Below are 60,000 nucleotides of genomic sequence, written 5' to 3'. Positions count from 1 at the left end.
GTTGTGTTCACACCGGGAGTTAACAGCTGAAGTGGAGGCTTGACAGGAGACAGAGAGCAAGCAGTGCTCCTTTCCTAAAAGGCAAAAAACCTCGGGGTCCCATACATGTTTTCTACTGTTTTCACACACTGGGTAGAGATTTAGGCTGGGATTCCTCCCACACAGTCCCTCAAAGAACATTGTTTTAATTTTTTTCATCAGCCTTAAACTAATCCAAAAACTAATCCTTACTTGAATAAGTTATTTGGTGTAATGTGCTGCTGAAAAGATCAGGCCTAGTGTGTCAAAAACTCTTGATTCGACTTTATGCCGCCGGAAATTTCCATATGAAACCTGCAGAGGAGATGCAGTCATCAAAAAATTATCATTTTTCAGGAAGATAAATCTGTTATCATGTGAGCGAATACCTGTCGAGCATTTTTATCTCACTGGGATGGGGCGTTGTGTTGATTTATGAACAGACTGAGAAAGAAAAGGACAGAGGAATTAGAATTAGCCATTGTGCCGTAAGAATGTGTTACTGCAAATTGCATTCATCGTGAATAGCCTCACGCAATGAATTATGGGAAGTTCGAGGGATAGGATCTCTTCTCAAAAAAATCATTTGCTTCTGACTGTAAATTTGCTTGAATTGCTTAACCTTGAAAACAGAAGTTCAGAACTCATGATGGTAATTTTTCTTTTTCTTCCAGGATTGTAAATCTATTTCTCTACAATATGTGGCAGTTTGAGCAGAAGATCCAGAAACTAATGACAATTTTATGGCAGCACAATGACGTTCTCATATGAACACTCTTAAGGGTGTTTCCACATGAACAGTGCCTACATTATTATATTTTATCTTTACCTATTCTAGCATAACACTATGGCTTCATGCTCATATGGATTTTGCTCTCATGATCGATATCTCATGCCATTTGGTGGAAACTTTCATCCAAATTGCCACACAGTACCATGAGTGCATGCACTTTTAGCATCACCTTGCACCGTAGAATTTACTGCAATGCAAAACTAAAAACTAGCAGCTCCAAACCAGTTGTGATTATCTGAGAGCAGTTCTGCTGCTAACAGCTGGACACAAAGCCAGAAGAGAAGGGAACCTGCCTCTAATTTGGTTTTAAGCCCTTTGATCAGCTACGAGCTCCAGGGGCTTAACCTGTAGCTGACCTGACCTCTGACCTCTGACCTCCCTGTGGAGGTGTAAAGATCATTTCCCTACACGGATCAATAAAGTGTCAACTGGATTTAAACGTTGCAAATTCACTCAATGAATTTCAGTGATGCCCATTTGAATCCTGTAGCTTTCTTAGATACATATCTGCTGTGCACCATTTCTCAAAAGTGTAATGGATTTCAGTTTTGGCAATAAAGGACCTCAAAGTGTTTTATACGCCACAGTGAATGCAAACATGAAGCGATGCAAAGTGAAATTCTGCCTCGAGTAATTCTGCCTCGCATTGTGTGGCTCTTTGCCTCCGCATGTCTGTTAATATGGTTTAACGCACACTTTGTTGGACATTATCCCTGATTTAAGTGAACATATTTCACCAGTTGGAAAGTCACATGTACAGTGATGATTTCGTATAATACCACCATTTTGTTTTACCGTCAATAAAATGATCTCTCTTCTACATCTGAGCTCCATCTCTCGCTCACATGCAGTTTCTCTCTCTTTCTCTCTCACTCTGTCTCTCTCTCACAATTTCCGGCCTTGGCTTCGAACACTTGACACAATACCCACAATGCAACGGCCCACAAAGGCTCACTGCCCACGGCAACGGGCAGAGCCAGCTGAACTCTTGAGGCCTCATCTGTGTGTGTGTGTGTGTGTGAAAGAGAGAGAGAGAGAGAGAGGATGCACTGCTGTCTTCTGCCTGTGTATTGCTCCGATCAAGAGTTGTTCACCAACTACACACGCACTCTCTCTCACACACACACACACACACACACACACACACACAGACGTACAGAACATAGACAGTCATGCATGAAACATAGTTTGCATTAAATACTTGATGAGGTGTATGAGGCTGTCAGGCGTCGTTCCGCAGCTCTGTGAGAATTGTTGTCGCATCCGATGAACAATTTTGTGTTGTGTAACGTCTCCTGAGCCACAATCTGGGGATCCAGCGCAGAGAAACAAACTCCCAACAACCTGCCTATACACACACACACACACACCAACACATTATTATACAACGTTCATATGACATGTTACAAAATGCACCCTTGATTTGTATTATATGTACGCATGGCCAGCCGAACTAAAACTAAAAACTAAAACTAAAACTTTGGCTGAGGTTATGGTTAATGTTAGTCAATTAAAACAGTTTGGTGAAGGTTTTGGTCATCGTTAAATAAGAAAAACCTTTGCTGAAAATGAACATTTTAATGTGAAACTGTCAATCATGCGAGCTCCGCCTTCTGTTTCACTCGATTTCTAGAATATCATGCGAAATTAGGGTGCATCACTTTTCGTAACTGTAACTATGAATTTGATATGAGATCACCCTGTACAGAACACACATACTCTCACATTTGAGGTCTAGAGACAGAAATAGACTCACTACACCAGTTACACAAATTACACACACACACACACACACATACACACACTGGAGGTCTCTGGAGCTGCACCTTCAGGCCAGATTAGTTTGAGCGACTCAGAAGAAACTCTCCTGCTGTGTAATTGAACACTGCTACTGTACCCTCTCTTTTTACACACACACACACACACACACACACACACACACACACACACACACACACACACACGTGCATGCACACACATGTACGCACACAGGCACACAAATGTTGGTTCCTGTTAGATCTTATATTCCGAGGATCTGGAATTAAAAAAAAAATGGTAAAAGATATAGAGGGAGTGAAAGAGCAGTGATGAAGGGATATTAAAGTGAGTCAAAAGAGGAGAAAATAAGGGAGAGGAGCAAACGAGAGCACAGTGAGATGTAAGACGGAGGGGGAAGAAAGAGAGAATAAAGCAGGGGAGCGTTCTCTTTCCTTAAATACTCCTGCTGAGATGCTGCTCCACTGATCAAACGGCGAGAGAAAAGAGGTGAGGGGGCGCGCGTAGGAGGAGAGAGAGAGAGAGAGAGAGCGGAAGAAATGGATATAGAAGCTGCTGGATAGAGGGAGAGAAAAGAGGGTAGAGTAAGGGAAGAATACTGAATGGTAACAGCAGCAGGCGTAAGAGGTTTGAAGGATTTGAACCTGACTTCTCCATTAGAGGACGGCGGCTCCCGCTCCACTTTCTGACTCTCCACCTCTCTCTCCCTCCGTCTGGCCCCCTGCCATCAGGGAGAGAAGTCAGTCACATACCTGTAACAGCAGCAGAAACACTGACATCAGCCCACTGCCACTCTGGTGACGTCACTGACAGCCATCTTAGGGATCGACTGCGGAGAGAGAGAGAGACAGAGAGAGAGAGAGAGAGAGAGAGAGGAGAGAGAGAGAGAGAGTTTGGGGAATTGGGGGAGGGAGGAGAGAGAGAAGGGGTTAAGCCTCACTGTTTTAGAGTGTTCTGCACCTGCTGAAAGTTTACTCTGGACCATTTGTGTGTGTGTGTGTGTGTGTGTGTGTGTGTGTGTGTGTTTGTGTGTGTGTTTGTGTATGACAGTTCCTAAAAAAGCCTAATGGAGACTGTGCCCCAGTGGACTCTGCGTCAGCAACCTAGCCTCACTCTCTCTCTCTCTCACACACACACACACACACACACACACACATCCATACGGACTGGCCTGAAGTTCAGGCTTTAACTTAAGCTGACAGTCAGAACACACACTTGTCACACTCTGAGAGCGAACATTAGGCTGATACTGCGGTAGCGACACGCACTCTTACGCACACTCGCACATTTCACAGCATTTTGACATGAAAGCAGATTTTTGTCATGAAGGAACATAATGGAAGAAAGAAAACAGGAACAAGAGCGGCGGTGTAGCTTAGCAGAGTGAGAGCGGCTGTGCACGGATCATCTTCATCACACCTTGAAAGTTAAGTAAAAGCTGTCTGTTTCCAGCTTGGTAGGTCTTGTGTTCAGAGCGTGGAGTTGCAGGGTAGCGTTCAGGTTAGAAACATGAACTATAGATGGGGAGATCATCGCTGTAATACATAATTTAAGCACCACAGCGCAGCACAAAACCCTTTGTTTAACCATGAGAGACTGACTCCACTCAGTAATCAAAGGTAAACTTGCACCACCAAAACTTAGAACATGGGATTTTATAAATTTTTCAAATTGACTGACAGAGCTCAAAGCTCTTCAGCCAAGAACAATGACTGTATTCTTGTACACAAAGTATGTGTAAACAGTGTGGTAAAAAAACAACAGTATTTTGAATTATTGTGGCTCAAAGACGTCAAACTTGGATAGCTGAGAGTTAGATAATTGAGAAAGCCCTATATGGAGCTGTAAAATGAATTTTCCATCCATCCATCCATCCATTTTCCAGCCCAGACTTCCTTTTCCCAGCAACTACTGAGGTCCTCTGGAACGCTGAGCTCCTCACTCCTCACCTATCATGAAGAGTGGGGCCAGCGACCCTGCGAAGGGTCGCTGGCCCCACCGGCAGCTTGTATCCGCAATCTCATTCTCATCAACCAGTAAATCAAGAGCTTTGCTTTGTGGCTCAGCTCTCTCTTTACCATCATGGTCCGATACAATGGCTGCATTACTGCTGCACCTAACCTGTGGTCAATCTCACGATCCTTCTTTCCCTCACTCGTCATTAAGACCCCAAGGTACCTGAACTCTTCCACTTGGGACAGCTGCTCACCCCTCACCTGGATGGGACAAGTCACCTTTTCTCGTCTCCAACTTGGAGTTGCTGATACTCATCCCAACTGCATCACACTCAGCTGCAAACCGCTCCAGCGCACGTCAGAGATCACGGTCCGATGAAGCCAGAAGGATGACTTCATCTGCAAAAAGCTGAGATGCCACCCTAATATCACCAAACTGGTCACCCTCCAGACCTCAGCTGTGCCCCAATATCCTGACCATGAATTTCATAAATAGGAGAGGGGACAAGGTGCATCCTGTAGTCCTGTAATCCGATGAATGACCTGGACTTAACGCAAACATGTGTATAGGGAGAAAATGACTCGCAGCAGTGACCCTGGCACCCCATACTCCCACAGCACCTCCCACAGGATACCTCAGGGAACACGGACATAAGCCTTTTCCAAATCCACAGAACACATGTAGACAGGATTAGCAAATTCCCATGACCCCTCGATTATCTGAGCAAGGGTAAAAGCTTGTCCACTGTTCCGTTACCAGGAAGGAATCTGCATTGTTGCTATTGAATCTGAGGTTCAACAATCGGTCAGAGTCTCCTTTCCAGCACGTGGCTTTCCTAGGGAGGCTAAGAAGTGTGATTCCTCAATAGTTGGACCACACCTTCCAGCCCCCCCCCCCCCTTTTTTTTTTAAATGGGGACCCCCGCCCCTGTCTGTCAATCCAAAGGCAAAATCCACTCAACATTGAAGAGACGTGTCAACAATGACACGTCAACAACAATATCCAGGGCATTCAGCATTTCGGGACAAATCTCATCCACCCCCTGCGCCTCGCCACTTAGGAGCTTTCAATCTACCTCAGTGACCTCTGTCAAGGACTTACACCCCTCCGAATCTTCCAGCACTGCCTCCTAAACAGAGGGTGCATCTATCGGGTTTAGGAGTTCCTGAAACTGCTTCCACCTTCAGACAATGTCCCCATTGGAGGTCAGCATTTCCCCCTTCAGCCCCTGCTGAGAACAGCCTGGACGATGCCCTACCTTGTCTTTGTGAGTCACCAAAAGGTTTTCGAGAACCTCTTTGAGGCCGCCTGAAAGTCATTTTCCACAGCTGCGCCAGACTCCTCCCATGCCCCCGCTTTTGCTTCTGCAAGTGTCCGCCAGCAGGTTCTGCCCACAATTCCTTGCAGCAGTTTTGAACAGGGTCCAGTCCAACCCCGTGTCCCCAACTTCTGCCAGCATACAAGGGAGGCTCGCTCGGAGGTGAGACTTGGAATCAATCGAAATGTTTTAAACACATAATGTAAACCAAATAAAGTGCTTCAAACTAAATATTTATTTTCTGTGTTGTAGGCTGACTTTCTTTTCACTTTTTCAAATTAACGGAAAAGAGAGCCGGGGGTGGGGGGTGGGGGGTGGGGCTAAGTGCCAGTGACTGACACACAGAGGTTCTGTGCAGGTCAGCATATGAAGTCACACCAGGTAAGCCTACTGAATAATTTAAATGTTTTACCAAAATAAAATATCACTTCAAGCACACACAGTATGGAAAGATGTAATGGGACTGAAGAGAGGGCAAGTGGGGCTCTGTGTGAGTGTGTGAGCGTGTGTGTGTGTGTGCGTGTGTGTGTGTGTATGCATGTGTGTGTGTGTGTATATGAGTGAGTGAACACTTACAGGAAAGCTGATCCTATCAGACCCTTGTCAGGTCCTGTTGGGTTTTTATATAAACTTGTGAGCAAGGTGACTTGTGCAGCACTTACACTTTCCTCCCCCTCCTGTCTATATATTTCTCTCACACACACACCCTCTCTCTCTCTGTCAGTCTCTTTCTGTTTCTCTCTGTCTTTCTACATTTCCCCTTTTCTCACATCATTAGTCTCTCCGTGTCTCTCCTTGTTCTCTCCTAGGAGCTCAGTAAGGATTTAGGCCTCCTCTCCTCCTAGACTCACCTACATCCTTTCATCCTGTTCCCTCCTCTCATCCTCCTCTTCACTCCCCTCTCCCTCCTTTTCTTCTCTCTTCTCTCTCTCTCTCTCTCCCCCTTGCTTAACCTGCTTCCTGAGCCCCCCCCAAAAAAACCCACACACGAGCACGCGAACACACCCAGACAGACACAGTCTCTCTCACACACACATCACACACATACACACACACACACACACGCGCACACACACAGAATCTAGCCCAAACCCCTCTGCAGCCAGCAGCGCAACATCTAATCCTTTATGCTGGGGGAGGAGGAGGACCTCACAATCTTTCCCTCTCTGCCCCACCATTCATTCCCTTTCTCTTTTCTTTCTCAGTCATCTTCTTCTTTTTTATGTGCACTCAGCCTCCCATTAGAAGGTGATGTTTTCAGATCGTAAGGACGCCTTGGAACGGTTTTTACTTTTCAGTCTTTCTTGTCTGGTCCAGTGGTTTTCACCCGTGTGCCACGGAGAGAGCCGACAGTATGCAGGTTTTCACTCTCCAACCAAGCACTACACCAGCTGATTTCACTCACCAGCACACCTTCTGATTAGTGAAATAAGCTGGTGTAGTGTTTGGTTGGAGTGAAAACCTGCATACTGTCAGCCCTCCGTGGCACACGATTGAAAACGACTGGTCGAGGTGATGCGTAGTGATGCCGTCGAGCTGGATGCTGCCGCCGCCCCGTGGCCGCGGGACGCATCTGCACCTCCTCTATAATGACCGTTCGATTTTTTAGAGGAGTTGCATCACGTCCCCCCCCCCAACCCCTCCACCCCCACCCCCTCCTCCCTGGGTTGGATAAATATTGCTGGAAGATATATAACGTGTTGCTATGGTGATCAGCTCGTGGGTTTTTTTCACAGCGTTTGTGGAAGACAGGGACATGCTGGTGCACAGGGAGCTCTGAAGATCTGGTGTGTGTGTGTGTGTGTGTGTGTGTGTGTGCTCAAGCATGTTAGAGAGAGAGAGGGAGAGGATGAGAGAGAGAGAGAGAAAAGGAGGGAGAGGGGGCTCCTTTTGAAGAGAGAAAGATTCACAAAAACGTAGCAGACCCAAAAATAGGAAACAATCTCTCAGACCTTGTGTTTTCATGCATGCCACGCACTGCTCACCTACCGTATGTGTGTGTGTGTGTGTGTGTGTGTGTGTGTGTGTGTGGGTGTGTGCACAGAACTAAGGGCTCTGACTACCAGCTGTCTCTAGGGAGTATTTAACCTCTCTTCCTCCTCTCCTCCTTCCCATCCTTCGCTCTCTCTCCTCTCCACCCCTCCATCTCTCCCCCTTGCTCTCCGGCTGCTCTATCTCTCTGGGGACACATTCTCAGTCTGCCTGATTGGCTTCTGTTTATGTGCATGCGTTAATGTGTGTGTGTGTGTGTGTTTGTGTGTGTGTTTGTGAGTGTTTGTGTCTATGTGCGTTTGTGAGTGTGTATAAGCATGCTGTCCTCTATCAATTAGTGCAAGCTGGTGCAGCAATTATGATTACCCATTGTGTTTACGCGGTGTACGTCCGTGCACATCCACGTGCACGAGGGATAACTAGTGCATCATTGATCGCCAGCTGTCTGCCACTGAAGACTCCTTAATGGTCAAACCCACACAGAAACACATTTTTTAGGAAGTAATCGACGTGTGCGTGTGTGTAATGGTTCACAGGACACACCACCAGCTCTCTCTTTCAGACCAGACGGCATCCTAGGAGACACCTATGCGTGTGTTTTATGTGTGTGTGTGTGTGTGTGTGTGTGTGTGTGTGTGTGTGTGTGTGGTGAGCTGATATCAGCACAGCCCAGATGGCCATCTTCGAGGGGTATTCTGGAACATTCAGACACTTGTTGCTTCTCGTCATGTCTCTCTCTCGTTCTCTCTCTATCTGTCTCCATCTCTTTCCATCACTCTCTCTCTCTCTCTCACACACACACACACACACATGCACGGTGCTTCTTTTGAAGTGCGAAACAGCTTGCGGTCAGCTCGGCTCCTCTTCCATGTTTCCATCAAATAGCAGCCTTTAGAGCCTTTAGATACATGATGAAACAAAAACAACAGTGCAGTGTTGGGATGGGGAAAGAGCACCGAAATTCTCACTGGATGCGGTGTAAGACAGAGCTGCCAGTGCAACGCTTTTATTCTCCTCTACTGTAATGGACTGGCAGAGGCAGTGGATCAAACAGCAGCTGCTGGACTGGCCTTGGGCGCGCCAAGAAGTCCGAGGTCAAATGTTTACTGTTGACCCGGTAGCTTCCCTCTGACATCAATGGCAGTGGCACCTCCTTTATTATCTCTGGCAGGACTCAGGTGATTTCAAAGACAGACAGCAGCACTCAGTATCCAAGAACTGTTTTGAGTTCTGCACTGGAGGCAAAACTGGGATCAAACCGGTTCTCAGAACAGGGACAGATGTGGAACCAATTATTATCCATAAATACTAGTGCTACAAAAAAGTTTGAGGGGAAACACAATTGTTTTTGTTTATTTTGCAACGTAGAAGATTCTATCTACAAATGTCTCCTTATACGATGCTGAGTAATACATGCCACTGCCTGGGTGACCTACCGACCGACTGTTACTCATCAGCTGTTTACTATTCTTGAACTCAGGGCCGCGCCACACTAATGGAACGAATTACTGGAAACCTCAAATTACTGCAGAGCCATAATTTGAATGTTGTTGTTATTTGTAGTGTTTCGTGTTATGTCCCCTCCATCTTGCTTTGTTCCTTGTTTAATAATTTTGACTTGCCCTTGCACACAGGGCTCACCTGACAGCCACAACAGTGAATAAATAACACTGTTTGTTTAAGTGAACTCATCCCACTCTTTGGAGGTCATCCGTCTCCTTTAACGAATAGAGGATGGAATGAGAAAAATCACAATAACTGTCAATAAGCAAAAAAAGTGAGTTCTACCAAACCAAACAATCTGGCCATCACTTCATTAGTTTGATACATAAACGCCAGATTGGAGTTATACATACACGTCTTCCACTATGAAGAGGTTACGTTGAAAGTTAAAAAAAAAAATTCTACCTGATTCATATAAATTGTAATTCTTTAATAAAGAAACAGTTCAATGGAACAGACCCGCACACCTGTTCTAGCATATGAAGTCTATTATATATATATATGAATACATATGAATATTGAAGATATTGTTGTTTATCTATTATTCTGGCATTTTAGCTCACTGTTGTTCATTGTTTATAGCGGCAAAGGTTGCTTTTGAGAGAGGGGGAACCCAGCAGTCAAGGTACAGTCTGTGTCGCCACCGTGTGTTAGAGAGGTTGTACTGCATTACAGTTCTTGCATCTTGGTTGTCATTTGTTGACGTCGGTGTTCAGCTATACAGCAGTTACAGTACGGGTTTATACCATACAGTCACTATGTTCCCCTCTCAGAGAATCCTTCATCCTTTACTCTTTGGTAACTGACATTGGATCATAAAAGAATAAAATGCACGGCGCATCCAATTCTGTCACGGGCTTTATACAAAGTAAGGAACAGAGGAGGGGAAAAAGATGCATTTGTTAACAGGACAGGTACAGGTATGGTGGAATAACTGGAACAAAGGTGTCTCAGATATTTCAAGTTCACTGCAATTTTTATCCTCACTTTCTTAAAAATAGGCCCACAGGAATCCAGAGAAATATCACTTTTGACAGTAAAGATTAACCTGCATTGAACTAAGATCTAAGCAAAGAGATGATGCAAAGCGGCAGAAAACTTCAGATCCAACAGGCAGAAAACTCAAAGACAGGACTTATTTAAACGCTTGTTTTTTCTTTAATGCCAGAATCATTATTGTACATGGACATCCCAATGGATTTGCACTTCTTTCTTTTTACAATATGTACCACATATCATCATAACAGCACCTACATGTTATTTACACACGTTAGACAAGGCTGTATCACAAAGCAGTGTTTGAAATTAGCAGTTCACTCTCTCAGATGACAGGAAATAAAACAAGTGCATCGAGCCTTACTGAACCGTTGCACCCAATAAGCCATGATCCAACTAAAGAAGAATCAAATGAAAAATGTCACAGGCATCGGCCCCTACTGCTTTCTAGGTTCACAGGCATTGGCCCCTATTATTTTCTAGATTTAAAAAGGTAGAATCACCAGTGTGACAGTGAAGTAGCTCTTGCGTAACCTCAAGAGATAGAAGGGTGGCAATGCACTTGCACCAGTTGATTCAGCCACTTTAAGTCCCAATTATTAATCCAAATGTAAACAAAATGGTAGGTAAAATGCAGGATTTGAAACAGTCATTCTGAAAGACATTGTCAGAGCTCTTTATGCAAAGATTGACAACAAAGCAAGAGCCAGTTATGAGTCAAAACATATTTTGAAGCTGAAAAGAATATAAATTTGGATTGTTTGTAAACATGAAAATATCCATATTTTTAGTTACAATTGGATTAGAAAATTGCAATAATGATATATAGTGTGGGGAGGGGGGGCTGTTTGGGTGAGCAATTCTGTTCATTTTTTAGCAAGTACATCTTGCTTTTCAATCTCTTGTCACCACTATTCAAGTGTCAGCTGAGTCCGCCTGTAATGTTAGTCATAATTAGCTGTGTAACTTGGACTGACCTGCTTTGTGATCAAACCCTGGTTTGGGCTGCAAACAGCAAGTAAAGAAAAGAGGGAATAGCTATATGATGCATTTAATAAAAAAAATAAAAGAGAAAATAATTCGGTCAAGTGTGTGCTGAACCCTGCACCCGCACACACACACACACACACACGCACGCGCACACACACACACACACACACACACTCATTGTCACACGACAACCAGAGATAGCAGCGTCCTCAAAGGCAAAGACAAGAGTACAACACAGTAAGTGGCAGTTCTGCTGTCAGATACGCAAAACACACAGAGCAGCAGCAGATTGAGACACACACGCTGACAAGCGTTTTGAGAAGGGCTACAAAACAGGAAGGCAGTTTGACCTCTCAGGATCCAAACGAGATCCTCCCAGCGAGCCCAGGTTTCAGTCCAGTCTGGTTTGGCCAGCACTCCACGGAGAGGAAGGAGGAGGTACGCGTAAGTGTTTAAGGAATGAAGGGGAGCAATAATAAGGGAAGAGGGGAGTGAGTAGTAGGCAACAGCCCAGTTTATCTGATTATCAGATGTGTAGCACAAAGGAGCCTGGCCAAATAAACGACATCTAACTAACATTCTGCAACGCAAGAATCTCAAGTGTGCTCTGTGCTCCCTTACAATCCTATCAGATCTATCGAAGGGAACCAAACGGAAACATGAAAGGACAATTTTCTGTAAAGGAACAGAACTCTGGTGTGGGGAGGATGGATGAGAAACCTGAAGCGAGGAGAGAGAAAAAGATAGAAAGGGAGAAATAAGTGGGGTGTTCATAGTTGTGTTTTTCTTTATTGTAGCATCGCAACAAAGATGAAAAGGAGGAAGATTCGATTGGCCGGCCAAGGCATCAGTCCTCATCAGTCGTCCAGTCGGCCACCAAGAAGCGGACAGAGGAGGGATTAGTGGTGTAGGAAGAGTTCAGAGCATCCTGTTGCGTTTGTGAGTGGGTGAGTCTGTGATGACGTCAGTACAGGGGGCCGGGCCTCGTTTACGATTGGCTGTCGAATCCAAGTGGAGTGCCATCTCCTCGGCGATGAAGGTGTTGAGGTCCACGTCGTGAAGACCATTTCTACGGCGACTGAGGGATTGGGCAGGGTGTGTTGGGGAACCCGGGGCACCAGAACGCACAGAAATGCTTGCCATAGCTCCGCTCAGACCTGGAGAAGAAACACACACATGAAGCCAGAACTGATTATATTAACACTCGAGTTTGACATCCATATAATGTAACAACCTCCCTGCTGGGTTAGGCGTGAAAGTAGCTTTTTGACCCACCATGTAGTGCTATGGCCTCTCTGAAGGGCTGCAAGTCCGTCTCCACGGAGCTTCCCGTTTCTGGGGGTGACGGTCGGCTTGCTGACACCATGGCAACTCTCGGCGGGGCCCGAGCGTTCCGTGGGGGCGGGGCTTTGCCGCACAGGAAACTGATGAGGTCCTCTCGCCTAATGTTTCTCCTGCGCTTCTTCACCCACGCAAGCACCTCCTTATTCCTGCGCTGGTAGCCGATTTGGATACCCAGGTCATAGCTCCGCTGGTGGGCCTCAACACTCTCTGGAGCCACACAAGAACAGAGGCTTTTAGTAAATTTAGACACCAAAATCAAAGCTCATGCTACATCGATATTCTCACACACTTCCTGGAGATCACAAACACCACACACACACACACACACACACACATACACAGTGAAAAAAATGCTGGGCAGAGTGTAATTACTTGCCTTTATAAAGGTTAGTGACAGCTGTGGCTGCATTCTGGAAGGGCACCCAGAGGGAGAGGCCTTGTTGTTGACACACTCTATCTGTAAATTAAAATAAATAATAAAAAAAAACATTAGTTGGTTTGTGATGATAACATTTGAAATGATAACATCTGTCTTTGCCATACAAGTCCCAGTAAGCAAGAATTGGATGATATATCAAGTGACAGTTGAAACATGCAGATTTTACACACTGTTTACTCAAGCTCAACTGTGCTGGTCTGGTGTAAACAGTACTCATACAGAACAAGGCTGTTAAAAATATTAGCATATTCAAAGCCCTACTAACTCCAGCTACGGTTTGGGTAAATGTCCTAAAATTGACAAGTACTCGGCCTAAATTAAATCAGGGCCTATGACATTAGTGGTGCTGGCCTTCCCATCATCCTTTACCAGGTCCAAACTCAACTGCAAATCCTTACAGCTAACCTGGCTCTGTACAGGGGTCCAGCTAGCATTACCAACTGATATTATACAGTCTGTGAAGCTGTTTGGATGCAAAAACATCTAATCAAGCAAGTTAACTGAACAAAGTGTAACCATATGCCTGCACATGACAAGTACTTGCAAACTGGACTAAGCCATGTCACTTGAGGTATCCTGCTTACTGTTCTTAAGGTCAAACAGGCCCGGTCTTACAGCTGATGTGCAAGTCAGTCGTGTTCACAGTAATATTACTCCCGGTAAATACTAGTCAAATCACGTCAACCACTATATACACTGACCAGGGTAGGACAGGCTCATAATTCGGATCTGACTTTAGCAAGCAAACATTTACGTTAATCCCTTCGCCATTTTGTTCTGGAGCTTATCAACAATGCTGCTATGAGCCAAACATGCGGTGGATTCAATGTTCGAGTAAAAAATGTTGTTTTGTGTCGTTACATCCACCAAACCAATACGACAATTATCACAGGGTTTGATCGTCAACAAACGAGTTGTTTTCACTCGGGGAACTCCTCCCTGTGCATCGCCATTTTGACGAGCTAACTGTTACGCATGGACAAAAACAATTTTAGTGTGAGCCATGTTATGTCTGTGTAGGGAACATAATATGCTCAACACAGCGACAACATTGTACATACACAGTTAGGTGGTTATATGGGAACCACTTAAGGTGGCTACTTATCTATTTAGCTCAGGTAGTCCAGTGACAGCTTAGGCCACCAAGCAAGTTCCAGCCCTGTTGTCCTAGACACGGACACAGTGATGGGGTGTTTGCGGTTGCTAACCTTAACCAGTTAGCTCTCTGCAAGTTAGCAACGGAACGGGCTCACACCATTATAACACTAACGTTAGCTAAACGGATTGACTACAACAACGTCATATTTTGTGATCTATTAAAAGAGCATCGGCTGGCTTGCGTCAATCAAACATCGAAATACTAACCTCCCTAGTTATGCTAAAGTTGGCTAACATCGTTAGCCTAGCTATTGGTGCCCTTTGTGTTTCTCTCCACCCAGCACCGCTGCAGGGACGTTAGCTATGTTAGCAAGAAAGCTTCCGTTAGCGTTAGCTCTCAGCTAACAGCTAGCTTAACTTGAACTTCGCTTGCTAGCTTGGTACAGACCTTTGTAGAGCTGTGCGACCGCGGTGGCTGAATTCTGAAAGAGGTGCCACAATTTCTGCTGGCTTTGTTCCGTCTCTTCCTCGTTTGGTTCATCTTGTTCGGCCTCTGCTAAGCACTGCCGTTCCCATTTGGAGAACCAATGTTCGGGGCCGTGTTCTTGGATCTCCGCTTCTCCCTCCTCCTTCTTCTCTTCCATGGCTAACGTTAGCTAGTAGCACATAAGCTAAGCTTCGTCTGAAATATACGATTATTTGTTTCGGTAGGCACTTAAAAGACTTTGCCGTTGTTCTATAAGAGAAATATGTAATAAAATTTCCACAATTTGTCAAGAAAGTTGCTGTTAGAGCCGCATTGTGAATAAATTCTGCTCAGCCCGGACGCCCAGTGTCAAACATCAAACTAAGGAATGCGATGACAACACCTCAGAATTTCTTGAAAACACGTCACGGTGCATGTTGCCTAGCTCCGCCTGTTTTTCCACCGTACCTAAAGGCCATTGGCTACAGTAATTATTTGGGGCGGTTCTGTGTATCAGCCTCGAAGCTTTATTGGACAGTGGTAAAAAAAAGGAAAGGTCAGAGAATAACAACGTTGATCCCGCCCCTTCAAGGATTCGCTCTAGTCTGCCATACAGCGTTCTGGACGGCAGGGGGCAGCGTGACCATGTATAAACCTGGTTTAATGTAATGAGGAGGAAAAGGAGCAAGCGTGATGATGATGATGATGATGATGATGATGATGATGATGATGATGATGATGATTGCTATTGTTATTGTTGTTATTAAATTTATTACATGTTTGATATTTCACAAGAATATCAGTCATTTAATTGTTATGCTCAGACAGTACTGAATACGTTTTCAATCTCTCCACATCATAATCCAAACATAACAATAAATCAATCCAAACATGACAGCAGCATTCTGAAAACAATGCATTTCTGTCAGCTGCCAGTCGCTGTTACTTGATCCACATTGAGAACATCATCAGTGATTATCAGGTATAGCATCTGCAGTACTTCATGGGTTCAATTGCCACTCCAGCTGTGATTTGGGAAGGCAAAGTTCAGTGTTGTGCCACTGAGAACAGACACAATTGTACCGGCTAAGTGAGCGAGGAGTCCAAAGATCAGAGGAGTTTAGAACAGAAACTCACGATTACAGTCCGCTCTCTCTATCTCTCTCTCTATCTCCCTTTCTCATTGGCCGACTGCACAGGTGTCAGACTGCACCTCTCTCTGAAGCATTCTCTGTCGCTCCTTCTCTCTCTGCTGTTACACCGCTGTGGTTGAAGATGTCTAAAAGGGAGAAGACTGTTCATGATGAGGAGTGTTTCCAGGAGCGAGGACCAACAGTCACATTCAGCAACTTGCATTACTGTGTTCGGGAGAGCAGGGGGGTCTGCCGCAAGAAAGGCCCCAAGAAATACATCCTCAGAGATGTAAGGTAGGACACGGTACCTACCTGTGTATGTGTGTGTGTGTGTGTGTGTGTGTGTGTGTGTGTATGTGCATAGATGTAGGTGTGTTTCAGACACAGTAATCTAGCTAACAGTATTATCAGTGCCTGTGACTGCGGTTATGATGGCACATAACACACGTAGGCCATAGCTTCCTGCTTTTATACAAATACGCACTATGGTTATGTTCTTTAATATTTGACAATAGCCAGTTATAAAATGCCTGTGTTGTTTAGTTTTTCATTTCATCAAACCTGTATATCATCAACTTAGGCAAACTGAGAGGGAGACAGAATAGGGGAGACACAGTCAAGGATGTTCTGGCAGGGATTAGATCTTAAGGAGGAAGGGGTCTTAACCGCTATCTGCAGATACAACCCAGCATTTACATTATCCATAGGCCATTCCCTGTGTTTCTTCATCATAGTTTGGGCCAGGGGGCATTCAGTTCACAGATCTTAAAACATCCTCCCTGCTTAGGTCAGGCCTGATCAAAACATGTGATTTGCTGAATGATATTCAGTTGATATGCAAAAGGCATCAAATCCAAGTTTAGAGATTCCAATGCTACTGCTTGATTCCTGTTGTTCATTTTAATTCAGTTGCTTGTCAGGGAACTCACCGTCAGTTGTTACTGTTATTAGCAGTTATTGTCTAGAAAGAACAATGAAAATATTTCTATGAATTAAGTGGACATCACTCCATTTGCATTGATGAATTATGTCTTTGGATTGACAAGGAGAGATATTTGTCAGAGAGATATTTGAGGTAATTCCAAACTGAATCAGATCTTATGGAAGGTAAGGCAATTTTGGATTACCACACATGCAATACATTGAACGACAAATTATCTAGTCTTAAGTGCTGTAGAGCAGAAATAATAGAGAAGAATGAAAAACTCAATTATGCCAGTATGATTCCTTGCTGACAAATTTGAATGTCTGGAAATAAGTTAAAATTTTGAATGTAAGCCATATCAAATTATGTATCATATCAGGCAAAGATGGATACTAAGAAAATTACATTTATGCGGTTTATTTTGTAAAGGTGGTCATGGTCTTTGTCTGATTGGTTGTTGCAGTGGCATCATGAGACCTGGGATGAATGCCATCATGGGCCCAACAGGGAGTGGAAAAACATCGTAAGAAGCATACAATGCATACACATACAAGTGACAACACACACACACACACACACACACACACACACATAAACATTTATTGTCTCTCTCTTTGTCAGGCTTCTGGATGTAATTGCAGGGAGGAAGGACCCTGCTGGACTGCGCCAAGGAAGCGTCTTGGTGGATGGCAAGGCCGTCACCTCTGACCTCAGGCTCGCCTCTGCTTATGTGGTTCAGGTACACACACACGCACACACACACACACACACACACACAGACAATATGTACTTTGGATTCATCCGATTGTCTTGTGTTTTTGTCTCCATCGCCCCTCTGTCTCCAGGATGACATCCTGATGGGAACTCTGAGTGTGAGAGAGAACCTGCTGTTCAGCGCTAACCTCCGTCTCAACCCCCGGCATCACTCCTCCGCAGACAAGAAGAGCAGAGTGGATGCCATCATACAAGACCTGGGGCTAACAGACTGCGCAGACACCAAGGTACAGTGCTACATACACAAGCAAACACAGCATATTCACATATCACTCACTGTACAGCTATGCATGTATATGCTATGTTTTAATTGGAAATGACAAAATAAAGTGCACAAAAAAGTAAAGCCTGAACATTTTTGTGGGGTCTAAACTGTGTGTGTGTTTGTGTGTGTGTGTGCGTGTGCGTGTGCGTGTGCGTGTGCGTGTGTGTGTGTGTGTGTGTGTGTGTGTGTGTGTGTGTGTGTGTGTGTGTGTGTGTGTGTGTGTGTGCGTGCAGATAGGGACAGAGTTTCTGCGCGGTGTATCTGGGGGTGAGAGGAAGAGGTGCAGTATCGGGATGGAACTCATCACTGCTCCCGCTCTGCTGTTTCTGGATGAACCAACCACCGGGCTGGACTCTAACACTGCTAACTGTATCATCAATCTACTGCAAAAGTACATGAAAATGCACACACATCAGCACACACATATCAATCATATGATAAGTCTGCTGCAGCATCTTCATTGTCTATTCATTTGAGAATCCTGTAACTATATTGACACATGAAATTGTTCAAATGTGTGTCCAGGCTGTCTAGGAGGGGTAAGACTGTGATCTTCTCCATCCACCAACCACGCTACTCCATCTTCAGACAGTTTGACCAGCTGACTCTGATGCATAAAGGGGAGGTGGTGTACGCCGGGGCGGCAGACAAGGCCTTGGAATACTTTACACAGCTAGGTAAGTGTGCGTTATCAAATATAAAATTATAAAATGCAGACTTATTTAGATAAGGGTAAGATGATAGATTGCTATATCAAGTGGCAATGCTTTGACAGTCAGCTACCTCATATGCCGCACGTGTGTGTGTGTGTGTGTGTGTGGATGTGTGTCTCCGTGTACATGCGTGTGTGTGTGTATGTGTGTGTGTGTACAGGCTACCAGATTGAGTCCTTTGACAACCCTGCCGATTTCTTCCTGGACATCACAAATGGAGAGGCCAAATCAACATTAGAGTCACTCACTGCAGGTGCACTTACATAAAGCGCACACACACACACACACACACACACACACAGATAAATTATAGAGCACTAACAGAGAGTTCATGACTGTTATAAAAGAGGTAGTTTTATCATATGGTCTATCCTAATCTAGAACATTGCCATGTGCTATGGCCTCTCTCTCTTTCCACCCAGTGGAGTGTAAGAACCCGTTGGCACTGAAGTACAGCCAATCCCCTCTGTGCCAGAATGTGCTGGAGGAGCTGGGCCATGTGAGCCGGGCCACTGGTGAAGGGGTCAAAGGTCAGGAGGAGACAGCTGACTACGCTACCTCCTTCTGCTACCAGGTCAGCTAACCTCCGCTCTGCGTCTCAGGCGGGGAAAGGGTCTGTTCCTCACTTGGGTCAGGGGAAACTGACATTCAGAAATGGATGACAAAACATGTTTCTGACATTCAAAAGTGATGCAAAATAATTCTTCCTGAAAAGGTCAGTTTTTATTAATTTTGTCATTGATGAACAGAAATCGAATCAAACCTATGACATAACCATAATGTCCTTGCGTTCAATCAACTAAATCAAATCTGACTCATTTTAAGACTGGCCCAGTCTGCTGTTACATGGGTGTGTTTACCTATCCGCTGAATGAACCCTGTTTATAACCGTCGTCATCATAAAAACGTTTTCCTATTTCTCTACCTGTGTGTGTGTGTGTGTGTGTGTGTATGTGCGACAGATGCGTGTGGTGTGTGGCAGGACAGTTCTGAACTCTCTAAGGAACCCCCAGACCTCTTACGCCCAGATGGCTCTCAACATTGTTTTTGCTCTTCTGGTGGGACTCATTTATTTCCAAATGCCCCTAACGCTCCCTGAGGGTTTGCAGAACAGGTAAACCAACCCCGCAGCATACCTGCACACCACAGTTTTAACTGTGTGTACCTGCTCTGCTCTCACCTATGTACACCCTTTCCTCTTTAACTACAGCTGACATACCTTTCCTCAGCCTTGCTTGAGGCCCCACTGCTGGATAACTACTTTAATAAATACCACTGTAGAAGATAATACCACAGTTGTTTGTTTTGTTGGTTTTTAGGTTTTTAAAATACATTCTAACACACTAGAGGCATGCAATAGTGATTAAATAGCAAAAGTGAATATGTCAATGATGGAAAAAGCTGTAGAATAATGGGCAAAAGGTGTTAAATCCTGTCAAGACAACAATGCCAAAAATGCCAAAAACAATCATAAACATGAAGGTCATATACGCAAAGACTAGGGCATGCTGGCTAAAGTTAAGGTTCAACGAAGAGTGAGATGAGGAAATGTGATGACTAGATGAGGAAACAACTTTATGATGGTGTTATTGCTTCAAGTTTATGGGGAAAAAAACAGATGAGTTGGTAATCAGCTCTCTCTCTCTCTCTCGTCAGGACTGGAGCGTTCTTCTTCCTTATCATCAACATGGTGTTTGGGAATCTCTCTGCTGTTGAACTCTTTATCAATGAGAGGGCAATTTTCATGTGAGTGAAAGATAAGTGTGTGTGTGTGTGTGTGTGTGTGTGTGTGTGTGTAGGAGGGCACATGTACACAAGATCGGCATGCATACTAAGGCCAGGTGTAATGCATTCATGTTGTTGCAAACTACACATGTGAAGAGGTCTGATCCCTAGATAGATTTATGTGTATGACATTTGCTTTTTATGATAGTAAATGAATATACAAATGTGATACAAATTGTTAACTTCATTTTAGTAGTTATTCTTTTCACAGATTGTCTGTGAATAATGCAAAGTTATTTTTTTTCATGCTTTCACATCAGTCACACTGTTTGTCTTTGTCTGTTTGTTGCAGCCATGAGAACTCCAGTGGGTATTACCGTACGTCTGTCTACTTTCTGTCCAAGATCTTTGCTGATCTCATCCCCAACCGCATCATCCCTATCTTTGTGTTTTCAGCCATTGCCTACTATATGATGGGTAATGCACATGCACACAAACACACACACACACGCACACACCAACAATACATAGTATATAGGCACGTGCAGATGCATGCTTTTGCGACCATGTGAGGAGAATACTTTGTTGGCTGCAGCTAGTCACCAAGCGTGGAGAGAAACAGGCGCTGTTTGGACCCATGGGTGCTGTCTCCTGCAAACAGCTGCTAAAGTAAGATGCTGTTTCTGGGCTCCATCCCTGAAATGACTCTCATGCCCACATCACTGCTATGCCAAGTGCTCCCAGTCCATGACCTTTCTCAGTCATTTAATCCCATCGCAATTATCCCATGGCTGAAGACTTGCAGGGAATCAACAGCTTGTTCAGTGAATGGAAAAAGTATGAAGGAAGTGCACATAATCCCTCCCTGCACAGTCTTGGCCTCAGCCCCAGCAGTTCCAGTTGTCAGAAATGAAACGGGGATAATGGGGAGCTGCCGGATCCCAGTTTGATATGTCTGCCTAATTGATGCTCCCAGTGCCAGTAGATTGCTCTTTGTCTGGAACCTTCTTTCTGACCTTATTGCCATGGGAGAGCCAATCAGGAGCAGAGCTGCCGGCAGCATCGCTCTGGGGTTTATTGAAATGTACAAACCTCTCCACCACCACTAAGTGGCAATTTGTGGATGGCCATGTGCGCACACACTCTCTCTCACACACGCACACACACACACACACAATTCTGAATCTTCCCACTGACATTTCTCCAACACACTCCCAGGTTTGAAGCCTGCCTTCGTGGCCTTCCTGTGTTTTGCGCTGACCATGTCTCTGGTCAGTCTGGCTGGAGTCAGTCTGGCCTTCCTCGTCTCTGCTAGTGTGTCTTCTTTCGCCATGGCCAACATCCTCATCGCTCTACCCTTTGTCTTCATGATGGTGAGACACAAAGACACACACACACACACACCAGTGTGATCATGATCATGCGTGTTCTTATAAATATAGCAAAATTCTTTACAAGTGCATCATTCTCTCCATCTCTTTCCCTTCCCCCTCTCCCCTCCCATTCCAGGTCTTTGGCGGGTATCTAGTCAATCTCAATGCCATGCTGAGCTGGCTATCCTGGCTGAAATGGATCAGTATCTTCAGATATGGAATGAATGTAAGACATGTGAAAAAGAGGCAGAGGAGGGGGGAGGAGGAGGGTGCGGTTAGAGGAATGGGCAGGTGGGGTTGAACTGAATCAGTCTGCATTCAAAGCGGGAAAGTTGTTCAGCCCGATCTTTCTGTCTCACTCAGGCTGCATTCATTAATGAGATGACAGGACAGCTGTTCTACAGCAACACCACCATGTGAGTGCTGAGAGACACACTTATCCACTCCTTAGAACACCACACACACACACACACACACACACACACACACACACACAGACACACACTGAGCCTCTCTGTCTGTGCTGCAGTATCCCAGGCGAGCTGTTCCTGCGTGGCCAGGACATCGACTACTCTGTCTGGGGCTTCTGGCAGAACCAGGTGGCTCTGCTGGGAATCATAGCTGTCTGCATGTTCCTGGCCTATGTGCAGCTACGACGAATCAACCGCTGGAAATGATGTCTGTCTGTCTGTCTGTCTGTTTGTCTGTTTATGTATCTATCTCAACTATACACAGCAGTATGGGTCTTTTTCATATTTATTGAATGACAGACTTCAAATGAAATACAGTGTCATTTTGTAAAGAAAAATACAAGAATGCTATAGTTTTATATAAGTGCACCATAACCATGTGATTTTTGTATTATGTGTTTTTTAATTATTCTTCAAGTTCAGTTTTTATTCAGATATTGTAAGTAGAATCTCTCTCACTCACTCACTCACTCACTCACTCACTCACTCACACACTCACTCACCCACTCACTCACTCACTCACCCACTCACTCACTCACTCACTCACTCACTCACTCACTCACCCACACACACACACAAACACACACACAAACACAAACACACACACACACACACACACACACACACACACACGTGTTGTAGCATTTGACTCCAAACTGGATAAGCTGTCACTAAGCACACTTGCTCATTGCACGAGGGAATGTACAGCACAGCCAAGTCAACATCTAAGTCCTTACAAAGCTTCTTATAGTGAGTGAGATATCTGAGAGCAGAACATTAACTTCTATCTTGTTTCTTTACAGAGAAAATCAGATTCACAGAATCAGCATTTTATGGGTTATCTTTTTGTTGTTGTTTTTTTGTTTGTTTGTTTTTTACAATTCTAGGGGGGGACTCCAAAGCGGATCTAATTTTTTCACTGAAATGACACAATGTATGAACATGTCTCGTTGAGTCTTTTGATACAATGCTGACAAAGTGACTAAATGCACACAATATTCCAGTTATTAACCCTGTTCAGAAAAATACAATATTCCAAGTAAGCAACAACCAAGCATATATTTTGCTGATATGCCATTTTACATACAATTGTCCAGGTAAAAATGATAAATGTTTCTTGCATAAAACCATGCCTCTGTGGAAATTCCCCTCTTTTACTGTATTAAAGCTGTGGAGAAGGAATTTCCATCATGTTTCCGTTATCATGTACCCTTTTTGTTACAAGCTTTATGCTAGTTTTACAAAATTAGGAGTCTGGCAGAACTAACCTTGTAGCTAATTAACAGCAATTGGATGTAAGCACCACTGCATCAGATGTACATAAAGGTGCAAACTTCACAACTGTGCAACTTGAATTGAGGGCATATGGTATACATATGACAAAACAGTACAACAAGCCATCTTATACTAGTATTACTCACCTTTTCTAAACAGAGAATACTTTAAATAAGACATTAAATGAGGTAAGATAACTAGAATAAGCTTTTGATCCATGCCCTTGGTATTTTTGTGTAGAAAGATACTGGACTACTGGCTTTCATGTAAAGTTGGGCAGCAGGCTGGTCTAGTCTGGTCTTTAGGATACTGCCCTTCACCCAGAGGATCCAGGTTCAATGCCCCTTTGGAGGACATCAAGGATATTGAGCAAGACACCCAGCTCCAGGGGTGCAGCTCTGTGACTGACCCTGACCTCTGACCTCTCTGAGCAGGGGAAGTCCATGAAAGGCTAATTTGCTTATGGAGATCATTAAAGGTATAGTCTCTTTTTTTGTTGTTGAAAGAACCTGCCCTGTGCACAGTGGACTCCTATCAAGACACTAGTTTGCATACCAGTGTTTTAGTTTTAAAAAAATCTGACAGAAGCCTCCTCCGTTTCACCTTGTTAGAAAATCAAGTGCACATCAACATAGAATTTAATTATTTAAGATATTCCATTTATGTAGTTGTAAGATGCTTTGTGACGAAATGGAATTGTTGTGATCCAAACTGAAATGTTTTATTCAAATAACCCATTGAGTTGTAATGTTTGGGTTTAAAACAAGTTTAAAAAATATTATCTATTGACAAATGAATACAGCTCATGCAAAATACACATCAGAGGTTGGTTGATATGGTAAAGGGGTCAAATGTGCAGAGCGTTTTGCATGTCTCACTGTGGCTTTTAGTATTCTGTTTTATTTCCTCACTGACTGACTTGGAGTAACATTGATAAAAGCTCACAGGAGACTACTGCCAGTTTCACAAAAACTTCAACACAAGCTCACATTTTTTTGGATGAATATAGTAAAAAGACCAGGTTGAGTAAAATCAGATGTCCAATAATCATGATCCTGCCCTTTAGATGACAGACAATTTCAATTGAATATAGTTTTGAACTCCTGTGGAAAATGTCTGACATGTTTCAATCCACCTGGCGGAGCCACATAGAGGAACACACTTCTAACAGAAAATAACCAACACAAAAATAGAAGTCGACTGCAGTTCATGCCCAGGTTGGAGGACCACAACTCAAGTTTGCAGCCTAATTCTCATTTCATTTCATCCTTCAGAAACTTTTCAGACTGTTTGCACCCTTCATGCTGTTCCCCACTGTGACCGGTGCATTTTCCAGCCCACGGAGCCACTCAGTGCATTTCAGCACCACACGCTCATCGACACCACAGTCCTCCTCCTCGTACTCCACATCATCATACTTGTATTGCTCGTTCAAAAGTGATATTTTCACAAGTGAGCTAATGTCTCCTGGTTCAGCGTCATTGTGACTGTTTTTCATGCTGACTCTGCTGCTCGGTGCGCTGTGTCGTGTTCCTGGCTGATGCCTCTTGGAGAGGTTTTCCCGCCTCCGTCTGGAGTCTGCGGCGGCGCTGCTGGTGACGCCAGCTCCACTTGCAGCATTTCTGGCCGCCAAACGTTGATGTCTCTCGTTACTCCTCCGCTGCAGCAGCAGAACAGCCTCAGGTGTGAGAGTCAGTGTGAAGCGGGCCTCCTCCTGATGCCGAGCCCTGGCCTTCACCTCTGGTTCAGTCTTTACAGAGCTGCGGCTGCCATGGCTGTGCTGCTGTATCTTAGACAGGGACTCACCTGAGCTGGAGGCAGGGAAGCTGCTTGAGAGCGTTGGTGATGAGGGCAACAGTCGGTCCCTGCTCTTCACAAGCAGCTCTGCCCCTGAGACTCCCTTGCCAGTTGGCAGACGGCTCCTGGGCTGGCTCTTCTTCCCCAGCTGCTTAATGTTTAACGCCAGCCGCTCCTTCACTGAGCTGCCCTTGTCTTCTACTGGGGCCTTAGTCTTGGCCAAGGTAGTTGGAGATGAAGTGCTGTTAATGGGTCTGTCTTTCCCAATCGGTCCAGAGACAGAGCGTGGGCGTGCAATCGACACAGGCGGTATGAACGGCATTTTAGAAACACACAGGATCAGGTAGGAGAGGAGTTCAGTTTTGCGTTTGAAGTGTTGGAAGAAAGAAGTAGAGGGAATCAAGGAGGAAACCGATTTACTGAGGGAGGTAAGATACTCTGATGCATCGTCGGCCATGCAGGGTCAGCAGACTGTGGGTGTGTTGCTACTGGTGCTTCCTGGGACAGCTGACACCGTGAGAACTTCTTATACCTAAGTAGTAAGAGGGTGTGGCATGGGAGAGAGAGAGAGAGAGTTTTCCTGCATCTCACATGGTTGTCTTTACTCATTAAAGGCTCAAAGATCTAAAATAAACCTACACTTCTAATCCGCTGGTGTCATGAGTGAGAGCACGTTACTACACACAGCACACAGGTACACATGCACACATAATCCACACATGCTGTGTATTGATGACTACAGAAAACTAAAATTGTAATGCAGCTAATCAGTATCTGTGCATCAAGTGATGAACAGTAATGCACTGGTAAAATCTGAGAGGCAACTCAGTTTTCAGTTCAATTAATTAAGATATCATTTATTAGGAGCAAGATACATACAGTACATCCAAATTTTCCAAATTGACAGAAGAAACATGGAAACAAGACTGATACAGAAAACATTTGATATTCTTTTATGCTGCTACAAAACCACTTAAAAGTTAAAAACATGATCTACATAATGACACATTCTCTCCTTGTATTATGCATTTGAAGCGTGATCTAGGCTGACTGACTTGGAGCCAGTTCTTTACTGCATAGATTTCACTGCAGGAGTCTGGTCGAAACTCTGCTCAGTGGAAGGACACATGGCATGAACCTGTTGATAGGTCAGCCTCCGTGTGTGTGTTGGCGTGCGTGTGTTTGTGTGTGTGTGTGTGTGTGTGTGTGAGCTCATCAGCAGCAGGTCTTCCTGTGTATGTGGAGGACCCGTCGACAGCGAGGGCAAGTGTGGTAGGCATCCTTGAAATGGCTTACAAAAAATGGAATCAGGCAGCAGCCAAACACCAACCTGCAATGACACACACAAAATATCAGTCAGTCTCCATCTTTTGAATGTGTGTGTGTTTGATCTAATTAGATAACCAGATGCAGGTAGGTGTATTCGATTGCATGCGCATTTCTCCTCACCCACACAGTACAAACACGAGACACATGAGCCAGGCGTGTGTGCCGACGCAGTGTGTGACCTGAGTGGTGACCTGGGTCAGACAGGACGGGCACGTCGTCAGACCAGGAGAGCGACACAGCTCCGTCTCATAGCTCACAAACCTGGACCTGGGAGGAGACAGAGGGACGGAGGACACTACAGAGGAGGGTGTGATGGGGAATGGGGAGGATTTAGATTGGAGGTTTATTTTTAAAATCTAACATATTACAGTTTACCTGCTTAGAACTGCAATCAGCAAGGTAACACTCAAACTCATTAGCATCATCTGATTAGTGCCATAAAAACTTGATTACTGGACTTACAATCTGTTGAAAATTAGGTTACACTCGCACTGAAATATTGTCATCCACAAGCATTATTTCAAAAAGTGTAAATTATGTTTGTATCCATACTTTTGCAATCAAACTGCCTTGCAACTTGTATCTGAATAATCCAGCAAGATATTTTTAAAAAGTGTGTTAGCCCATCACATGTACACAGCAAAATTGTCAGTGTAATTTAACTCGGTGTAAAAATCAACACCTTGACAGTCCACACCCATCAAGGTTAATTTAACATGTTTAGATAGTTTTGAACACCTGCCCCAGAGACATACCACCTGGACAAACAACACTTTGTCCAAAACTAACTACACACACTGGACAATTTGCTGTGTAGGGGAAGGAATTTCACTACAGTATGAGCAAAGAATGTGTATGTACCTGGTAGAGGTGGCCGGGCTTTGCTGGAGCAGCTAGATCCAGGAGAGGAGAGGAAAGGAGGAGGTGGTGGAAGGCTGAAGGGTGAGTGAATATGGTAAATCCTCACATCTTGCTGTGCTTGACTTTCATCTAGAAAAATAAATACACGTAGCAGGTTGTTTTTTGGTTTTTTTTGACCGAAAAACTGATTTTTTCAAACACTGAAACCGAGCAATAACTAATGTTTTTAATTTAATCTTGCCACCAAAACCTTTCCCTTCACGGGCCTTGACATGAGATGTTACCTGGTATGAAGTAGGGTGGAGGTGTAGGAAATGGTTCATCCACTTTCGATAATGATTCCATTTCACTGCCTAGGTGACGTACAACAGAAAAAGGTGAGTGTGAATGTGTGTGTGTTTTGCTGTTTGGAGCCAGCAGCACGTTGTCTGTAGGCCTACCAGGTGTGATGGAGAGATGCTAATTGGAGTCTCCTCTGATTGGTTAAAGAACTTATTACCCAGAAGCCAGTTGGTGGATAATCCTATAGGAATATGGTAGAAGTGGAACTTGCAAGAACGGTAGTGCAAGTTAATGGGAACTGAAACCATTTCTCTCAAAATTGCATCCAACAGGTGAACAGGCCTCTTACTTACTCCAAACAAATAGAATGGCTTGCATGTCATTTTGAGAATGACTTTTAAAAGATTGAAATGGGTCTTATTATTAACAAAACTGATATAGAATGACCTATTATATAATATATATATATAGAATCATCTTTGCAAAGCATGAAAAAAATCTCTGCCATATTCAATGTGATTGGTAGCGGCCGACTTTGACCCCTGCAGCAGTAGGCCTACCAGTAGGTTCCCTCAGTGTAAATGGCATGGCATCTTCACAAGAAGTGGAGCCAAAAAAATCCCCAATTTCTTTGTACCTGAGACCTATGGATAATGATGAAAGCTAAAAACGAGTTTATTGAAAATTACATAGCCTACACATACAACTGCACATACCAGTAACACCTTGTAGATTTCATTATGATACCATTGTGACATTTGAAAGATGTGAACTGGGCATGACATACTTGAGCAGGCACCTGAACAGGCAGTAGAGCCTAGGGATGACCCTATGGGATGACCCCTTCAGAATGGATCTTACCTACCTGCCTAATCACAGTTCATATAGAAATGGTACGTTACTGTAGATCCCAAACGCATCCTGCCTCCAGCACCCTTAAATCAAATCACCAGACACTCCTAAATGGTGTGACACACATTTAGCACCAGGTCTGATCATTAAGCATTCTGCCTGACCCTGTGCTATCCCCAACTGGGAGAGCTGAACTCAATTTTGGGTGAGATTTGTCTAATATACACTAGATGGTGTAACTGCCCAGCTCCGTTCGGATAATTCCTATTTGAGCCGCTAGAGGAGTCCTTTCACGGTCGGGGTTTGTGTGTGAGACTACTACGTGAACGAGGTTATTCAATTGAATGTAACAGCTAGCGTGATGCTAAGCTAGCTGTCAGCTAGGCACCAAGGGTTTTGCAGCCGAGTTACCGACGGCTCTCGCCGAATGCGCCCAGTCGGATCCGCCTGGCCGTCTTGACATTCCCTCAACATTCCCGGACGAATTCGTGTCGACTGCCCAGAGTCCGCGAATTCAAGTCCATTCCCGATCTAGCCTTTCCTTTCCAACGTAACTTAGCTCGCCGGCTAGTGCACACAAGCAGGACCGGACAGACAAGGTAAGTTAGCATGCAGGCTAGCGGGTTGTATCGGTAACGTTATACCACCTGGAGTTGTGACATGTCCTCCGAGGAAAAACCGGGGTCCGATTCCAAGAAGACAGGCCTTATGGTGAATATGTGGATAGTAACACGTCAGTACATTTCCCGAAATGACAAATTTGGTTACCAGGCCTAAATAGCACCAGTTAGCTGTTTAATTCACTTCCGAGTAGTAATGTTTGCTAGCGAACAATATCTAACATAATGTTAACCTAACGTTAGTTGGCTAACGTTAAGTCATGGCATATGACTAACGTAATTATTAATGCCAGTCAACGTTAATGCATAACAATATTTAACACTTGGCTTGTACCGGTGAAATTTTCGTCTAGTCGGGGCAAGTTGGCTAGCTAGCTTGATAAATTAGCCAACGATAACGTTAGCTTGTAGTAGCAGCCATCCAGTGTTTTGACTGATGGGGTTTAGCTAATGTAACCAAGCTAATGTAGCTAGCTAACAAATTAAATCTCTAAATCTAGGTAACGTCGCGATAAAGTTACTAAGTTAGCCAGCTGTCCCACTTGCAAACTGTGACTGACTTCATAGACACAGTGAAAACTGTAAAATGTTATAGTCGAAAGAGGCTAAGTTCAGTTCACTTGTTTGCCTGGATTTTGGCTAGTTGCTAAAATGAGTTTTTCTGTGTGACTTAGCAGAGTTTCACTTAAGGACCACACCCAGGCAAGATGTCCCTACATCAGTTTCTGTTGGAGCCCATCACCTGCCACGCATGGAACCGCGACAGGACACGTAAGGCTCCAACTTTCCACCTTTCTGTGGGTGTACAAATACAGTTTTACACACCACGTAGACGTGCTTAATTTGAAAACATACTGATATTGGCATTCATTCAAATTGCAGATGATATTCACCTTTTTAATTGTTAATCTTCTTCGATTCGTCAATATTTTTTATTTGATTAGGAGTATACTTTCAGCACAAAAATACCAGTGCTAGTATTCATTCTTGGGATTTGTGAACTAAAAATATCTAGTACTTCAGCTTGGTATTGTGCAGACACTAGGCACTGATCTAGCTTGCTCATTATCTTTAAATCCATTGTGTTAACCATCTATCTATTATCTAATTTCTGTAGAAATTGCCATCAGTCCCAATAACCATGAAGTACATATCTATAAGAAGAGTGGTAACCAGTGGGTGAAGACCCATGAGCTGAAGGAGCACAATGGACACATAACAGGTATTCACTCACTCAGCCTATGGAATTATTTTAAGCAAATAATTTTTAGTTAACTTATTTGATGTAAATAGTAAATCCTCTCCAGTGTTGCCATGACTAACCCACAAGCAAAAACAAATGTTTCTGGAATTGTCGTTAATATCACAGCTTTTTTGCCACCAGACATAGAAGTGTCCCTGTTAACATCAGTGAGTTTACAGATGAAAGATTTCTGCCTCTATAGCATGAAAGTCTATTGAGCTTACAAGTATTCGCTTCATCATGATTGTTGTATAAGTAAATCATTAATCACTCACTCTGTGTCCTTTGCTTCCTTCAGTATAATCCTTCAGGTTTGTTATTGTCTCTCTGTTGTGTTGTAGGTATTGACTGGGCTCCCAAAAGTGACCGTATAGTGACTTGTGGAGCGGACCGTAATGCCTATGTGTGGTCCCAGAAGGAAGGGGTGTGGAAGCCCACCCTCGTCATCCTCAGGATCAACCGAGCTGCCACCTTTGTCAAGTGGTCTCCACTGGAGAACAAGTTTGCAGTTGGCAGTGGGGCTCGACTCATCTCTGTCTGCTACTTTGAGTCTGAGAATGACTGGTGAGACTCGGGATACTTGGCAAAATCAGGACATTTTGCAAATATATCAGTTTAAAAATACATTTGTCTAGGTTTCAGGAAAAAAATGTAATTGCACTTTTGTACCTTAACACATTTTCACTTTTTTCAGTGCAGTGTGTCAAAGTAGCAGCAGCTAGAAAGTTGTGTTTTCACTTTTACTGTCTTACTCTTATTGTGGTCCTTATTTACAAAATTGTAATCATAAATAATTACTACTTTATTACTTCTGGGCGCAGCTAAAATCCTATGCCAAACTTTGCACAGAATTTGTACTTGTTTGTTGTCGCCTGGTTTAAAACCAAAGTATCTCCAAATGACGGTCAATGATCCACTTTGAGGAACTAAAACAACGTTTTCACGTTCAGACTCAGGAGAAGGATTTTCGTCTTGGGCCAGTCCATTCTTTTTCTTTTTGCAAAAATTTTTCAGAGATGGTCTATGTAAAGTTTCTCTCTTTCTTTGCCACCAGAGCTGCCTGCTTCTCCATCTTCATTCTTGTTTGGTCACATTGGTGCATGTTGTGCATTAAAGATTGTGATTGGTCAGGCATATTGGAAGCACTTGATATACTATACCAGGACTTTAAGGGGAATTGAAAATATAACACTTCAATATAGCCAAATTACACGATTGATAATCATTGAAACATAAAATCGCGATATACGATTATCTGTGATTTAATTGTGCAGCCCTGCACACAACCTAAACACAAGTTTACTTTAACTGCTGCAGTATTTGTATATCACTCCAGATAAAAAAAATTGTATGCTTGTCTGTGTGCATCAGGTGGGTGAGTAAGCACATCAAGAAGCCGATCCGCTCCACCATCCTCAGTCTGGACTGGCATCCCAACAACGTCCTGCTGGCTGCTGGCTCCTGTGACTTCAAATGCAGGTGAAAGTCATGGACATACGACACTTATTTATTTTTTTATGGGGCACAAGAGATGAAGATTAAACAGTTGAAAACATGCTAACATCCTCTCACCCTCTTTTGTTTTCTGCTTTTTGGCCTTTTCCACCAACCCCCCCCCCCCCCCCCCCTCTCGCCTGCAGGGTGTTCTCAGCCTACATTAAGGAGGTGGAAGAGAAGCCAGGCCCCACTCCCTGGGGCAGCAAGATGCCATTTGGGGCTGTGCTAGCAGAATTTGGAGGAGCAGGTCTATATCTGTGTTATTGTGTGGCTGTTAAAATCATCTTTCAGTTCACTTGGAAGCGCCTTTTGAACTAAAGCTGATGTCTTTTTTTTTATGCATGTCCTCTGTGTTAGGTGGAGGGGGTTGGGTCCACTCTGTCTCTTTCTCAGCCTCTGGTAACCGCCTGGCCTGGGTCAGCCATGACAGCACTGTCACTGTGGTGGACAGCTCCAAGACCGCCAGGTAAGTCTGCATGGACAGAATAATATTGTTTAGTGTGGCAACCGGGAGTTGTCCTCATATTAATCAACCAAATTAATCATGGGAATAATTTATTCAATGAATCTTTTGCCAATTACATGACATAAGTCACAAACATAACTCAGAAATTGCCTGAACCCTCAGTGAAATCCATAAATATACCAACTGACTGTCAAAATTACTGTTAATCTTTGTGTGTGTGTGTGTGTGTGTGTGTGTGTGTGTGTGTGTGTGTGTGTGTGTGTGTGTGTTCAGTCCTTCGCAGCTGAAGACGGAGTTCCTTCCCCTCCTCAGTGTCATCTTTGTCTCAGAGAACAGTTTGGTAGCCGCGGTAAGAATAAAACATGCACACTATTTGTTGCACATTTCAATGCACAGATGTCTCAGGTAGGGATGCCATTTAAATCTATTTTGTGTGTTTGTGTGTCCAGGGTCATGACTGTTGCCCCATGCTGTTCCGTTGTGACGATGGTGGAAGCCTGACATTCGTGTCAAAGCTTGACCTCCCCAAGCAGAGTATTCAGAGGAACATCTCTGCCATGGAGCGCTTCAGGAATATGGACAAGAGAGCCACCACCGAGGACCGCAACACTGCCCTGGACACACTGCACCAGAACAGCATCACGTAGGTCACACACTCCCAGGGAGCACAGCAGGATGCAACTTTGAATTCATTTAAAAGTTTAAATTTAATAAAAAAAATATATATTTCCGCACAAGGTCCTTAAAATGCTTAATGTCCTTGAATTTAACTTTTCAAAATTTCAGTGCTGGAATACCTGGAAAATAAGCCTGTTATTTGTGCTTAAAAAGAGCTAAATAATAATTAATAAATAAATAAAAGTCCTTATGAACAGAAAAATAGTGCTGGAAAAAGTCATTGAAAGTCCTTGAATTTGATTTAACCTTGTCTGTATGAACCCTGTAATCATTTGAAAGTGAATTGAGCACAGCAGCATGGAGGCACACAGACCTTTTTAAAACCCTCCGTGTGTGTCTGTTCCCCAGCCAAGTGTCTATCTACGAGGGAGACAAAAGGGATTGTCGCAAGTTCTGCACCACAGGCATCGATGGAGCGATGACCATTTGGGACTTCAAGGTATTTACACACACACACACACACACACACACACACACACACTGAGCTTCTCTTTAATTTGTTTCCATGTGACATTCCTAAATGCTGTTTGTACCTGTGTGTTTTACCTCCTCAGAGTCTAGAAGCTTCTATCCAGGGTCTCCGCATCATGTGAAGGAATCGTGTGTTTGACTGAAGAGATGCTGCCGCCTCACCCCCCCCCCCCCCCAAAATCCTCACCCCTCTCCTGCCCACCTCTCCTCCTCTGCTCCTACGATGCAGCCAGTAACATACATGACTGACCACCTTATAGAGTGTCTGCTAAAGCACTGATCAGACCATAACACACCCTTGTGCGCGTGTGCATACACTCTCTTACACATACACATACACACACACACACACACACACATACAAACGCACACACTCTGAGCTGACGTGTGACATCACTGTTGATTGTTTTTTTTTTGTTGTTGTTTGTTTTTAAATGAAGGCTAACCAGGGGTCGAAGTGGGAAGGGCCTCTGACACGTGTTAAACGTGACAAGAAATGTGTGTTTTTATGTTCTCTAACCTCCTGTACCAAAAGTCGAACACTAAAAGGTGCATTTTACCCAAAAATCAGACTGTATTTCACCTCAGGTTGAACCTTAATGTGATCTCTGAATATCAATGTTTAGTAGATAGGAGGCACTTGGTGTTTTACTTCCTGGAGGTACTTAATATTTTCCAGCAGGTGAAGTCATTGTTTTGATCAGGACACTGGTAATTGATATTCTGAGGTCATGTTGCTGGTTGGCTGTGGGGATTTGTATGGGATCTGATTGTGGAGAGAGAATGCAGCCGTCTAAACCCTGTGCAGAGTCACGGCTGGCCAGCATTAGGCTTCTGTAGCTACTACACTAAAAACAACACAAAACAAGATGGAGGATTTCTATGTAACTGATCATGAGCTAGACATGAAATAAAGATGAAATACATTTACAGTACACAACTCACTCAACTGTCCTCTTCCTTTGTATTTGCCTCTCTTGACGGGTGGGGTGAGCGGGGTAATAAATAGCTACCACTAGTGAATGTGCTGTACTTGAGTAGGTTTTCTTATGCAATGCTTCTGTTTGGGTGTTTTTTAAAATTCTGCAATTCACATTTCTGCCTGAGTACTTCAGAACTATTTTTAGATATGAGTAGTGGGTACAACTATGCCATTTATGGAAAAGGTCTTTCTAGATGACTTACTATAATTGCTAATAACGTTAGGGGGCCATCCCCAAAACATAAGCTGAAAATGACCCATATCTGCCAGGACCACGGCATCAGAAGTTTCTTCTGACTTGAGGGAAACACAACTCAAGCAACAATAGTGTACGTCTTTGTAGCCCCCTGTGTGCTACGTTACAGAACAGCTTAGGGTACAAACATGGAGGCAGCCTAGGCATTTTCCATACTGAAGTATTGTGTGAAAAGAATTTCACTATCGTTATTCTTCCAGAGATTCAACTTGAAGGTTTCAAGTCCTAGCTCATATGTTTTCTCTGACTGCCACTTCCATAGTTTCTCTCTGAAGCCCTAATGGAAAGTGTGAATATTGAGGTCAATTCTGCACTCTTCCAGAATGAAAAATAGCTGACATAAGCTAACAGGCAGGTAAACTTTCCATCCCTGCGTTTAAATGTCCAGAGGAGAGGCGAGGGGACGTTTCTGGAAGGGAGTAGGAACTTCAGAGCTGTTTGGAGTAAGGCAATGATTACCCAAAAGTCACACAGAAAATGAAAGAAAAGCAGGAAAAGGAATGAATGTATATTAACCCTTTACTTCCCTAACCCCACCCTTTTTTCCCACTTGTTTTTTGCAGTAGACTTTTCTACCGTCCCCTCTCTTCCCTTTGCTTGTCCTTGCTCCTCTGTCTTTATGCAGAAGTGACCATTCCTCCCTCCCCCTTCTTTTCCTTGTCTTTCATGCTTCGTAAGTTGTTGTTTTTTTTGCCTCCCCCTCAGTTTCTATCTCCTCCTCCTTGTTGCAGAACATTGTATTGTGTTGTTGCTCCTCCCTCTCTTCCTAGTTGTACTAAAGCAAAACTTTTTTTTAACTTCCCATCCTCCGTCCCTTTCTTTTGAGAAAAACAAATCTGCTCCCTTTCTCTTTCACATTTTAGACTGGCTGCTCCCATTATCTTTTCCATTTTTTATGCATAAGTTTGAGCTCTTCTTCTTCTTGTTCCCCTTTAGAGCTGCAGTCAGCCTCCCTGCCTCTCTGACTTCACTGTACCCTCCTCCACTTCCCTCTCTGACCTCTCTCCTCCCTCTCTTCACTTCACCCTCTCTCTTCCTGAGCTCACTCTGTCGTTGGCGTTCGCGTTGACTGGCCAGAGTCCGCGAGCTGAACACCCTTTTCTTTTATTTGATCTGCAACCCCGCTCTCCTCTGCATCTCTCTCTCTCTACAGCTATTCATCCGCTCGGCTCTGTCTAGCCCTCAGGGTAAGTAGCCCAGAAAATCGTACACAGTTGACTGAGTATGTTTAGACATGTCAGCAACACACACTCACCCACCCACACGCATACACACACACACACACATTTTGTTAGTGTAATGCATTTTCAGAAAAAGTAGAAAGTGTGCAACAGGCGCCCCTGCCTACACACACACACACACACACACACACACACACACACACACAGCACAGCACCAAGTGAACCCATTGATTTTAGGTTTGTTTTAGGACTAGTGTTTGTAAAGTGTTTGACTGTAGCTGACTGAGATGAATATGTGTTTGTCTTTATTTCCTGGGTGTGTGCTCAAATTGTAAGTATGTTTGTCTGGGGTGTTTGGGGTGTGTGTGTCACCCTTGACCTGCATCATTCCTCTCATACCTCCACCAGTCTGGATTTCATTAACACAACCTGAGATCACTTCAGCCTGTTTCTCTGTGCCCAGATAGTCAAAATTAGCTGATGTTTTTTTTATTTTTACTTCCCAAAGTACCTCTCAATTAGTCTGCACTCCCACTGTCTTTCATGAAATATTTCAGTCTTTTTTATTTATTCTGGTTGTTTGTCTTCTGCTTTTTTTCTCTCTCTGCTTCTTCCCTTTAATGAGAATATAGCAACTTCTCTTTTCTAGACTCAACTGTAACCTCTCAGCCGCTGGTTCCTCACATCACTTCCTGGTCTGCTTCTAACATCTGATTGGCCATGGCATACCATAGCTTCCTGCTGGAACCAATTAGCTGCCACGCCTGGAACAAAGACCGGACCCGTGAGTCTGACCGCCTTCTCTGATTGGTCCTCCTTGGCTTTTGACACATAGGGCCATATTTCAGACTAGAAATGTGGAGTGTCAGTTATATGGACAGAGAGTCATCTTGGCTCTAAACCTGATATTGTTTTTATCTGCAACATCACGGAACTTCTCGCCTCCGTTAGCGTCTCCCCCCGAGTACAGAGTAGCGTGATAAATGGAGGTTTGTGATTGGTTCCCAGGTGGGAGAAGGTATTTCCTGTTTCCTGTTATAGTGAGGGGTGAGAGGGGGGGGGGACCTATCTGAGAGGCTCTTGTGCTCCACTAGCCTCAGGAAACCAATGCCATATTTGGCTGTTTTGATCAGCGTCTTGGTTTCGGGGCAAAGCGGATGTAACACAGTCATTTGCACACACTTGCAAGTAAAACTCTCGCAAAAAAAAACCCACATACAAAAGCTCCCACACTACTGCACCCACAGACAAACACTGCTTCTGACTCATCTGCTGACTAAAACATGTGCAGAGTTTGCTTCTACATTATGGGAAGTAAGGTCACAGTCCTGGCACATCATCTATTTAAAGATACCATGTGTCTGTGTCTGGCCTGCAGGCAGATACATACTGTAGTTCTCTAGTTTTCTCTGTTCACATGGACCCAGTCAGCTGTTTACTGTTTTATGTTCCGCTCCACAAATCACCCCGTCATAATCATGTCTCATCAATCACACTGGACTTTGTCCCAACACTGATTAATTTCTCATCTATGTATTTTATTGATGTGCAGTTCTTTCTATGTTGTTACACAGTATGCTTGTATGTGCTTCTGTGCTGCAGAGATCGCACTGTGCCCCAACAACCATGATGTCCACATCTACAAGAAAGATGGGACTAAGTGGACCAAGATCCATGAGCTGAAGGAACACAACGGGCAGGTGACAGGTGAGACTCACGTGCACACACACACACACACATTTAAAATATTTATTTATGTCCACATAAATACAAGCATACAAAGGACATAAACACTATTAATGCAATCAGATATTGGGTCAGTCAGTCACATTGTTGCATACACACAGGATGAAAGCAGTGGCAGGTCGAGGGATAATAGACAGAATCCACTTCAAGGGTATAAAAAGCAACGCCTTCTCCATATTGAGCGGCTACCAATGATAGCAGATACTGAACAATACCTCGCTAACTGCTTGGCCCTTCTTTTAGGGAGACCAGCCATCTGAAGGCCCCTCACAACTAGCTTGTGCACATGACCTAGGCTGCCAAATATGAAAACTAAAAGTTTGCACTTGTAGCCTAGCTGTGAAATGGTCTGCTCCAGCTGTAGTAATATACTAACTCCCTCCCACCCCCCACCCTGCACCCTGTTCCCTTCCCCTGCAGGTATAGACTGGGCTCCAGATAGTAACCGTATAGTGACGTGTGGGGCGGACCGTAACGCCTATGTGTGGACCCAAAAAGAGGGGTCATGGAAGCCCACCCTGGTCATTCTCAGGATCAACCGGGCCGCACGCTGTGTCAAATGGTCGCCACGGGAGAACAAGTTTGCTGTAGGCAGCGGTTCACGCCTCATCTCCATCTGCTACTTTGAGCAGGAAAATGACTGGTGAGGCTGAGAGTGTTTGTTGTCTGTGCTGCATGTCTTTCAGTTGTAGTATACTTTTCTTAATTTACACTGTGACTGTGCATTAATATGCTCCATTTGGCCGTTATAAACCACATTTTAGCAGGTCATGCATGCTGTAATTGTTACCTATAGGTGGGTCTGCAAGCACATCAAGAAGCCGATCCGCTCCACCATCCTCAGTCTGGACTGGCATCCCAACAACGTCCTGCTGGCTGCTGGCTCCTGTGACTTCAAGTGCAGGTATCAGTGAATCAAGAGAGATCAATTAATCAAAACACACACACACACATGTCTCTTAGTGTACTTGTGAGGACCTGGAACTAATTAAAAATAATACTAAATAATTATATAAATAAAACTGTTTGGGTGGAATGAAAACCTGCATACTTTAAGCCCTTCATCACACATGGTCATCCCTAGCCAAAACTTAATTCTAACTCTCACCTTAATCTTAAATCCATCATAACTCTAAACTAACTGTAATCCCAACCCTATTCTGAATCTAATCCTACACTAAATCTATCCTAATCTTAACTCCAACTGTAACCCTAAACTAGCCTCTAGAAGAAGTGAAGGACTGGCCAAAATGACCTTCACAAAGGTCTCACACTCAAACTGATTTCCACAGGAACAGCAAAACACACACACACACACACACACACACACACACACACACACACACACACACACACACACACAGAGAATAAATGCTAATATATGACTTGCCTGCAATTAATAACAATTAATGATCCTGCCTGTAAAAATCACTCACTGTTCTCCTTCTCTATCTTATCCACATTCCAACCACCCAACCCGTCCCACCTACAGGGTGTTCTCAGCCTACATAAAGGAGGTGGAGGAAAAGCCAGGCCCCACTCCCTGGGGCAGCAAGATGCCGTTTGGGGAGGTGTTGTTTGAGTCCGGAGCAGGGGCGGTGGGTCAGACTGCAGGGGGAGGCGGCTGGGTGCACAGTGTGTGTTTTTCACACTCAGGAAACCGCCTGGCCTGGACCTCGCACGACTCCACTGTAGCTGTCGCAGAGGGAGGCAAGACCTGCACGTAAGAGAGGGCGGGGCAGCGCAGTGTATCTGTGTGTGGGTGTGTGTGGGTGTGTGTGTGTGTGTGTGTGTGTGTGTGTGTGTGTTTATACGCTCTGACCTTTGTCATGGTTTCTACAGGGTCAGCAGTCTGAGTTCTGAAACCCTTCCTCTGCTGTGTGTCACCTTCATTACTGAGAACAGCTTAGTGGCTGCTGTGAGTACGAACACATTCTGAACACACTCAATTAATGAATCAGTTAATTTCATGTTGTACCATTTTTACATATATATGTTTTTATTTTACTTTCTCTCCCATCCATTTATGTTTTTCGTTTCAGAGTGCCTGACTGCATCGTTGTGTGTTTCTGTGTCCCTGCAGGGCCATGACTGTTACCCGGTGCTGTTTGTGTATGACAGTGCCAAGGGCAGCGTGGCATTCGGGGGCAAGCTGGACGTTCCCAAGCAGGCGGCCCAGAAAGGCATCAGTGCCAGGGAACGTTTCCAGAACCTGGACCGCCGGGCCTCAGCCACCCAGACCACGGAGCAGGACCTGAACACTCTGCACAAGAACAGCATCAGGTAGGGAACATAGGTGTGTGTGCGTGTGCGTGTGCGTGTGCGTGTGCGTGTGCGTGTGCATGCAAAATACATATGAATATCTTGCAAGAGAGAGCGAGAGAGAGAGAGAGAATTCAAATTCTAAAAAGCCTTTTATTAGCAGATTCCAAACAACACTTCAACCAGAGAAGGAGAGAGAATGAGCTACATTAGCGCCATTAGACATGACCTAGTGAGAGTTGCTCTGTTGGGACAGTTTGTTCCATCAGGGAATGTAAATCTCTCAAACCTTCTGGTGTCTGCCCAAATTGTTCTTTCTTATGTAACATCACTCAGCCTGACGCCTGTCTCATTAATGAGCTGATTACTGATCAGAAATTCCCCAGATTCCTCAGATTCCCAACTGAAGCCTGATTCAATACATGATTGAATCATGATTGAAAATCTACATGACTCAATCTGGCTCTGGATACTCATCTTTTAAGATCTTGGCAACACAGTAGTGAGGACTGCACACTTCTCGCTTTCAAAAGTAGTTGTTGGACGATATTAATACCAACATGTTTTGGCGACTGCTTTCATCTGTGTACAATCGCATACTGTTGAGACAGCTTGAAGCGTTTCAGGACACACAATACACACACCTGCCAACAATCGATATCTAAAAAAAAACACAAAAAAAACAACAATCAATATCTTTCAATCAGCCAGTGAATATCCAATGGGTAGCAATCTAATGAGTAAGGAAAACAGTGCTAGAATATCAATTAGTCCAATATTTCCAAAGATAAAATACAATAGATTCAACACCTAGACATCAAATATTATAACAATTCAATCTAGCAATTTGATAATCCAATTTTCTTTCCAAAAAAACATGCTCATTTAAATTTTTCAAAATACAAAATACAGATCATAAATACAAAATATAAGCCCATTTCTTGGAGTTTGACTTAATTTGACAAACAATATTTCAGCCAAATCTCAGTGTTGGATGGAAGGCGGAGCAAGTGCACCAAGTTCTGCACTACCGGCATGGATGGAGGAATGGCCATCTGGGATGTCAAGGTAACACACACACACACACACACACACACACTGCACTAGTGTGGTCAGATGTTGACCTTATTTGTATGATTACAATTTCCTGTTGGCTCGATGTTTTCAGAGACATAATGCAGACAGATGTGTTTGAATATTTCACACTGTGTTTTCAGACTCTGGAGTCTGCCATGAAGGACTTGAAGATAGTCTGAGCCTGATGTTGTTTACATTGCCCGGCCCCAGCATAGCTTCTGGAGATATGAAGAAAACTGCTGCCTCCATAATTAAACAAAGCTTCTTGGCAATATGTTTAATCAGGTATTTTTTTTTATACTGGTAAAAAACGATCAGACTTGGGTCAAACAGCATTTCAAATCCCTTTGTGCTTGGTTGAGGCTGTCAAGCAGACTCAGCTGAATACTGTATGCAAAAGGATGATGTGACCCTCGGTCTGCAAATGGTACTTAGTTGATGAGTTAGGCTTGTATAATCACAGAGAGCTTATTCTGAGCTGAATGCTAAAAGCAGGTATTTTATATTAATCATGTTGAAAGGCTGCAGTACCTGTTAAATGCTTATGCTGGTCATAATATGCATTTAATAAACGATTACTGTTACAGTACTCAAAAATGCTTGACTCATTGCAAGCTTGTGTGTGTGTTTGTATGTGTGTGTGTGTGTGTGTGTGTGTGAGAGAGAGAGAGAGAGAGAGAGAGAGAGAGAGAGAGAGAGAGAGAGAGAGAGAGAGAGAGAGGGGGGGGGGAGCGAGAGAGACAGAGAGAGGGAGAGAGAGAGAGACAGAGAGGGAGAGAGAGGGAGAGAGACAGACAGACAGAGAGAGAGAGAGAGAGAGAGAGAGAGAGAGAGAGAAACTGTACTTGTGAAGATGGTTTTCTACAGATGCAAACAGTTCAGGGACTTTTTGGGGGAATAGCAGAGCAGATTAAATGGGACAGGGCAAGTTTCCCAGGCGTATCATGTCTCAGGTGTCTCCATTAGCCTGGGTGTCATGCCACAAATCCTCACCAATTATCATCACCGGTCAGAGGGCAATGGGAGTCAAATTCATTTGTTTTGTAGAAGGGTTTGAAAAGAAGCCTCAGTCGTTTTCCGAACACACTGAAGTTTCTGCTCAACTGTTTCTAAATCAACTGTTCCTAAATCAGAGCTGCCCCACTTCCTTTCTGGCTGGGCAGAGTAATGTAAACATACAGCCATTACGAGGCCATCATCATAGCATTAATTATATCATCACCCAGCCTCCAACTCCATGGCTCCATCTCCACCTAGAGGCAGAACCTAGAACGGCACCCGGAGGCACAAACGGGCACAAATTTCTGTGCTGCCAGTCCCTCTGAAAAAGATGAGGCAGCCGTCACTTATCAATTAAAACCCCCTTCTCACCGAGTCACTATGAGCTGAGGCTTGGCGACATAGGGACCGACAGGGGGAGAAGACTACCGTGCAGAGAGCAGAGCAGAGGGCGCAGGAACCCGGCCGTCTCCTCTGAGACCCTCCGCGACGCCCACACTTCCGGACTGGATCCTCTGGAAGCGGCTGGCTGGGTCGAGATGCGTCCGTCGGCTGGTGCTGCTTGAGATGAGGACGAGACGGTGAAACGGCGATGCTCGTTACGGCACGTTAGATTGCTCATTTCACACCACAGTTGATCAAATCGCCGCGGTAATTTGCTTCACGCTCAGAGGGAATTCAGGCTTCAGCCTCGCTGTCTGTCTGCTGTCAACTGTTGCTTATTTCCACTTTAAATGAATCTTGTAAGGTAGGTGAAACCATTTAGTGTCATTTTCTCCACAGCTAATATCATTTATTACGCGAGACTGCAGATAAGGTGTAAGTGTTTGTCTTCTTGCACCATGATGATGATGATGATGATGATGATGACAATGATGGGAATGTTTGGCAATGGGGTGTTTAATATTAACACACAGATTTACATATATATAACACTTTATAACCGATCATGTAATATGTACACGCTTGTAGTGTTTATGTGCCTGACAAGCATTATCAACACATTCCTGCTACTTCCCTTCTCTTCATCTTGCTATCTCTTGTGTCTCTACTCTTTCTGTGTGTTTTGCTTTGCCTGAGACATGGTAAGCCAGATACCCTCCTGGGCCTCGGCCTGGTGGATTTAGGTATTTGGATTAAACATGCGAGCTTTGGGCCCACGTCCAATCTGTTGTATTGGTGTGGGCTGGGTTTCACAGTGGGAAGAGGTCAAAGGGAGCTGAGTGTAGCAGAGCAGCCCAGAATTTTTTAGCCCAAATATATCTGTTGGCTCGGGGCAAAACCCCCTCAGCTGATGTGGAAAATCATCGGATTCCCATGTGGAAAGTCTGGGCTCAAAGTGTGTTATAATGTAGGACACTGGCAAAATATCACATTGCAATGTTATTTGCTGAGTACTGTGGGTGTAATATGAATTGGAATACACATGGATACAGCTTTACCAGAATTTTATTTTTTCAGTGGTTAAAACAAATCTAAACATTTTAGGGGAAATGAGGTGGTTATGCTTATTGTTTTGCTGCAAAATATGAAAGATTTTCTCATCCGCCCAGTGTGATTTGTGGAGTACTTTCTTCTTCTACTGCACTGCTAAATATTGACTCCTGTCATGATTTGGAAACTGCATAAGTCAATATTGCGGCTTCACACTTTAAAACAGCCATCCTATAGATTTCCCTATCATTTTACACTTTCACACACAATGGAGTTCACTGTGTTTGCTTGTTTTGCAGCCCATTTATTACACACTTACACAACGACCAGGATTTGCAGTGTGTATTGGTTAAGCTTAAGCATAAAATAGGATTTGAAAATAATTTATATCCGCCATTAATGTGACTGAGGTTTTGAACTCCAAGGTTCAATAAAACAAGTCAAGCAGACAGCGTTCCTTCTGTCCGTCCTGGTCTTGGACACGAGGAGTTTCCAGGGTGAAGAATGAAGGCTGTTTCCAACACACAGATGCCCGCAGCGACGCTCCTCCCTGTCCAGTTAGTGTGTCTGTCCGTCTGGCCTCTGGCCTGCTAATTATCAGCCAGCTTGATGAAGTCATTAATGACCCAGCCAAGCCTGCTGGGCCTGGCACTTGCACATACACACACACCAGAGAGAGAGTCAGTCAGTGGGAGACCAGGGTTGGATACAGGGTGAGGTAGCCTTTTATTTGGGACAGGACGGTGTGTTTCTGGGCTGTGTTGCTCTGGGCTGGGTCAGTCAGTATTAATAGCACTGAATGAGTGTCACTCTAAATACAGCTGCTTAAGGAATGGGAGCATGAACAGAAAGGAGAGAGAAAGAGAGAGAAAAGATGAAGAGAAAGGATGAGCCGTTTTTGTCAGGATCTCTTTCCCATGATTACGTGAGGCGGATTTTGTACCTTCTTTCACCACCTCTCCAGATTTGTTGCCTGTATCTCAGTATTTCCGCAGGGAGGGGCAGGGATGTCAAATAAATCAGCATAACTTTGCAGCGGCCCATCACTCTTTCAATTTTCAAGACATGAACGAGGAGTGAAACGGCTGTACTGCAGAAGGAAAACATTGTGTTCTATTGTATTTTACACAGGTGGACAACAATACAGGGATGTGCTGTAAGATGGCTAAATTAAAGGATAATACCACTCTATTTCTAGATTGAAATATGTTTTCCCCATGCCATTGGGCAGTTTCGTTTGTGCGTGTGAAAATTCACTGCTGTCCCCTACAGACAGAAATGAGAGTTTATCTCGCTCTCTAATGAGAGGACACATGAATGCTCAGCTCCATGAGAGTCAATAAAAGATGTTTCTAAGAGCACCCAGGGAGATATCCTGGAATTATGGGTCCATTTTATTGTTCAGATGTATCAGAACTGCTATTAAAAAAGCACTCTGTGAGGCTGCAAAACCTCCTGTTTATTCTCAACAGAGCAATAACACACTGCACATCCTGGAGATGTTGCAGCTCTTTGGTGGTTTCAACCTTTGGGAAAGACATTTTCATGTTCACAAATATTGATTGGCTGTCCTAATGCCTGAGGATTAATATGTGAATTTTTAAATTGAGTGGTATTCCCCTTTAACTGCAGCCTACTTCTCGTATTGAGTATATTGAGTCCCACCAATCTTAGAACAATGTATGTGATTCTTGTTGTGTGTGCGTGTGTGTGTGTGTCTGTGTGTGACATCGCTAAATCTAGGTCTCTTATGAAATCTGGCTCTGCAAGATGCAGCAGAAAAACAGGGAGGGGTTGTGGTTTGTGAGTGTCTGTGTGTGTGTGTGTGTGTGTTCATGTTCGTGTGTATGCACGGATGTGTTTTTTCCTGTCTCTGTCCATTGCCTTTTCCCCTGCTACATGTTAATTTAATCATCGGGAAGCGGAGAGGAGATATAGGACAGAGCAGAAAAGGATGGGGTAGATGGGAAAGAAAGATGAAAGAAAAAAAGGAGTTTTCTTGTATGAAAAAAGACAATCCCCTGCTCGGGGGTTTCCATGACAACAGTGACATCACTGATGGAGCTCTCCCTCCTCAGTTGTTCCGTGTTTATTTGGGTTTCTGTGTGAGTGTTTCAGGCAACAGGGCTGAGCTTACGTACATGGGTGTATGTGGGTATGCAGGCACATCTATACGTGTGCATTGTTTATGAAAGAGATCAAGACAAACCTCTGGTTCAGTCAGTCCATGGTTACCCACTGTTGCCAGGCAACAGCAGTCATGGCAACAAGTTGAAGCGTGATCTGGCTTGGTCAAAGCGTTGCTAAGCAAAAGGACAGGGTGGGGTGAACTGTTTCTATATGCACCGTCCAAAAACCTTTGGATACAAATATTACAGATGCTCAACATGGTTTAAGGACAAATAAGGACACAGCATTGTCTCAAATAAGATAAAAATAAAAAACATGCCTCCCACAAATGTACCTTTGTAGGTGACTTCCAAACATCCTTACAATTCTGTTTTAAGGAAAAACAGAAATTAATAAGATCACTGGAAAAGGGTGTGTTGAGTTTAATTTTCATCAATTATCATCTATCTTATAAATTCAAAAGGCTGCTCTGCTAGTGTGTATGTCTCATTCTTGAATGTGGCAATATCTCCTGTGTCTCATTGCAGATTGTTGTTCAGAAGGTGTAAGCTCCATTGAAGTTATAAAAATGATACCTATTGATATGTGATAATTCCAGGTTTATGAACAACCGTGTTCCTCCTAACAAGAGATACCAGCCCACAGAGTATGAGCATGCTGCCAACTGTGCCACGCATGCGGTGAATGCACACACACACGTGCGCGCACACACACATACACAAACATAGTCAGACATGCTGAGTTTGGACAGATTACTGAAGCTCAGTTCCATAGAAAGTGATCATTAACCATACACATACAAGTGTAAGTGTGTACGCACGCAGACACACAGATGAACACACACACACAAAGTACAGTAGATTAATTATTAACTAGGTTTTATCTGTGGCTGTTGAATGAGAACACAGGAAAAATCATCTAACAAATTATATAACACACACACACACACACACACACAGACTAACATTTGTCACCACTGGATTTTTTTTAATACAGTTGCATTGGATTTCAGTCTCATTCTGCTTATTTGTCTATCTTTGTGTCATGTTTCATTCATTTTCTGAATTGCATGTAGTTATGGATAATCCCGAGTCTATTGGGCAGCTCGGTGCTGCACTTCCAGTCAGAGGACAAATGGGAGCGTGTGTCAGCCTGGGTGTATGGGGCGGGGCTCAGCTCGCTCTTCATCATCTCCACCCTGTTCCACACTGTGGCCTGGAAGAAGAGCCACCTACGGTACACACACACAAACACACACACACATTTTAAATGGTTTACTTGCACCAGCTGAATTAGATTAGAATTTGCACTGGATTCTAACATTACAGATGTACAGCATGCTTGAAGGACATATAAGAACACAAAAAGCACTTTGACACACAGCCTGGCTGCCTCTTACTGCAGACACTGAGCAGAATTTTGCGAGTTTTGTTTTTCGACACTGTCTCTCTTTCTCTCTCACACACATACACACAGAAACAAAGAAACAAATATTTAGGTTGTTTTGTCTGTCTCTTCAGGTCTGTGGAGCACTGCTTCCACATGTGTGACAGGATGGTGATCTACTTCTTCATTGCAGCCTCCTACGCTCCTTGGTAAACAAATTATTCTGCTAGATGTGTGTGTGTGTGTGTGTGTGTGTGTGTGTGTGTGTGTGGAGGGCAGCGTGTGTATACTTTTAGTTATTTTTTCCTGTTCATGCTTGTGTGTGTGCCAGGCTAAACCTGAGGGAGCTGGGTCCCTGGGCGTGCCACATGCGCTGGTTAGTGTGGGTCATGGCTTCTGTAGGAACCACCTACGTCTTCTTCTTCCATGAGAGGTCAGTTCACACACACACACACACACACACATCACAAACATACTGTATGTACACACATGCAGGCAAGGCGTGGTCACTGAGTTGTAAACCAAATCTCACTCATTCTGTCTTGGTCTCTATCTATCTATCTGTCTATCTATCTCTCTATCTATCTATCTATCTATCTATCTATCTATCTATCTCTATCTCTATCTCTATCTCTATCTCTATCTCTATCTCTATCTCTCTCTCTCTCTCTCTCTCTCTCTCTCTCTCTCTCTCTCTCTCTCTCTCTCTCTCCCTCTGTTTTAGGTATAAGATCATGGAGTTGATCTGTTACACAGTGATGGGAGTTTTTCCTGCCTTGGTCATCCTCTCCATGGTGAGCCCACTCGTCCGGTCTCACCTTTCTTCTGTGTGTTTCTGTGCAGTCATCGCCTCACTGTAATGTGTTTACAGCTTGAGAAGAATAAACTGTCACTTCTCCTCCTTCCCAGCCGGAGCAGTCGGGGTTGTGTGAACTGCTGGCAGGCGGGGCCTGCTACTGTCTGGGGATGGTCTTCTTCAAAAGCGACGGCATCGTCCCGTTCGCTCACGCCATTTGGCACCTGTTTGTTGCCATGGGAGCAGCCATACACTACTATGCCATCTGGAAGTACCTCTACGCCCAGCCGCCCAATCAGGTCCAGACCTCCAGATGACATCAACACTGACCTCACAGGAAGCAGCTCCTGTGTTTGAGCAAATTCAAGGAGATAAAGTGGAGTTCAGTTCAATTAAATTTTAAGTTTTTATTTTCACGGTTATTTTGGTTGGTTTTAGATGGTCAGGGATTAAATCAATACTCTAGGAAATTCCTCTCTGTGGTGCACCTCCAGATTGAGGGCATTGTCTTGTTGTGAAGCAAGATATGTTTACAGTTAGCTGACTAGACTATCATAATTACTTTTGGTGCATTTCAAGTATTACCATCATCATTTACAGCAGGTATTTTTTCTATATTATATTTAAGAACTAACATTTTAAGTTGCAACATCATACTATTCCAGTTTGGATGGCTAGATAGTATTATTATTATTGTTACTATAAATGAGTGCTATCCACACTGTAGTACACTGTATGGTTTAATAATGGTTGCTTCAGTCAGTGATTTACTGTGTGATTTCCAAATCAAGCATGACTGTAGAGTGATGTTTTCCATACAGATGTTCATGGTTTGAGTCTTGAAGACTCCACCCGAGTGCTTCCACTTCTAGCAGGCTCTGCACAGTACGATTATCAAGCATAATTACTGACTTCTAATAGTTTACTGTTGTTGGTTAGGTTTAATAGATTCAAAATGTCATCATCAATACGATTTATACAATATATATTTATTTATGAAGTATATATTCATTGTCATCTAGTTTTCCTTCTACTCTTCTGTTCCACAGTAGCTTTAGCTGAATCCCCATATTCTCTTCATCGTCTCCATCTTAACTGAATGGGAACCATTTGATATGTCAAAGCAACCTGGTTGAACCTCAGAGGGGAAAACCACTGTCTTATCAACACTGCCAGAAGACAGATTTACTGCCGCAATCAATAGCACACTACTATTATTATACTATGTTTCACACTTGAAAGGAAACCGAAGCTATAGTATTGTTGAACAATCTGGCCCAATATTAAGGCATCTCAGGTGTGTGTGTGTGTGTGTGTGTGTGGCGTGTGTGTTTGTGTGTGTGTTGCGTGCGCGTGTGTGTGATTGTGGTTGTGTGTGTGGTTGTGTGTGTGAGTGTGTGTGGGGATATTCTGTACTATCTGACTCCCATGAATCCAAAGCCTCTAATCGGCTGAGTCTATGTTTACACGTGAACGCATGTACCTTGAACACATGAAACATGTAAGAAATGTATTTGAAATGTGTATGTACTCTACGTGTTATATGTATGGCACATGGTATACTGGATAGGCTTGTATAGTATGATGAGGGAGACAAAGTGTGGCTAGATGACCAAAAGGTCTTGTTCTACCTAGCAGGCTTTCACACTGGCATGTATAAAGTCTGCTGGTTAACTCAGAACATACAGAAACTGTATTCGTAGGTGTAAAAAAGATCCTTCTTTTTTAAATCTCTGCTCCTCTTCCCCATCTTTTTCATTGCTGTCCGTCTCTCAGGATTTGGATCAGTTCAGGTTTAAAAGGTATTGCCTGTGAAGCCACATTCTAGGAGCAGTAAAGCTGCTCCAGTTGTTGGGACACTGTCTCCAGCAACGGAAATGATCAAATTACTATAAAGCTGCTTTCTTTCACTGATCAGTCTCTAATGCTGTTGCCACTCAAACTGCTTATTTACATCCCGACTAGTCCCAAAGTGTTGGTTCAACAAGTTCTACATATGTGTAATATTAGCATTCATGAAACAAGCATAAAGGCAAAAGCTCTGAAACAGTGAAGAATTGGCATACAACCGCTGCAGATATTATATTGAAGCTATATTCATGTGTAATAAACAAATCTAGAGATATGTAACTAATAAGCAGCTGTGTCACCACAGTCTCCCGGGGATCTCCTGGTCTCCCCTGCTGCCTCACTGCCTCTGAACACGTCCTGTTGGCTCAAATGAACTGTTTCATTCCAAAACTCTAGATGCTCTGTATCTGTACTTGGTTCCGGTCCTCGAGGTCCGGTGTCCTACAGGTTTTTCTTCCTCCCTGATAGGTAATGAGCCAGACCTGGTGTCAGGTAGATACAGACCAGCAATGGCTCATTAACCACCGGGGAGGAACAAAAGGCTGCAGGACACCAGACCTCGAGTAACTAGGCTTTATATAATTTTCATTTCTCCAAAGTTAAAAACATGAATAACTAGAAGGCAATTGGTAGAGCAAAAACCTCCACCAACGTTCAGCCTCCATAACCGTTTATGTTTGTTTATTGTTTGTCGTTATGACTTTGATTTTTGCGGGACAATAGCGTGTGATTGCAGTGCTGTTTGCAGTGCAGCTGACTTAGAAGTCCTGGATGTCAGACTTTCCCACCAGCACTTGAACGCAGCATAATAGTTATGGCTACAAAAAGATAATCATCTATTTCAGCCAAATCTGTTTGTTAATTTTGGAGATATTAAGAAACAGACAGGGGTGAAAAAAGACAGATTTCATGTCAGAACTCATTTTCTTAGCGGGCTAGGAGTTGTGTTTTTCAAATGGTGGATATCTCATTTTGGAATGAAACACAATTCAAGAAGAGTAGGCTACTTTTTAGTACTATTTCTACTCAGTGTTTACTTGAGCCTGCGGAGAAACATCAAATTGAAAGTTTACTGTTTTCGTAGCCCACACTGGGGAGTCAAACCATGGTTCCACAGGCAGGTTTGGCCAAGCCGAGATGAAGTATTTTAGGATTTGACCTGTGTCCGTCTTATCTTGGTCATGATTTCTATCTCATTTGGACATTCGGCCCTCCTGACTTTGTACAGGCCTACAGCCCTGTGGTTTTATAACCCTCTATGAAGCCTTCATGACCGTCTGTACATTGTTTCTAGATGCTCTGTGATTGTGGAGCTGCTGACTCTGTTCTCAGTGCTGCTGGTGTTTTCTTTGGCCATAAGATGCTCTCTGGTCCTACAAGACTAATTATATTATCCTCTATTCTCTCTGTCTGCATCTCTCTCTTTCTCTCTCTCTCGTTTTCATATCACTTATTGTGTCTGTGGTGCTTTTGTGCTGTGATAAGCCTAAATATGAAGCCAACAATGCTTGTATCTTTTGTATTTGTCTTTTAATAAAAAGCTTTTACATGACTATACTTCTGGACTCTTAACATTTTATACAGAAGAACATCTCAGAAAAGACAACTGTATTACTCATTTGTATTTTATTTAATAGAACCGTTGTGTTGTGAACTGACAATACTTACAGTACTTTCCTTTTCAAGCTTTTGGCCATCATCATACAGTGCAATAGGGTACAGAGATATGAAATATTCAAAATACAGTCCATTTTGGACAATGGGAATACAGTCTTCCTATGTGCAATTGACAACATAATCTGTAAGTACATCCAAAATATATTTTGGCCTCTCAAAATGTATTTGGAGTGAATGTTATCCACATGAAGGCTACTTGCATATTTCGAGACATAACCAAACATATTCTGAAGGATATGTGAAATGTGTTTTTTATATTTGGGGATACTTTCATGTCCTTCAACATCAAATTAAGCTACAGGAGCTGAGCTTCCTGGTTTTTCAGTACAGGCCTACTGCACAGCTTTTGCACATGGGCACTGCGTAGCAGGGGGTCCCAAACTTTGTCCTGTCAACGACCCCCAAATAAATCAGTAAACGGGGCCCTATTTGATTCAAATCTGACCCACATATCCTGTATCTAAGAGGATTTTTGTTGCTACATATGAGTAGAGGAGAAAACTGGAGACAGTGGAATCTATAATCAAGGAAATCATTCTACATTCTCCCATTATACTAACAGCAATAGTGAAGTTTTGCTATATTTCATTTTTCTTATGACACCGCTGGACCTTTTCAAGGACCCCTAGTGGGCCTCTGACCCCACTTTGGGAACCACTGCACAGGGGCATAGCAGAGAATTATGGGCCCTATGTACAGGAAGCGACTCTGGTCTGCCGTCCACTTTCCTCTCATCCCCACACCACCATTATACTATGACAAACATCTACAGTGTGTCTATCTATCCAACTGAAACACACCTCCACACATTCAGTTGCTGATCAGTTATCAGACACATTCCTAAGTGTGTTTTGTGCAGTACCCTGATAGCGCTAATCAACTTTCATAACTATATTTTCACCAGTATTCCTCTGCTCAAAATCTGTCTATATACTGAAGACAAGTTTTAGTCTGCACAGGAAAAACCAAACCAGATTTTATTGCTGCTTGTTCCAGTTTGTCACAACACAACACACAATAGTTGCTGTCTCATACGTTTGAGAAAGTTTTGTGTTTGCAGTTTTGCAGCTTTCAATCAAAGCCTGTTTCAAAACCAGAGCAGTGTGAAATAAAGGCATAACATATTGATAAATACAGCCTACACTAGAGAACTTCAAAATGCATTTGAGTCCAGACAGTTTAGGGGTCCTCCCTCAGTTTGGGGCCAGTCAGTAGCCTACCTGCCTGTCCCCTACTTCAGCCCAGCCTCTGGATAGCATCTGTGCTGCGCTCGTACCGCCGGTGTCCGCCAGGCGGAGACGTCTCCATACTTTTTGCACATGAGCAGGTGCGCCCGGCCCGAAACCGAGCCGAGGTGAACCAGCGCGGAGAGCTCGGGTGTTTCCGTCCCGGCTCGGCAGTGAACCGGTGTGGATTGGAATGCGGTCGCCGGAGGCAGTACGGGCATTGCTGCTGGACGCTCCGCGGAGATGTGCGTATGGAAACGGGGGATTTCAACGACTGGTTATCGCCCAAGTTAACAGGGTGTCTGGGTGCAGGGGGTGGGGAGCACCGAGCAGCTGGGTGTCACTCGGTGCTTTTTTTTCCTGTTTGCAAGGGATTTTCTTCTAGAGAGACGGAATGAGAGAGAAGCCGCGGATTCCAAAGCACCATGGAGCCACGCACTGCAGGCAGCGTGAGTAGCCCGACTCTAATGCAATAGACGTCCAGCAGACCTCAGGGGACTGGGCTTGTCGCTGCTGGAAATCATGCATCAACTTTTCCCAGACATTTTATTTCCATCTGGTGGTTAGATGTGACACCACGGCCTTTCTGTTTCTGATAGTTAAAAACAGAAAATTCATATTGACATGGGTGTGTTATTTTTAGCTGACAAAACAATGTATGCGTTAATTGGTGATCATATATCTCTGGTGAGCTCAACTAAAAGCATGAGACACCTGTCCGTTAAAGGCTAGGTTACTACTGGGTTGGTCCAGCTTTTAGTGCAGCTCCTGCCGACTCATCAGCGGATTAATTTCTAAGGATTTTCTCCTGCCTTTTGTTGCTACGGCGGTTGCTACTGACGACCAAACTGAGACCGAAGTGGTAAACAGACGGACGGACAGACATGAAATAAAGTCTAGGCCTATACTAGCCACAAGTTCCCGTCCAATGGGGCGTTGTAGGAGTCTATTTTTTTTATGCAGTGTTTTATTCTGACCTTCGAGTATTCGAGGCAAGGACAGAGTGCGTTTCATTATGCCAAGTCAAAAAAAGAAAAAAAAAAAAAGGCGCAGAAGTTGTAGTGTGTGTGACATGTTACAAAATACAGCCTAAAGCCTGGGTCACTAAACACAGCCTACCATTGCACCATTGCATTATTTAGGCCCCGTGTGTGTGTGTGTGTGTGTGTGTGTGCGTGTGTGTGTGTGTGTGTGTGTGTGTGTGTGTGTGTGTGTGCGTGTGTGTGTGTGGACGTTGGAGGGGTCTGTTGGTCCGAGGATTGAGTTAACTGCGGCCAAGTAGCCAGATTACTGTGGATTAGCAGGCATTTAAAATAGTCACGTTATCCCACCAGTGCTTGCAGAGTCAGCTACAACAACACCTTTTAGGCCGCCTGCCAAATATTTGCTGAAAAGAAATAAGGCCTTTATGAGATATAAGTGGACCATACACAAGTTACAATCAGAGAGACTGCATGAAGTGCTACTGTCATCAGTTGAAGCTGAAAGCTCTGCTGCTGCACTGTGTTCAGTCTGCTCCTAATGCAACCTGCATTAAAGGTCTTCATCGGTCAAAAGAGTTCATCTAAAGCCAAGAGAGAAGCGTGACTCACCTCGGTCATGGAAAGATGTGAGGAAAAATGTATGATCTGGATCCAGGCAGACAAAGGGTTAATCATTTGTTTCATTTATACTTTATTTAATCAGATAGTCTCATAGAGATCAACATCACCCTTTCAAGAGAGACCTGAGAAGAAAAACATATTCATAAAAATAGCAAAAAACACAATGCAATTCAGTCAGTAACATACAGGGACGTACAAGGAGGTGTCATTGCTTTAAAATCACTTAAAAAAATAATTTAGAAGTGCTTTGTAATTGTGCTGCAAGTTGTGCATTTATAAAGTGCATAGTATCTTGCCATGTCCAGAATTTATGTGATCTGGTGCCATAATTTCTGAATTTGAAAGCAAGTAGAGATGTGACATATTAGGATAGTTTCAAAAGTGGAGTCTTATAGATAAATATAATGCAATGCATTTCCACAGTTATTGTTAGAGATGACAAACCAACTTTTTGATATAAATCACAATGGTGAGTGCAGAATGTATCTCTTATAATAAAACACAAGGCACTGTGGTAAACTGCATCCAGTGAACTCAAAGAAGGGAAGCATGAGAATATAAAATGTCTCCATAATCAAATACAGACATGGCTGTGGGAGAGAGAAGCACAGTTTGTTTCTATTCAAAAAATCAAAATTGTATCCTCAGTTTCTGCCTGGACCTGGACACAACAGCGTCTAGTCAGACCCATATCTGTTTAGTTGGTTCCAAGAGAAGCGAGTTGGAAAACGTCTTGGGCATGCCTCTATCATATGTGCTGTTGATGTGCTGCTTTCACGATCTCATTTGTTCCTCTGGTGAAGAAGTGTGCGCTGCAGCTTACTTAGGACCAGAAATCAGCATCAAAAAGCTAAAACCCACAGCAGTAAAACCTGATTCCACCTGGACCTGGAGAACAAGTTAGTTTAAAGATCCAGAACCTAATGTGGATCGTCAGGTTTTGCTGTGAAGTAATACTGAAATAACCTTCTTCTCCTGTCCAGTGTGAAAGGAGACAGTAAGACATGCAAAGCGTCTGACCCTGAACCCTGAACCTTCACCCCTGAGACTGCTGCTGCTGCACAGAGGGGTGACAATACGCAACAACATCCAGGTACTGGACACACACACACACACACACACACACACACACACACTCCTACACCTAGGGCTCGGCTATAAATCGGATTTTGGTTATCGCAATATTGTGAAATAACTTAAATGTTGCTTCTTCCTGGTCTTAAAGGCTGCGTTACAGTGAAGTGATACAATTTCCTGAACTTATTCACCTGTTCTGGCTGAGTAAAATGAACAATGATTGACTTTACCTGCTCATCATATCCGTATTACTATTACTGATTACATATTATAGATTACTAATGATCATTACTAATTTTCTAAATTTTCTTGTGTGTAAATATCTTATGAAAGCACAAATACTCATTCCCCCAAAATATCATCATCACGTTATCGATATCGAGGTATTCGGTCTAAAATATTGTGATATTTGATTTTGTCACTCTCACCCAGCCCTACTTGCACCCTGCACACACACAGCTTTTCTATCATATCATGTTTGTAAAGGCTGCCATGGTGTCGGTCTATCCATTGTCACCATCATTTATCATGGTCTGTATATGGTGGAGTTTTTGGAATACAGAAACATTACAGAAATACAGTTTCTACACGGTACCTTTCAGTATATACAACAAGTGTGCCGTAAGTACGTGTAAGCTGTAGCTGTGTGTCCATCCTCAGCTCTTAAGTATGTCTGTTTGCATGTGTGTGTGTGCATGTGTGTGTGTGTGTGTGTGTGTGTGTGTGTGTGTGTGTGTGCGTGCTTGCTTGCCAGTTGTGGAGCGCGTGGAACCAACAGCAGCATCATCATGTTCTACGGTTCTTCATCTGGGGCCAGCATGTCCCTACCGTCCAAGAGCCGCCTGAAACGCCAGAGCAGGACCTTCACACAGGTACACACACACACACACACACACACACACACATATACACACATTCACACACAAACATGCACACTAGTAAACACTACCATGGGCACGATGTATTATTTGACATATTTGGTGTACATTAGTGCATATCATCGTCACACAGTTTGTTCAGTATAGCTCGTCTGTTCACCAGGTCTTGTACCGTACTCTGAGTTACCGAGACCGCGTCCCAGCGGAAAGCGGGACGGCCACCCGTGGGGACCGGCGCTCTGTGACTGAACCCCCAGAGCGACCGGCGGACGACCCGGCTGAGCTCTCCACGCAGAGCTCCGCCCCCGGGGTGCTGAAGATCTTTGGGGATGAGATCTGTGCCGGTGCCAACTACAAGAGCGTCCTGGCCACACCGCGTTCCAGTGCGCAGGAACTGGTCAAAGAGGCGCTCGAGCGTTACTCCCTCAACAAGGCCGCGGCCCACTCTTATGTCCTCTGCGATGTGATTGGACGTTTGGAGGGGGGAGGCGGTGGTGGAGGCGGCATGGGAGAAGGAGGAGGAGGAGGAGGAGGAGGAGGAGGAGGAGGAGGAGGGGGAGGAGGAGGAGGAGGGGGGTGGCGGACAGAATGCTTGCGTGCACTGGGGGACAACGAAAAGCCGCTGTTGCTCCAAGAACTATGGAAGCCCAGAGAAGGACATGCTCGCAGGTTTGAGTTGCGCAGGAGAGCGGAGGTGGAGGAACTCAACGCCAAGGATAAGGACACTGTCACTGCTGGTGAGGAAACACACACACACACGGGCATGAAAACACAGACAGACACAAAGATGGACACACACACACACAGATCTCACACACAGCAGCTGGTCCTAATTCCCTTTCTTTCTTAACAAGTGAAACTCAGCAGAAAAGCACAGCTCGTTAGTTCTTTTTACAGTGTGTGTGTGTGCGTGCGCGCATGGACGTGCGTGTGTGTAGAGATGGATAGAGAGAGGTAGAGAGAGAGAGGGAGAGAGAGAGAGAAAGCATATTCTCCACTCTATAGGTAGCCTGCACAAGACAGAACCAGGCTTTCTTCATAGTTATTATCCTGTGGAGAAGACATTGTACCTGTGTGATTGCCCCTCTGTTTCTGCGGAGGTGGTGATCTGCAGTAGACGGCTTCACTGTGAAGACATGCAGGGTTTCATTCACCTTTCTACTACCTAAGGAAAAGACACACTTGCATGTGAAATTGAGCACGCACAGAAGTACACACACACACACACACACACACACACACACACACACACTGACAAACAGCAGTGGAAGTGCATGGACAGCCGGTCGATTGATTGAGTGAAAGCTGAATCCTTTGCATCCGGAGGTGTGGATGGGTGTAGGCGCTCTAGTGTTTTTATGAATGACAGATTTCTACTAGAATGATGTGATATCATCTTCCCACTATAGTGCCTGTGCAGCACGGCTCAGACACAGCTCGACTGTGCTGCACTCAAGTGGTGTCACCAGTTCTCTGTGGAGATTCACTGTGAAGTTGAGATAGATCTAAATTGTTGATGTCTAACTAAATTACAGAAACTCTGATATACTCTGGAATACAATAGCTGTTGTGGCTTCACATCTGCAATGCAGCAGTGTGAGTGTATGTCTGTGTGTGTGTTTGTGTGTGTGTGTGTGTGTGTGTGTGTGTGTCTGTGTGTGTGTGTGTAGGAACTATGGAGTGACCTTTGCAAGAAATTAGTGTACTGATTGATCAAAACTGTGCCATTTACACAAATGTGAGCACACTCACACCCTTATACATACTATTGAGGAAATTCATGTCAGCAGTTATAAACACCCCATTAATGGACAATATAGCTCATCATTATATGTATTATAAGGAATGTCAGCCATACAATGTGACTGGTCAGACACATTGCAACCATGCTGACATTTGTCATAAAGCATGCTGTGTTTTATTGGTTACTATGTCAACTGTTGTGGTAACCAGAGAGCCAGTCTGCAATTTTCTCCTGTTTTATTGTTATGTATACTGCTTTGGAGTACACCTTTCTGACAGTGCACAGGCATTGGTAACCATTGTATAAAAGCCATAAAACCCTTGAGAGCTTTCTTTACTGTGATTATTGGCACTTCAGTTTTGCAGTTTTACATGATTGCATCTCATACCTTTCTGCCTAGCTGTTGAACATGTAATCACAGGAAAGAATGCCCTCTGGGATGTTATTGCTGTATTAACTAATACATATTAACAGACGTTTTCATATTCACACTAACCCTTTCTCTATTGTGTTATAGTGGTTACAAAAATACTGTACCCTGGAGTCTCTTTTGCTCTCTCTCTGTCTCTGTCTCTTTTTTCTTCCTTTTGCTGTATTTTCTCCTCCTGTTGTATGTGTGTGTGTGTGTGTGTGTGTGCATGCATGTGCATGTGTGTGTATTGTGTGTATTCTCACACTCTCTTTTTAAACAATGAGATAGCACTTTAAAGGTACTACAATATGAGTAGGATTTCCATTAAATACATAAATACATCACAGTCAAATTAATTGTAATATCAGCCTTTATTATTATATTCTATATGCCCTGTCAGCTTTTTTCTATTGATAGATTTCATTATTGGCTTGTTCTGCAGGTTTATGTCTGATTTACCAGCCCATTGGTAAGAAATTCATTGCGATTTTGTTACAAATCAAAGTCGAAAACACCTAAACTGACCCAGTTGAAAGCACAAAGGAGATCATAGGGGCTACTGTTTGTAATGACAATAGTCGTGTTTTTTGCCTTTGTTAGATTGATGTATCATTCTAACTAATTTGACGGTGATATATTAGGGGGGGAAATCCTGTACCTCACACCTTTAACTGTGTATCTCTCCTTAATAACTGGTGATGTGACTCATATGAAACACCACAGACTCGTTTTGCCCCTCTGTGCATGCTCGTCTTGTGGTGTGTGGGTGGTGTGTGTGTTTCGGGGTTATTCTGTGCTGGGTGTTTTGGTGGGGGGTGTTCTCTCAGCCTCCCCCCCCTCTTAACCCCTCCCACCTTGCTGTAGGGACCAAAACCCCCCAATTCCTGGCGGCTCTAATGGGTCGGTCTGGGCTGGGCAAACACAGGAGCTCCCCCCTGCGGTCTGGTCGAGTGGTACAGTCCAGCTCTAAAGGTGGGGACTGGCCTCAGGTAGGGTGGCTGTCAGTCATTGCCATGGAGACCGCCTGTACCTGCCTTGTCACCAGTGCCACCCCCATTGCCAGTGATCCTACCAGCGTGAGTGTGCATGTGTGGATGTGTGTGAGCCATCGCATGGTCTCCAAATCCTCCAATTCAGTCATGAGGAGTTGCTCAATTCGCATCTCATCAGATTCACTGTTGACAGCCTGTGCTGCTCCATCCAGTGCCATTCAGCTCATTTGACTCCGACTCACCCGATTCACTCCAGCCTGGTGTTCAGTTTCAAAGTTTCTCAAAGCTACTCAGCTCACACATGACTGTAATGCACCTGATTCGCTACAGCTTGGCGAGTTGCTTTACCCAGACCTAGTCAGTTCACTCATGATTCACCTGCTACACAATTACAAGTAGCACATTTAACAGCAAAGTCTTGTACACTTTCCTCTCTTTTTCCACTCCTTGCCTTTCCTATCTTCAATTTCTACTGCTGTCTTTTCCCTCCGACCACGACTTCTCTCCCCCCTCCTGCTCCTCCTCTTTGTCCCCTTCCTCCCTTCCTCCTCTTTATTATTCTCCACCTATTCTCTCTCCCTCCTCCTCTGCTTGTCCTCCGCCCAGACATTAATGCCCAGGCCCGTAAGCTCCAGAGGAACAGGGCGAAGGGGACGCTGACCCTGCCCCGGCCCAGCAACTCATCCTTCTGCCGCAGCCTCAGCGAGACCAGCCTCAACCAGGTGGGGCTTCACACTGAAGCCTGTCACAATGATTGATCATTATTATTCATGGAATTCTTATCGCCCTGACCTAAAACCTGAATGCGTGTGTGTTTGTGTGCATGTGTCTGTAGCTGGGAGTGGGAGAGGA

General features: G+C 44.0%; 8 protein-coding genes across 11 annotated transcripts in view; 5 read left to right on the top strand and 3 right to left on the bottom strand.

Moving 5' to 3' along the window:
* Positions 1 to 12,111: 12,111 nt before the first annotated feature.
* Positions 12,112 to 15,059, bottom strand: hapstr1b (HUWE1 associated protein modifying stress responses b). Its single transcript, XM_071909354.2, has 4 exons — positions 14,672 to 15,059; positions 13,059 to 13,143; positions 12,618 to 12,889; positions 12,112 to 12,499 (listed from the first exon to the last, which is right to left on the bottom strand). Exons 1-4 carry the CDS (start codon positions 14,865 to 14,867, stop codon positions 12,261 to 12,263), a joined length of 792 nt encoding a protein of 263 aa, XP_071765455.1. The 5' UTR covers positions 14,868 to 15,059; the 3' UTR covers positions 12,112 to 12,260.
* A 905-nt stretch (positions 15,060 to 15,964) lies between these two features.
* Positions 15,965 to 22,274, top strand: abcg2b (ATP-binding cassette, sub-family G (WHITE), member 2b). Its single transcript, XM_071909356.2, has 15 exons — positions 15,965 to 16,116; positions 17,211 to 17,270; positions 17,369 to 17,486; positions 17,593 to 17,748; positions 18,020 to 18,177; positions 18,312 to 18,463; positions 18,660 to 18,752; positions 18,922 to 19,073; positions 19,462 to 19,613; positions 20,156 to 20,245; positions 20,577 to 20,701; positions 21,443 to 21,597; positions 21,734 to 21,823; positions 21,961 to 22,013; positions 22,127 to 22,274. Exons 1-15 carry the CDS (start codon positions 15,965 to 15,967, stop codon positions 22,272 to 22,274), a joined length of 1,854 nt encoding a protein of 617 aa, XP_071765457.1.
* Positions 22,275 to 24,612: 2,338 nt separating this feature from the next.
* On the bottom strand, positions 24,613 to 25,461 carry LOC139919589 (uncharacterized). The gene has a single exon (XM_071909378.2). The coding sequence runs from the start codon at positions 25,459 to 25,461 to the stop codon at positions 24,613 to 24,615; it is 849 nt and encodes a 282-aa protein (XP_071765479.2).
* A 706-nt stretch (positions 25,462 to 26,167) lies between these two features.
* LOC139919561 (lipopolysaccharide-induced tumor necrosis factor-alpha factor homolog) lies at positions 26,168 to 27,688 on the bottom strand. Its single transcript, XM_071909339.2, has 4 exons — positions 27,614 to 27,688; positions 27,330 to 27,458; positions 26,589 to 26,763; positions 26,168 to 26,469 (listed from the first exon to the last, which is right to left on the bottom strand). Exons 1-4 carry the CDS (start codon positions 27,672 to 27,674, stop codon positions 26,355 to 26,357), a joined length of 480 nt encoding a protein of 159 aa, XP_071765440.1. The 5' UTR covers positions 27,675 to 27,688; the 3' UTR covers positions 26,168 to 26,354.
* Positions 27,689 to 28,741: 1,053 nt separating this feature from the next.
* arpc1a (actin related protein 2/3 complex, subunit 1A) lies at positions 28,742 to 34,461 on the top strand. 2 transcript variants are annotated; one of them, XM_078282817.1, is made up of 11 exons: positions 28,742 to 29,062; positions 29,758 to 29,854; positions 30,201 to 30,305; positions 30,668 to 30,890; positions 31,698 to 31,805; positions 31,967 to 32,070; positions 32,181 to 32,289; positions 32,563 to 32,638; positions 32,739 to 32,932; positions 33,316 to 33,406; positions 33,522 to 34,461. In XM_078282817.1, exons 2-11 carry the CDS (start codon positions 29,791 to 29,793, stop codon positions 33,558 to 33,560), a joined length of 1,113 nt encoding a protein of 370 aa, XP_078138943.1. In that variant the 5' UTR covers positions 28,742 to 29,062; positions 29,758 to 29,790; the 3' UTR covers positions 33,561 to 34,461. The 2 variants fall into 2 exon arrangements, with proteins under 2 accessions (XP_078138943.1, XP_071765443.1); XM_071909342.2 differs by having other exon boundaries at positions 28,744 to 29,062; positions 29,761 to 29,854.
* A 1,229-nt stretch (positions 34,462 to 35,690) lies between these two features.
* On the top strand, positions 35,691 to 41,546 carry arpc1b (actin related protein 2/3 complex, subunit 1B). Of its 2 annotated transcripts, none has more exons than XM_071909341.2 (10): positions 35,691 to 35,863; positions 36,490 to 36,641; positions 37,460 to 37,564; positions 38,024 to 38,246; positions 38,400 to 38,507; positions 39,096 to 39,326; positions 39,446 to 39,521; positions 39,687 to 39,886; positions 40,843 to 40,933; positions 41,083 to 41,546. In XM_071909341.2, the coding sequence occupies exons 2-10, from the start codon at positions 36,578 to 36,580 to the stop codon at positions 41,119 to 41,121; spliced, it is 1,137 nt and encodes a 378-aa protein (XP_071765442.2). In that variant the 5' UTR covers positions 35,691 to 35,863; positions 36,490 to 36,577; the 3' UTR covers positions 41,122 to 41,546. The 2 variants fall into 2 exon arrangements, with proteins under 2 accessions (XP_071765442.2, XP_071765441.2); XM_071909340.2 differs by having other exon boundaries at positions 35,693 to 35,863; positions 36,507 to 36,641.
* Positions 41,547 to 42,675: 1,129 nt separating this feature from the next.
* On the top strand, positions 42,676 to 48,004 carry LOC139919579 (monocyte to macrophage differentiation factor 2-like). Of its 2 annotated transcripts, none has more exons than XM_078282625.1 (7): positions 42,676 to 42,689; positions 46,104 to 46,185; positions 46,581 to 46,741; positions 47,026 to 47,100; positions 47,223 to 47,324; positions 47,616 to 47,685; positions 47,801 to 48,004. In XM_078282625.1, exons 1-7 carry the CDS (start codon positions 42,676 to 42,678, stop codon positions 48,002 to 48,004), a joined length of 708 nt encoding a protein of 235 aa, XP_078138751.1. The 2 variants fall into 2 exon arrangements, with proteins under 2 accessions (XP_078138751.1, XP_078138750.1); XM_078282624.1 differs by lacking the exon at positions 42,676 to 42,689 and adding an exon at positions 43,880 to 43,905.
* A 7,906-nt stretch (positions 48,005 to 55,910) lies between these two features.
* The window catches only part of radil (Ras association and DIL domains), a 16,210-nt gene continuing 12,120 nt past the window's right edge, over positions 55,911 to 60,000 (top strand). The window contains exons 1-6 of the mRNA XM_071905370.2: positions 55,911 to 55,994; positions 56,164 to 56,491; positions 56,561 to 56,737; positions 59,021 to 59,128; positions 59,755 to 59,870; positions 59,984 to 60,000. The exon at positions 59,984 to 60,000 is cut by the window's right edge and continues 175 nt beyond it. Coding sequence (XP_071761471.1) covers positions 55,911 to 55,994; positions 56,164 to 56,491; positions 56,561 to 56,737; positions 59,021 to 59,128; positions 59,755 to 59,870; positions 59,984 to 60,000 — 830 coding nt within the window. The remainder of the gene's footprint in view (positions 55,995 to 56,163; positions 56,492 to 56,560; positions 56,738 to 59,020; positions 59,129 to 59,754; positions 59,871 to 59,983) is intronic.

The sequence above is a fragment of the Centroberyx gerrardi genome, chromosome 3 (assembly GCF_048128805.1).
Source record: "Centroberyx gerrardi isolate f3 chromosome 3, fCenGer3.hap1.cur.20231027, whole genome shotgun sequence".
Taxonomy (NCBI): Eukaryota; Metazoa; Chordata; class Actinopteri; order Beryciformes; family Berycidae; genus Centroberyx; species Centroberyx gerrardi.
This window is presented reverse-complemented; position numbering and strand designations above follow the sequence as displayed.

Bases quoted from the DNA above. Each gene is read 5' to 3' on its own strand.
- hapstr1b (XM_071909354.2), bottom strand. From the start codon at position 14,867: ATGGAAGAGAAGAAGGAGGAGGGAGAAGCGGAGATCCAAGAACACGGC. The intron at 13,144-14,671 runs GTCTGTACCAAG...TTTAATTTACAG, and splicing joins GGTCGCACAGCTCTACAAAG to ATAGAGTGTGTCAACAACAA. The intron at 12,500-12,617 runs GTGGGTCAAAAA...TTTCTTCTCCAG, and splicing joins AGAGGCCATAGCACTACATG to GTCTGAGCGGAGCTATGGCA.
- abcg2b (XM_071909356.2), top strand. From the start codon at position 15,965: ATGTCTAAAAGGGAGAAGACTGTTCATGATGAGGAGTGTTTCCAGGAG. The intron at 18,753-18,921 runs GTGCACTTACAT...CTTTCCACCCAG, and splicing joins ATTAGAGTCACTCACTGCAG to TGGAGTGTAAGAACCCGTTG. The intron at 20,246-20,576 runs GTGAGTGAAAGA...TGTTTGTTGCAG, and splicing joins AATGAGAGGGCAATTTTCAT to CCATGAGAACTCCAGTGGGT.
- LOC139919589 (XM_071909378.2), bottom strand. From the start codon at position 25,461: ATGCCGTTCATACCGCCTGTGTCGATTGCACGCCCACGCTCTGTCTCT.
- LOC139919561 (XM_071909339.2), bottom strand. From the start codon at position 27,674: ATGGAATCATTATCGAAAGTGGATGAACCATTTCCTACACCTCCACCC. The intron at 27,459-27,613 runs GTAACATCTCAT...TTATTTTTCTAG, and splicing joins TCCACCCTACTTCATACCAG to ATGAAAGTCAAGCACAGCAA. The intron at 26,470-26,588 runs GTGAGGAGAAAT...GTGTCATTGCAG, and splicing joins CTCGTGTTTGTACTGTGTGG to GTTGGTGTTTGGCTGCTGCC.
- arpc1a (XM_078282817.1), top strand. From the start codon at position 29,791: ATGTCCCTACATCAGTTTCTGTTGGAGCCCATCACCTGCCACGCATGG. The intron at 31,806-31,966 runs GTGAAAGTCATG...TCTCGCCTGCAG, and splicing joins TCCTGTGACTTCAAATGCAG to GGTGTTCTCAGCCTACATTA. The intron at 32,933-33,315 runs GTAGGTCACACA...TCTGTTCCCCAG, and splicing joins CTGCACCAGAACAGCATCAC to CCAAGTGTCTATCTACGAGG.
- arpc1b (XM_071909341.2), top strand. From the start codon at position 36,578: ATGGCATACCATAGCTTCCTGCTGGAACCAATTAGCTGCCACGCCTGG. The intron at 39,327-39,445 runs GTAAGAGAGGGC...TGGTTTCTACAG, and splicing joins GAGGGAGGCAAGACCTGCAC to GGTCAGCAGTCTGAGTTCTG. The intron at 40,934-41,082 runs GTAACACACACA...CTGTGTTTTCAG, and splicing joins TGGCCATCTGGGATGTCAAG to ACTCTGGAGTCTGCCATGAA.
- LOC139919579 (XM_078282624.1), top strand. From the start codon at position 43,880: ATGAAGGCTGTTTCCAACACACAGAT. The intron at 46,742-47,025 runs GTACACACACAC...CTGTCTCTTCAG, and splicing joins TGGAAGAAGAGCCACCTACG to GTCTGTGGAGCACTGCTTCC. The intron at 47,686-47,800 runs GTGAGCCCACTC...CCTCCTTCCCAG, and splicing joins CCTTGGTCATCCTCTCCATG to CCGGAGCAGTCGGGGTTGTG.